This window comes from Cnephaeus nilssonii (assembly GCF_951640355.1).
Source record: "Cnephaeus nilssonii genome assembly, chromosome: 5".
In the NCBI taxonomy this organism is placed as follows: domain Eukaryota; kingdom Metazoa; phylum Chordata; class Mammalia; order Chiroptera; family Vespertilionidae; genus Cnephaeus; species Cnephaeus nilssonii.
The window spans coordinates 25503370-25567907 of NC_137076.1; the positions used below are offsets into that span (position 1 = coordinate 25503370).

At 50.6% G+C, this 64538-nt stretch overlaps 2 protein-coding genes across 7 annotated transcripts in view; one reads left to right on the top strand and one right to left on the bottom strand.

Moving 5' to 3' along the window:
• The window catches only part of KEAP1 (kelch like ECH associated protein 1), an 8862-nt gene extending 8056 nt beyond the window's left edge, over nt 1-806 (top strand). Inside the window, exon 6 of one of the 2 annotated variants that reach the window (XM_079771915.1) lies at nt 1-805. This exon is cut by the window's left edge and continues 189 nt beyond it. The gene's annotated coding sequence lies outside the window, so the exon portion shown is untranslated. The other variant, XM_079771916.1, reaches the window with a different exon arrangement.
• Nucleotides 807-13487: 12681 nt separating this feature from the next.
• On the bottom strand, nt 13488-57386 carry PDE4A (phosphodiesterase 4A). Of its 5 annotated transcripts, XM_079771545.1 has the most exons (16): nt 56823-57386; nt 48870-48923; nt 28981-29172; nt 28162-28198; nt 27992-28062; nt 27150-27199; nt 26850-26962; nt 23344-23437; nt 21218-21435; nt 19456-19554; nt 19184-19348; nt 18869-18968; nt 18548-18702; nt 18208-18330; nt 17510-17692; nt 13488-16071 (listed from the first exon to the last, which is right to left on the bottom strand). In XM_079771545.1, exons 1-16 carry the CDS (start codon nt 57134-57136, stop codon nt 15388-15390), a joined length of 2652 nt encoding a protein of 883 aa, XP_079627671.1. In that variant the 5' UTR covers nt 57137-57386; the 3' UTR covers nt 13488-15387. The 5 variants fall into 5 exon arrangements, with proteins under 5 accessions (XP_079627671.1, XP_079627668.1, XP_079627670.1 ...); XM_079771542.1 differs by lacking the exon at nt 48870-48923; XM_079771544.1 differs by lacking the exon at nt 56823-57386 and having other exon boundaries at nt 48870-49751.
• Nucleotides 57387-64538: the final 7152 nt, after the last annotated feature.

Below are 64538 nucleotides of genomic sequence, written 5' to 3' on the forward strand. Positions count from 1 at the left end.
AAAAATGGTCCCATCAAGAATATTGTCATTTTTGTACAAAAACAGGAACAAAAGAAAAGCGACAGAGCAAATGCTTGTCTACCAGGATGCGAGGCTGAAATGCCCTAGTGTGAGAATGACTACTTGAAAGGAAAAAGACCAGAGTGGGAACCCGTGAGCCTGTCAGAATAGTCCCAGGAATGTCCAAGAGAGTGCCTGGGGCAGGTGGGGAGGGGGGTCCAGAAGGGTGGGTTCCTGGGAAAGAAAACCTCCCATCCACTATCCCGAGACGAGCCCTGGGTCCCACACCAGCAGACGCCACCTCCCTTTGGGGTGAAAGCAAGTCCTGAGGTCAGACTGGGTTTTGTCCCCTGTGTCTCTGTGATTGGTTCCTAGAGGACTGGGAAGGAGCCAACTGAGGCCTTGGGGTGAGGCCCTTCAGGAGGTGGGGACCCCAGGATGCGCCTGTACATAGAAACCACTGGATATTTTTGTCCTGGACAGTCATTTTGTTGATAAGTAATCCTGTAACTTTCCAATGAAAATAAAGAACAAACTAACTAGTGTCTTCTACCTGGACTCTCAGCTCAAGATCTTGAACCTGAGGACAGAAAAGACTCTTCTCCTGAAATGCACTCGAGTCTTTGATTTGAAACCAGTTTGTTATCTCTGCCCATTGCCTCTTGATATGTAGGACATCTTTCTCCTGTAGGCAAGACACACAGGGCTCACTTTATCTATCACTTTGGGCCGCTTTGAAGACGACCTAATTCCTGACACATCTCCCAGGGCCCTCCGAGGTTAATTTCATATGTGCACACAGTTTCTGTTTTAAGGCAAACCATCCCCAACATGCTTTCCAAATTTGGTGAAAATCTATCTGGTCATTTTAGTGCACTTAAGTAACACAGACTGAACGTTTTATTGAAGTGCCTGTAATAAAAAAGACGGGTTTTGGGGAATTTTCTTAGACAAAGGGCTCAATAGCCTGGTCTCTTGAACAATATGTGTGAAACAGTATGTGTTCTGGATCTTCTGCCAATCAACTCTATTCATTCTGTGGGGGTGGAGAAAATAAAGTGAAGTAAGGTCTCCACTATAGGCATGCCTGAGATATCGTGGCTTTGGTTCCAGACCACCACATAAAGGGAGTCACTGCTGTTTTGCTGGTGGAGCATCTTGCCTTCAATTTGTAAAAAAAAAATGCAATGCCAGGTAAGCACACTGAAGGAAGCACAGTAAAACAAGGTCTGCCTATATTGGGGAATACACAGGTTCTTCCAAGTAGCTTAGAGAGGAAATATTGATTCCTTCCCTTCCAAGGAAAACCTCATACCTCCCATCTGTGGCTTCACTCACTCAATTCACCTGAAGGCTACCTTAGTTGTGCTCAATTCTCTAGTCCTGGTCCAAGGTTTTTATGGAACAAGGAAATACATCTATGTTGGCTGCATTGAATGAATAGGGGAGGACTAGGAATTGTAAAATTAATACCTGGATAGCCTTTTAGTATTTATAAAGTGTTTTGACTCATTTGTCAAATAGTGCTTTAAGCCCTAACTGGTTTGGCTCAGTGGATAGAGCGTTGGCCTGTGGATTGAAGGGTCCCAGGTTTGATTCCGGTCAAGGGCATGTACCTTGGTTGCGGGCACATCCCCAGTGGGGGGGGGTGTGGTGGTGCAGGAGGCAGCTGATGGATGTTTCTAACTGTCTATCCCTCTCCTTCTCTGTAAAAAAAAAAAAAAAAAAAAAAAAAATATATATATATATATATATATATATATATATATATATATATATATATAGAGAGAGAGAGAGAGAGAGAGAGAGAGAGAGAGAGAGAGAATCAGGCCTTAAAAAAATAGTGCTTTGAACTAGGAAGCATAAGCCTGTATACTTTACAGATGAGAAACAGATTCAGAGAAGTGATATGCCCAAGGTCACATGACCACTAAGTGGTAGAGTTCAGATTCAACCTGTGGGTACACCAAAGCAGCCACTCTCAGCCACAATGCACCCTACCACTGTGCTTGTGAGAATAGATACTCCTGTGGGGTCAATGTGCATAGCAGTGAAAGTTCCAAAAACAGTAATCTAATCTAGAGATTTACGTGCAATGCAGTTGCTAGAAGCCATGCCACTTACCCCAGAGTTGAGTTTCCTTTCAGAGAAATTAGATCCCGGGTCTTGAGGTCAGGTTTAGCTGATTTCGTAAAGCAGTTTAGGTATCAGCAGTTAGGTGAAGTTTCTTATCTGCAAAAAATGGTACTTTGACACCTACTGTGTACTAATCTATGAGAACAACTGGACCAACAAAGGTATTTACATTCACTTCCCAAATCCACAAAACAACTTTAAAATAAAAATCCTTACTCTCCTAGACAGTGAACAAGCCCCAAATGATCCCTGCCCTCATGGTAGTACCAGCTTAGCAGGGGAGTAGGGTAACCAATTCATCTCCGCTTGCCTGGATTTTCCCAGTTTGGACACTGAAAGTCTGGCATCCTAGAGATCTCTCTGTCTCAGGTAAACTGGGATCATTGGTCACTCTCAAGGAAAGCCAGATGCTGAAGCAATATTACAAACATGCTGAATGACAGACAGATGAGGGTCACAGTTACATTCACATTTTAAAAGTTGATGGCTCTGGGAGCTAGGTGGAAAGGTTTGGCTGGGGATGAGAGTGGATGGGGGGCACTCGGCAAATGGCTGTGGGCGTGGAGAGAAGTAGAACCTACAGGTGAAGAGACTGGATCTGAAAGGTGAAGAATCGGGAATCATCCTGGATGGTTGCAAGCTTAAACAGCTAGGAGTAGGGAACCTGGGAGGAGGCTACAGTTGTAGAAGGGAGTGACAATGGCTTGGGGTGTGTGAAGTTTGAGGTCTCATGATGCAATTGTTTTAGGAAAGTGCACAGATTTCTCTAGCCCTCAGTCTTTAATGCTCCCAACAAAAAGTTCTTGAATGGCTGTTCTGTGCCAGACATGAAGTGGGGTGTTCAGATACAATGGGGAGCAAGCAGAACATTGTTTCTCATAGAGCTGGAGTTAGTAACATAATCACATAGTTTACATAATCATGTTCGAAGGTAGCTCTCCAAAGGACAGGAGCATGACCCCTAAGTCAGAGGTCCCAAGAAAACATTCTTTTAAAAAATAAAATATTTTTATTGATTTTTAGATAGAGTTGAAGGGAGGGGGAGAGAAACATCCATCGGCTGCCTCCTGCATGCCCCCTACTGGGGCTGTGTCTTGACCAGGAATCGACCTGGCAACCTTTTGGTACCCAGGACGATGCCCAGCCAATTGAGCCACATCAACAGGGCCCAAGAAAACATTCTTGAGGAAGTGGTTTTCTCACTGAAATCCAAAGGATTGATGAGTGTAAACTAGATCAGAGAAAGGGGCAAAATGCTGGACTGAGAAAGCATCAAGTGCAATGGTCTTGTGGCATTGAGAATCAAATCTAGATAAAACTCTGAGAAGAGGAACATGGTGCCAGAAGAGGCTAAACAAAGGTTGTCAGGGGGGCAGACCATACAAGCCCTGTGTCCACTCTCATTTCTCTTTAATTGTCAAATACCTAATGTCTTTTTTAAAAAAAATTAGAACATTACAGACATAGCTGAAATCTTACTATTTATCCATTTCAGCCTCCTCTAAATCTTAAAAAAATTTTTTTTGCTGTAACATTCTGTTTCCTCCCATAAATAGCATAATGCTGCTTGTATTATTCTGCATCTTGCTTCCCTCCCTCCCCCCTCAGTAGGACTTCTCAGTCTATCTATAATGTCATATTCCTTTTATCAGCTACCTGATATTTTGTTTTTCTCTCTTCCATGATTGACAGACTTTTAGGTTGTTCCAGTTTCTCAGAATTACAGAAAAGACTGCAATGCCCACTCTTAATCACGTCTCCTTGGGCACAAGTGTGTATATTTCTCCAAGTGGATACTAAGAGGTGGAACTTACTAGATCATAAGGTAGGCACAAAGACTAGATGCTGCTAGATTGCCCTCCAAAGTGGCTGTAACAAATCATATTCCTGATGCATTCTAGAAGTTCCTTACACATTTATACACAAATTTATGACTTTTCTTTGATAGGTCTTCCATCTTAAGAAAGACTTGTGGTTCTTGACATTTCCATTTATTAAGTTACTGTCTCCTGCCCATAAATTAATTGTTCTGCCTAACTTAATCAGGATTGGTTTTTATTGGTTCTGTTAGAATCAAGAATCCTGACTAATAGAGACATCAGGAAAATTTTTAAAATATTTTTTTCTTCAAATATGTTTGTTTTGTTTTTGCATTATTTAAAACCCCATCTGGAATTTATTGATATGTATGATAAGAAGTAGGAAGATAGCCTGGCTGGCGTGGCTCAGTGGTTGAGTGGCAACCTATGAGTCAGGAGGTCACTGTTTGATTCCTGGTCAAGGCACATGCCCGGGTTGTGGGCTCCATCCCCAGTGTGGGGCATGGAGGAGGCAGCCAATCAATGATTCTCTCTCATCATTGATGTTTCTATCTCTCCATCCTTCCCCCTTCTTCTCTGAAATCAATTAAAAATATATATATTTTAAAATATATTTTATTGATTTTTTACAGAGAGGAAGGGAGAGGGATAGAGAGCTAGAAACATCGATGAGAGAGAAACATCGACCAGCCGCCTCCTGCACACCCCCTACTGGGGATGTGCCCGCAACCAATGTACATGCCCCTGACCGGAATTGAACCTGGGACCCTTCAGTATGCAGACCGAGGCTCTATCCGCTGAGCCAAACCGGTTTCAGCTCAATAAAAATATATTTAAAAAAGAAGTAGGGATATAATTTTATAAGGATAGCTGATTGCTGCCAAACCATATATTTTCAAACCCTTTCTTGACTAATTCATTTTCTACCTATAGTTTTCAGATGTTATTCCTTTTTTATACTAAATTCCCATATATGCATGGGACTCTTTATTCTGTTTCTTTAACTTTTTATTCTGTTTTGTTGACCTAAATACCCATTTTAACACCAATTTAATTGTTTTCATTATTAGTTTTATAACCTGTCTTAATATCAGATAGAACAAGTATCCCCCTTCCATTTTTCTTTCTTAAAAAAAAAAAATAACAGTGTGGGCTATTATTGCACATTTATTCCTCTCTATGAAGTATGAAGTTCCATGGAAAATTAAAGTTTGTATTGGATTGCATTAAAGTGATTGAGTTAGGAAGAAAGAATATTTTTAGAATATTAGATCTCTTCATTCATGAATTGAGTATACTTGTCTGTTTAGTGAAGTCTTCTCTGCTCTTCTCAGGAAACTTTTATAAGATCTCCACAAAGAGCTTGCAATGTGTTTGCTCATGGAAATTTTATAAAGTTTTGCTGCTATTATCAATGGGCTCTTTATTCCTGGATCCTAAAATTGGTATTTCTCATATATATGAAAGTTATTGATATAGGTATGTTGCTCTTCTACAGACCTCTTTGCTGAATTCCCTTATTAATTCTAGTTTGGATTATTTTCAGTAGATAATAAAATCACAAGCAAATAATGATAGTGTAATGTTATTTTCCAATAGTTACCCACTTATTGCTTTTTCTTGTCTTACTAGTAGCTAAAACCCACTATAATGTTGATTAATGGTGGAAATAGTGGGTGTAGTTGTCTTATTTCTTTTAAAAATATTTTTATTGATTTTAGAGAGGAAAGGAGAGGGAGAGAGGGATAGAAACATCAATGATGAGAGAGAATCATTGATCGGCTGCCTCCTGCATGCACCCTACTGGGGATCGAGCTGGCAACACTGACCAGAAATTGAACTGTGACCTCCTGATTCATAGGTCAACACTCAACCACGGAGCCATACCAGCCAGGCTATAGTTGTTTTATTCCTAACTATAAGGCAACTGATTCTAATGTCCCAACATTAAAACTGATGTTTGCCAAAAGATTTTCTGTAATCTATGCCTTAAGTTTTGCTGAAAACTTTGTCAAGTTCAGGAAGCTCCTAATTTTAAAAAATCTTAAATGGGTGTTGAATTTTTCAGAGGTCTATTATTCAGTAGGTGAGTGCCAAAGAACTGAATTTCTAACAAGTTTCCAGTTGATGCTGATGCCACTTGTTCAGGGAACACACTTCGAGACATATGAGTGTAGAACAAGAACAATAGGTTAAAGGGAAATTCTGAGAAACATTTAAGGAGTAGATGGGAGTAAGAAAAACCCTAATAGAAACATAACAGCAGCAGAAAATTATGAGGAGAACTAGAAAAAAGTAGTGTCACAGAAGCCTAGTAGAGAAAATGTTGAGCACAAAATGTTTTAAGGAACAACATCATTAAGTGAAAAAAGGTTCAGAAAAATAGACATCTTCAAATGCCCAGTGGATTTGGTGATTGGGAAGTAACCTTACTGAGAATCATTTTGGAAAAATAGTGAAGGTAAAGCAATAGATTCCTTCGATAAATATTTATTGAGTGCCTCCTTAAAAAAAGGCAGTGTTGCCACGGAGACAACACTGAGTCAGTGAAAGAAGCCGAGGAAGGGAACATGTCATTTGAGACATTTGTGTGAGGCAGAGAAAGATCAGATGATAGCTGGAGAGGAACAAAGGGGTCATGGGGGGTTTGGAGTTCTGCTGTTAAGATTCAGAAGACACCATATTTATAAGCTGAAGGGAAGTTCCAGTACACAAAGAGATAAGAAAGGTGAAGATGAAAGACAGGATGGACTCATGGTGACACTGGTCAAGTAACTCCCCACACTCAATTAACTGGATGTTGTCTAAGGTAACTTTCAACTCTGTGAAAGGCACTGTAGTTCTGGATGTACAGTCTCTTGCATATATGATACATTGTACCTTTGCATCAGTGAATATCTTCTCCCTTTAGAGTGTATGCTGGTTTTAAATTATAAATGTTAGTGGGCATATATATTACAGAAGATAGAATTTAAGAAAATAAAAAATAATAATCCAGTAGAGTCTACCAACTAGGGTTGAGATCCATATCTAGCACTTAGTGCAAATCTCTGTGCCTCACTTTCCTCATCTGTAAAACGGTGATAATAGTACCTAGTATCTGGCAAATACAGTAAAAACACAATAAATGTAGTGTTATTGACTAGGAATGAGGTAAGTACTGAGAACATGAGATTAATCTGATTTATCAAGATTGTTAAAGTGAGAATGATAAATGATAACATTTAATGTCCTCAGAGTCCTTTACTTGGGTTACTTTAGATTACTCATTGACTGTCATCACCGGTGTGAAATCAGCACTTTCTGTCTTATTTTAATGATGGTTTTGTAGCTCCCTGTGGCCTTTGGGCTGATACAAGAAGGTAGGTCTAAAAGGAGTGTAGCACCCTCTTGTGGGCCTCTGTATGAAAAGAGGAACTATTTCCAGAGAAGTTAGAAAAGGAACAAGATTGAATGGGTCCCCAGGGTGTAGAATGCCCTTGACCTTGACTTGTTATTTTTTTAAATTATCATTCTTCAAAACTTCTGGGAAAACTATATTTTTTATAAATCAAATACAACTACTGCAAATGCATCCCAGAAGCTCCCCATTTAAAGGACTTCTTCCTCCTGAGAGAGCTTCAGCCCCACATCCACACCTCAGCGTTGTAACTTTGATTTTATTGTGCTACAGTTTAAGCATGGCATCCAGGAATACTTCTCAGACTACATATCCCAGAACCCTCTGGGATTTAATCAGCTGATCTAAACAACTTTGGTGATAAATTGGAAACACAGCAGCCTGATGTTGACTTAGGCTGCCTCTTTGCCTTCACTTGCTTTCAGCTTCAGGGTCAAGAAAGATTAAATGAATTAGCCAAGGAGTTGGTAAATCAATTGTGAGTCTCAGTTCTTGCACGTGGGGTCCCTGTCAACTCTGAGCTGTGCTTTCCTCTTACTTATCATATTTCACCCTCCCTGGCCATGTCCCAGCTCCTCTAGGGATTCACCTAGTGAAGTGTTAGGGCGGGAACAACAGATACTTCAGTGCCTACCGTGTTCCAGGCTCAGTGTAGACAATTGGGAGCGAAGACATGGCTTCTGCCCTCCTGCAGCCTACAGCCAATGAGGGAGAGAGACAGATATTTGCTTGATTGTTCATTAACATACAACCAGAAAGCTCTAGAAAAATGTAGCTTGCAGAAGTCATGATGCATTTGTCCGCTTTGTATTCATCGTTACCCTTTTGTTTTTCGGCCTTGTTCACCACTTTATTTACGGGCACACGATAAGAGCTTCACATGTATTTGAATGTTAATGAAAAGAGGAACTATTTCCAGGTGAATTCTTGGTCACAATGGATTTACAAGAAACACTTTCGTGACTGAATGGAATTGGCCACATCTTCTAGATGTTTCTCCGAGGGTGTGGATTTCCCCAGTTCTGTGCAGGAGTAAGACACTCAGCCATTTGGATTTCAGTTCAACACTAGAAAGCCCTTTTGACCTCCTTCTAACAGTTAGAATCTAACTGTTACCATCTCTTGAAACCATGAAACAAAGTAATCCCTGTTCCAGGTGACAGTTCCGCACATTTTCAGTCGTTGAATAAGTACCTGATGTCAAAAACGGTGAGAAGTACTTGATAAATAGTTTAGGGCAGCTTTAGATCCTTCCTGCAGCTTCCATTTTTAGGAGAAACAGCCCCAGTTCCTTAAATGATTTCTCCTGTGACATAGTGAGTTCCTTTATTAGCTGGTTTCACTCCCCGCCCCAGGCCCCAGCCGGCCAGAGGGTGGTCTGAGTCTTGCCTTCCCTTCTCCCCAACTGGGGAAGGGGAGCGCAGGAGGGGGCTTCTCATATGTGTGGGGACCACTGGAGCCTTTTTGCACGGGGGCACCTCAAATTGGAAGGGAGGAAGGGGACACCTCAGAGCAAAGGGGGATAACGGTCCGTTCAGGGAGTGAGGATGGCAATGACAGGAAGCCATCAGGAAAGGGGGAGGGGGACAGAGTCCAGCCACTTTCCAGGAAGCAGGAACCATACTGGGGACCTTTGAGGAAGCGGGAGTGACCTGGGGTCCCCGTAGGAAGAGAGACAGTCACGGGAGGGGACCCCTCAGGAAGAGGGCGTGACGCCAGTCTCCCTCAGGAAGGATTCTGGGGCCCCATCAGGAAGGGGACTGAGACCAGGGTCCTGTCCGCACCGAAGGAAGCGGGGACGACTCTGACGTCACTCTCAGGAGGAAGAACCGATGTTAGGGTTCACCCCAGGAGGGAGAGAGGACGCCGGGGTCCTTCCTGGGAAAGGTGGGCGTCTCAGGGATCACTCTCAGGAGAAAGGGGCGGCGTCCGGTGTTACCCTCAAGGTGTGTGTGTGTGGGGGGATGACGCCAGGGTACTCTCAGGACAGGGGGGTGACGCGGGGGTTCCTCTAAGAAAGTGGAACCGACGTTGTGGTCCCTCTCCGGAAGGGAGTGACACCTGACAGCAGGTCCCCTCGCCCGCCTCAGGGGTGCGTCTCACCTGCTCCAGTCCGCGTCCCTCCGCTCGCCGAGCCCTCGGGCTCTGAAGGCGAAACGGCCCGCCCCTCGCGGGCCAGCCAATCGTGTCGCGGGAAAATCTCCCGCCTGCCCTCGCCACGCCTCCTTCCCGGTCTGCGCGTGCGCGACTTTCTGCCCGGCTGTAGTTCCTTAGCGCTATTCTAGGGGCGCTCGGGGACTCGAGCTCCCACAGATTGGGTGCCCTATGACGCATTTTATAACAATATTATCTACTTTATAGGCTCTTGTGAGAATTAAGTGCAATGCGTAAAACAAACAGTGCCCGGCACATAGTAATCGCCTAGAAAACCTGGGCTGTTATTATTTGCATTTTACAAGGAGGGAAACTGAGGTACAGAGCCGGTAAGTCACCTGCTCAGACTAACCCAATCATTAACTGGCAGAGTCGGAACTAGAACCCCAGCAAGCTGAATCCAGAGCCTGCGTGCTTATCTACCATGCCTTTGTGGTTCCCAGATAACAGCTACCAGCTTTTATTTCTTCTGATTATGGAATAACTTTCCCCTTGATTATAAAAGTACTTAAAACATGCTCACTGCTAAGATTACAGAACAGAAAACACAGATCTCTTTTAATCCTCCCATTGGCGAACTGTTAATATTTTGATGGACAAACTGCACATATTTAGTAGGATCATATATAATGCAGAATGTTTTGAAACCTGCCCTTCTCACGTTAAACATCTTGTCATTTCAATGTGGACTCACCTTATTGTTTAATCCTCACCTGAGGCTGTTTTTCCATTGCTTTTTAGAGGGAGTGGAAAGAAGGGAGGGAAGGGGAGAGAAAGAGAGAGATAGATAGAGAGAGAGAGAGAGAGAGAGAGAGAGAGGAAACATTGATGTGAGAGACATATCAATTGGTTGCCTTCTGCACAAGCTCTGACTGGGGATCGAACCTGCAACCCAGGTATGTGCCCTTGACTGAGAATCTAACCCTGACCCTTCCGGGACAGGCTGACGACACGCTAACTACTGAGAAACACAGGCCAGCACTCACCTTATTGTTCTTAATGGCTGCATATTATTCCATTGTGCCAGCAAAGCATAATTTAATGACTCCCTAGATTGGACATCTGGGTCTTTAATAATTCTTTAATATTCTGACCAACACCAGTGTGGGCCTTTTGTACCTGCATCTTATGGTTTTCATCCAACTGTTTCTTTAGGATAAGTACTTTTAAAACTGCAATGGCTGGGTCAAAATGCACGCACAGTTGTTATGTTTTTGATAAATATTGACAGATCACTCCTGGGAAGTTCTGTGTGTCGACTTTCGTGAGCACTAACGAGCTATAAAAGTGCTTTGCCCACCCCAGAATGGTTTATATATTCATTATTTGCCAATAGATAAAAAAGGAAAACAGTGCTTTTCATTTGTACTTCCCTGTAGTTTTATACTGTGAAAGAGGGAAAAATATTACCCACATCTCAAGATTTTGTGTGTGTGAAATAAAATAACGGTAATAATATAAAAGTATCAGGCAGCTATCATTGTGGAACAGGCACCAGGTAAAGTGAGATCCTGGCCTTATTTCCCGGAATTTCCCCAACATTGTGAAATCCTTTCTTGGCCTCAGTTTCCTCTCCTGCAAAACAGAGCCTATGATAGTACATACCTCGAGGATCGCTGGAGAGTGAATAAAATAATCCTCCTAATGAGACCAGAGCCCTGGAAAGGCTGGGAGAGGCGGAGCTGTTTGCTTAAGACTCTGTAGCCTGCAAGGGGCTGATGTCAACTTCAGAGAATAAACTGACTCCACCCCTTCTCCAGTTTACCCAGCCCTATTCAGATTACAAGGCCTCCCTGCCCTTGGTCATCTTCGCCTGAGGAAAGCTGAACTCCCCATCAGGAGGATTTTAAAGAGCCAGTGATGGTCACATGCCACCTCTGCCCTTTGGCCAACATTCTCAGCCTGTCAACTTTGTCCCAACACCGAAGACATTTGGGACATCACGCCTGCCCTTTTACACTGGGGGAAACTGAGGCCTGGAGTAAAAAGGCTAACCCGGGCCCACCTGACCATCCCCTGCAATCTGGGGTGAGTATTGTTGCCTCCTGACCCCCATCCTGATACCCTTTCCCCGACTCTGCCTCCCTTTGAAACACCCTTGGGGAAAGAGCTGGTTCTCTTCTCTGCTTCTTGCACAAAGTTCAGATTCTCTGGAAACTTCTAGCTAGTTTTCCAGCATTGCTTCTCCTCTCTGGGCCCAGGCTGCCTCCACTCCTCTTGACCAGGATATCTACTGTGAATCTTTAAACCACAGTCAAGCATACACAAACCTAGATGCACTAAATCCTCTCCATCCCTCTCAGACTTAAGTCCCAGAACTGTGCAGTCTGATACAGTAGCCATCGGCTACGTGTGGCTACTTAATGTAAAGGAAAATTAAAACTCCAGTTTCTCAGTAGCACTAGCGATATTTCAAGTGCTTAATAGCCACATGGGGCTAGTGGCTACTATGTTGATAGCACAGACATAGGACATTCCCATCATAGAAAGTTTCAACTGGACAGCGCTGCTCAAGACTGACTCTATAAGTCTGAGATTTTTATCCCGTTTTACAGATGAGACAACTGAGGTCAGAGAGATCACACCCTAGGGCACATAGCTAGAGCTGGGATCCAAACTGGTCTCTGGTGCTAGTGATGGATGGCAGAGTAGGTGTGTCAACTTTTCCTTAGATTCAAGGAAGCTCTCTTCATTTTGTTTCAAAACACACAAGCTGTAATATATACATCTACTGATCCCACGGTGCTTAACCACTCAAGTACTGTGTGCGTGCGTGCGTGTGTGTGTGCGCGCGCGCACGTGTGTGTATGTGTGTGCGTGTGTGTGTATGTGTATGTGTGTGTGTGTATTTGCTTATTACATCCCAGAGGCAGCCAGTATTCTAGTCCAAAAGCCCACATCACAAACACTTCCCCTATCCATCTCTATCTACCTGGGGAGTTTTGCTCGTTAGCATAATGAATGTCAGCACCGTTTGTGTTTTTGTTGTTTAAGGTTTTTTAGAGAGAGAGGAAGGGAGAGGGAGAGAAAGAGAAATATGGATGTGAGAGTGAAACATCAATCAACCTGGGCATATACCCCGACTGGGAATTGAACCAGCAACCTTTAGGTACATGAGAAAATGCCCAACCAACTGAGCCACACTGGCCAGGGCAGCACTGTTGAATAGGTGAAATTGGGGGCTCATTAATTAGCCTGGTAAAGGTTGGAAAAGGGGGCTCCCACGGGTGGAATTAATAGTATTAAAATATGTGGATTGGTTAAAATATGAGACTCACTCACTCCCTAACCTTGTATGAACCAATTAAGAAAACAGTTTATAACCCAAGCCTGTTCTTTGTCCAGTCATTATTAATTTGGAGGGTTCAGCTTGCCTGATACCCATAAGACTACCAGGCCCGAAGCAACACAGAATCCTGCCTTTAAATTATTCAGGTTTGTGCCTTGGTTTTGTTTTCATGCAACATGAAGGTTGCAACGCCAACATGGACAGAATGCTGGGAATTCATGGGATTTACAGGTGTAGATTCTCTTGTGCCTGGTAATCAAGTTTAACATCTACACGGCAGAATTTGCCCAAAACATTTTGTCATGACCTGGCAGCCAGAAGTGTCAATCATGGTGAAGGTGTCAACAGGCCTCCTGGAGGTTTCCCGGGGTGATTTTGAGATTCCAGAAGAACCCGAGTTGTGTCAGATATGTTCTGTGTGGCAGAAGCCAGGTTACCTGGGTCTGCTGGCCTCCACAGACTGCATGGTCTCAACCTCCGTTTTACAACCTGGAGTTCCATGTGCCAGGACCTAGCCCACGCCTGGAAGCTGCTTTCCGCCAAGCTCCCTGCAACCCCCTCAAGTTCCCTGTACTTGGGGAGGGATAGGGTCAGAACCCCTTCCCTCACCTCCCGCCCCAGGCAGACCGTTCTGGAGAGGCGCACCTCAAGCACCAGGTGGGAAAGAAAGCCACGTTAGCCAGGAAGATCAGTGAAAGCCTCGGTTTAATTGGAGACAAGATCGAAAGATTATCGATCAATGGACTGATTGATTGACCCTCAAAGTGGATAAACTGGAGTACCTCCCGGGGGTCTTGTGCACCCCCCATGGAGAGAGGAGCCCTGATTGGGGGTGGGATGGTCCATCTCAACTGTTGCCAGTTGAACCCAGCCCTGGGCAGGGGGAGGGACAGGCTCTGCCCAGCCCTCACCCCCTGGATGAACCGACTCCCCATCAAACAGCGCCGAGCCCACCCTTTTGGGGTCTATGGTACAGTTGGTATAATACAACTGGAATAGGGATTCTCCCTCTTGGGAGATCCCCACCCTTCCTTCCCTGACTGGGTCAGCCGGGGAAGGGCAAATTTATTTTCCCTTTTTGCCTCTGTAGAATAAATTTACAAACCAACCTTACAGTATGTACAAACAAAAAGAAAGAGGAAAACAAGAAAACAAACAAAAAAGGCCCACTCCGGTTGCCGGCTAGGACAGAAACTACTTGCGCTACAAAGATGAACCCTGTACAGTATCATGAGGGTGGGAGAGGGTGGTACTCCCCAGTGGGATAGACAGACAGATGGAAGGCTGCAGGGAGGGGGAGGCTACAGTACCGTGTGCTCAGAATCGAAGGGGTGGGGGCAATGAGAGAGGCCCTGCCCCACCCAACTGCAGAACCAGGCCACGGGGAATAGGGGAGAGGGAGGAGGGGGGCCTTCCTTCCAAACAGTCCCCCATGGCTTGGAGAGAAATGGCCTTGCATCTGTCTGTCATATTGCTTGGGGAATAGTTAGGGGAGGCTTGGCAAGGTGGAACAAAGGAGAAATGACTTTGGTGCCAGGGTAGGGAGGCCCAGAAAGGGAATGTGGGTGTACACCATTATTGCTTCCTCCTAGGGCAAAGGGTCAGGGAGGGGGGGCAGGAGGATGCTGGGGGGATGCCTAGGATGGGGCTCTGGGTCTGGCCCCGCCCCACCCAAGGTGCAGGTGGGAGCCACTGCAACCCTCTCCTATGGCCATGAGAATCATTAAGGCAGAAACAAGAGGAGAAGCAGCTGGAAGCAGGGGGTGCAGCTTGGAGCCGTCCCCCCAAATGGAGAAAAGTCAAACGGAACCCAAAGTGGAAGGGGTAGGGGGTGGCAAGTGGAGGGAGGATCAGGCCCTCCTCAGAGCTCAGACCCCAGGCTGGTGGTGCAAACGTCCCCCTCACACCTTCCCCTCCCAGCATCCTAAGTTGTACAGCATCCCCACGCCTGTCCCCGAGTCAATATTGCCAGGTTTGTGCAAAATGAGGTGGAAGACTTGGCGGGGAGGCAGTGAGCCTGAGAGGGGCTGGAGCTGGGGCCTCTCACAGTGACCCGCCCCACTGGGCCCCTGCCCAGAATGGCTATTCCCTGGCTGGATTCTAGAAACCCTTCAAAGTTAGGAAGAGCCTGGAAGGAGACCTTACGCCTGCTTGGGCTCAGGTGGAGAGCCCACAGAGGCTGGAAGACTGGGCCTGGGGCCTGGGGCCTGGGAGGGGGGAGGGGTCGGAGATGGACCAGGGGAGCCGGGAACAGGAGCATCTACAGTTGCTGTGTTTCATCCTGTTTTTTTTTTTTCCCTGTTTTTTTTTCTTTTTTTCTAAAAATGTAACAATGAAAATTCCAAAAATAAAACCCCTTCCAGAACCTCAGCCCCTCCTTCCCCAGGCCCCACCTCCAAAATGTGGCCCCGTGGGTTGGGTTGGGGGTGGGGGGGAAAGGGGAAAAAAAGAAAAGAGAAAAAAACCCCACTTTTCTGTTTTCTTTTTTCTCAGGAGGCCGAAGAGTCTTTGAGGCAGTGCAGGAGGCAGTCGGGGGACGATGGTGGTGAAAGGAGGCGGGACGGGTAAAAGGGTGTAGAGGCTGAGGCTCAGGTAGGGCCTCCAGCAGACCCCCACCCACCAGGGGCTGGGAGTGTGTGTGGGTCCTCGCCCAGTGTCCCTGTGCAGGCACAGCACGCCCTCTTGGCAGCCTGATGATGCTCTTTCTGGGCCCCCACCTCGGCTGCCTTGGAGGGGAGGCCCCGGAGGCCCGGGGCAGCCTCTGGAGTGGGTGGGGTCCTCAAGGCAGGCAGAGCGGGGCTCTCTGGAGACAGGGCGTGGGAGCTGCTACAGCCCATGGCATCCACCGGTGCATCTGGGGATGTGGACTCATCCTGGCCCACAGCCACACTGTCTGCTTGCTGCGTCAAGGACATTTCCTCTACCCCCACCTCCGTGGATGCATCTTGGCCATCGACATCCAACAGTTCCTCCGCTGGGGATGCATCCTGAGCCATGAATAATTCCTGCACCTCAACTGCACCCAGGGCAGAGGACGCCGCCTCCTCCTCCTCTTCATCCAGCGTCAGCTCAAACTGGAACTTATCAGGTGGGGTTGGGTGGTCTGGCCCCTCCGGCTCCTCCTCAGGCGGTGGCGACGGGCTCTGCCGAATGGCGCTGTAGTACCAGTCCCGGTTATCTTCCAATGTGTCCAGGATCTCCTGGGCATCTGGGTGGACCAAGTCAGCCCATGTCTCCCACAGTGGGTGCACAATATAGTCAATGAAACCCACCTGGGGAAGGGAGAAGAAGGATAATGAACCTGTGGCCGCCGTGGTAAAGATGGCACCGCCATGCTGAGGGATCTAATAAAATTTAAAAGGGAGACTGGGAAATGTAGTTTTCAGCTGGCCTGTGGGATCAGGATGAAACCAGCTCTCCGACATCCCCCGAAGGGTCCCAGATTGTGAGAGGGCACAGGCCAGGCCGAGGGACCCCACCAGTGCACGAATCTGTGCACTGGGTCTCTAGTGACTATATAATAAAACTATGAAACTGGCTTTCATCAAGGGTGGGGATGATCTGCAGGCCCAGGAGACATTTGAAAATGTCTGGAGACATTTTTGATTGTTATGCCCAGAAAGGGGAGGGTGTTCCTGGCATCTAGTGGGTGAAGGCCAAGGATGCCGCTCCACACCGTAAGATGCACAGGACGGCCCCACCACAGAGAAGGATCTGGCCCCAACTGCCAACCCAGCCAAGGCTGGGTAATCCCGGTCTAGAAGGGCATACACACCAGACTGGAAAAGGTGGGTCTCACTGGGAGGAGACTAGGAGTGGGGAGGGTCAGAAACTCTTACATTCACACTTAGGTGCTGAGTTTTTTATGAGAGGGCATTCTTGTCCCTCTTGTTAAATTAATCAGCACATATACTAGTAGACAAGTCAATGCATCTCATTTCAAAATCCTCTAAAAATCAGGGACCGATTCATTGGCCAAGTTAGGATACCAGAAACAGGCTGAATCAGCATAAGGCCTGTAACTAAGGGCCAGCTAAGCATTAGTGATACTATGGCAGTTGCTGCAAATGAGTTAGAACTGTCTGAAGATGTGTGTGCCAGAGGCTCAGTTTGGTTGTTCTGTGGAGGAGAAAATGCTGCGTATTTCCTATCAAGGTAGAAAAGAATGCCCTCGCCCTAAGAGGTTTGGCTCAGTGGATAGAGCGTCGGCCTGCGGACTGAAGGGTCCCGAGTTCGATTCCGGTCAAGGGCATGTACCTTGGTTGCCGGCACATCCCCAGTAGGGAGTGTGCAGGAGGCAGCTGATTGATGTTTCTAACTCTCTATCCCTCTCCCTTCCTCTCTGTAAAAAATCAATAAAATATATTATAAAAGAAAAGAAAAGAATGCCCTGCCAGCATGGCTCCGTGGTTGAGCGTTGACCTATGAATCAGGAGGTCATGGTTCAATTCCCAGGTCAGGGCACATGCTCGGGTTGCTGGCTGGATCCCTAGTGTGGGGTTTCCAGGAGGCAGTCGATCAGTGATTCTCTCTCATCATCGATGTTTCTATCTCTCTCTCTCCCTCTCTGAAATCAGTACAAATATATATTAAAAAAATACAAACAAATATCGAAAGAAAAAACAAACTAAGACTTGAAGCAGGTCAGGACCTTCTGGGCTTGAAGCTCCAGGCGCGGATGGGGTGGGAGGCTGGTGCCCTGCGCTGTACCTGAGACTTCTCCACCGAGGCCGTGTGCTTATCGCACATGGGGCTGATCTCCATGCCACGCTCCCGTTCGCGGTCGCCCTGCTGGAAGAACTCGGCCATGATGCGGTCTGTCCACTGGCGGTACAGGTCCAGCGGCTTGGTGGGGTTGCTGAGGTCCGCACAGTGCACCATGTTCCTCAGGACCTGCACAGGGCACAGGACCTTCAGAGGCCATGCTCCCCCGTCCCAGTCTGAGGCTTCAGGCTTCCTTACCTTCCCCCCTTGTGGGGAGAGTGGGTAAGGGGAAGATGAAGAGAGACAGAGGAATAAAGGGGGAGATGAGTGGGGGAGAGGAGGGAGATAAGAAGGGGTTAATGGAGGAAAGGGCAGAGGGAAGGAGGAAAACGGAGGGAGGGAGGTGTGGGGAGATGGAGGGAGGTAGGGGAAGTGGGGGAGAGAAGATGGTGGGGAAGAGGGGAAGGGAGGGGCAGGGAGGGGTTGATGAAGGGAAGAAAGAATTGGGGGAGATGGTAGGAAGTGGGGGGAGATGGGAAGGCAGGTGGGGATTGGAAGGGGAAGATGGGAGGGGAGAGAGAAAAACAGACAGGAAGATGGGCAAGAAGAGAGCTGGAGGCTCGGAGAGTGGCAGCAACCCAGGTCTGCAGGGTGGAGGAGCGGGGGAGGGGCCAGTCTTCTTATAGGATGTGTGAAGGGGGCACCTGGATGCGGTCGGAGTAGTTGTCCAGCAGGAGGACCCCTGAGCTGGTCACTTTCTTGGTTTCTACCATGGTCTTCAGGTCAGCTAGGAGCGTCATATGCTTGGACATGTCGGTGGCCAGCACCTGTGGACAGGAGGGCTGTCACAGGGGCCATGGACTCTCCCCGCCAGACCTCCGGCGGGCCGGAGCTTCTCCAGTGTTCACTGGGTACAACCTGTCCCTACAGGTCTCCCCAAAAGACTCTTCCCCCCCCCAGGGGCCTTTCGGTCTCAAACTCAGACCTTCCCAAGGTGCCACCCCTCAGAGCAGACCTTTCCCGTTCTGCCCCCGCCCCGCCCACCATGTCGATGACCATCTTGCGCAGGCTCTGCCGCTGGCGTTTGCTGAGGTTCTGGAAGATGTCACAGTTGTCCTGCTGCAGCAGCTTGAAGCCCACGGCCAGGTGGTGGTTCTCCAGCACCGACTCGTCATTGTACATGAGCGCCAGCTCCGAATCTACCCAGGCGCGGCGGGAGGTCAGGGGGAGAGAGCGCCCACAGGTGGGCCCCGCCCCCTCCACCCCAACAGGCCCCGCCCCTCCAGCCAACAGGCCCCGCCCCTCCAGCCAACAGGCCCCGCCCCTCCAGCCCAACAGGCCCCGCCCCCGCGGAGGGCCACTCACTGGTGTTGATGAGGAACTGGTTGGAGACCCCAGGGTGGTCCACGTCGTGGATGGCAGCCGCGAAGAGGGCGGCGAGGATCTCCAGGTCCGTGAATACAGCCTGGAGGCAGAGAGAGGGAGGCAGAGAGACACGGGGTTAGAAAGATGGGGGATCAGAGGGAAAAAGAGAAGGATCAGAGAGAGGAACGGGGTCAGAGAGAGAAGGAGGTCAGAGGCCCAGAGTCAGAGGATAAACAGACCAGAGATGGGCAGTCAGAGAGGGGCAAAGCCGGGGGGGGAGGGGGGGTTAGGGGGACGGGGTGAGGCGGTGCTCACGTCCAGCGCAGGTGTGGCCAGCAGCACGTGGGTGGACTGCAGCACATCGGCGGCGTGCAGGCTGTTGTGGTAGGCCACGTCCTGGTGGTAGTGGTCCTCCAGAGTCAGCATATATGTCACCATCGTGTCCACCGGGATGTGGAACTTCTTCAGGAGGTCCCGTTCCTGAGGACAGGTATGGAGGGGCGGTGACCCCCACTAGCCCTTAGCTCCCCGCCCTGGCCCCCTCCCTCACACTGCCCCTCACCCAGCCCCACTCAGCGCCCCCCTACCTGGAATATGGTGTACATGACGCAGCTGAGGGAACGGCCCCGGGCATAATCTGACACGTGGAAGATGTTCAGGCCCCACTTGTTCAGGTCCTCCAGTTCCTGGAGGAGATGGAGGCCAGACATCAGGAGCCTGTGAGGGCTTAGGTCTGAAGGCAGCGCCATTATTGCTGACCCGGAGGGTGGCATGCTCAGTAGTATAGAATTTACAGCCCAGGTCCTACTGGGCTGAGAAATAGCAAAGCAACCACAGCGACTGTTTATGGAGTGCTTATTATCTGCCAGGCACTGCACTAAGCACTTGGTCTCATTTGACAAGGGCAGAGAAGGGATGCGACTTACCCAAGACTCTGGAACCTCGAGCTAAACTGCTCATGGGTGCCAGGAGGAAAGAAACATGGGCTAATTTTCCATGTCTCCCCAGGATCCAGAACAGAGCCAGCTAAACACTGGGGGACCCCAGGCAGCACTGGCCAGGGTCAGCTCACAGAGGGCTACAATAAATGGCAGCTGAGTGAGCCACTGAGAGAGCAGCACGTCTATTGTACAAATCAACGTGAGGGCCCCTTGGCTCCGGGTCTCTCGGAAGGGTCAGACGCCAAACCCAGGTCTGGCCTGCGGTGCACACTGTTGGGGTTCTGCCCAAATCCCCTTCACTGACCACTGGCCCACCTCCTAGCTGCTGAGACTGTTGCTTCTAAGGCTCACAGCTGCCCCATTCTCCAGAAAACTGCTTTTGTCCCCACAGGAGCTGCATGGAGGGGTTGATGCCATCCACCCTGGGGCAGCCAGTGATGACACAGGGCTACAGAGGCCAGCGCTCTCCCCTCAAGGTGGGATCCTCTCTGCGGTGCTGTTCACAGCTCCCGTGAGATCCAGCTGAGGCCAGGCTCCAAGGGAGACCACCTCCTTGCTTAGCTCCTTTCGCTCCTGCTCCCAAGAGTCTCAGGAAGTTCATGTTATGCCCCTCACTTTTTTTTTTTTAATATATCTTATTGATTTTAGAGAGGAAGGGAGAGGGAGAGAGAGAGAAACATCAATGTGGAGAATCATTGATTGGCTGCCTCCTGCATGCCCCCTACTGGGGATCGAGCCCGAAACCCCGGCATGTGCCCTTGGCTGGAATCGAACCCGGGACCCCTCAGTCTGCAGGCTGACGCTGTATCCATTGAGCTAAACCAGCTAGGGCGCCCCTCGCTTTTATGACAGACCTACATTAGTACCTTTAGTTTCTGCTAACTGAAGGAAATCCAAAGAGGATTTTTGCCTTTACAAAAAAAGGTGAAAAGCCACAACAGAAAACGGCGTTTAGCGTTTGTTTTGCAGCAGCGGTTACACAGGCGGCAGCACGCTGAGCAGCGAGAGCGGCCCTGCCAAACTCCTTCCCAGGGACCGCACCGGGCTCCTGGGCATCCAGGCACCAGAGCCGTGAACGGTGTCTGTGAGCACCTGTGCTTTATCTCAGTTTATTTTGTGCAAACGTTAGCGAGATGTGGCCTAAGTATCAGAAAAGCCTAGGAGAGCTTGTAAGGGTGTTACACTTCATGTAAAACTGGATGTAATTGTTTTGATCATAAACCAAATAAAGACACGTCAATTAACGGCAACGGCTTCATTTTACACCGCGTGGGTTTACGAAAGGTTTCGTAGGAATGCTCTAGGGATTGGTCCACCCCAATCCTCATCTCAGGCTAACCCAGCACCCAGTCCTTCCCCAGGAACCCCTGCCCCTCTCCAGCCCAGCCCCTGCTGGGCCCCCACCCACTTGGGCCAGGAGCTCCTCTTGGTCTGTCTTCACCCCAAAGCGGGGTATGCTGGCATCCGTCAGGCTGCTGCTATGCATCATCTTCTTCACCCCCGTGATGTGAGACATCGGCTGGAACTGTGGCTCCGGGGGTGGGGGCTGGTGGGAGGGTCTCGGCCGAGGTGCCCTTTCTCCATCCCTCATTGTGGGTGATGGGATCTCCACGTCATTCTGCTTGTCTGTAGAAGATGGAGGAGAGTAAGCATGGGTCCCCCTCAGAGATGCCCTCATCTGGCCCTCAGCCCCCATCCCATTAGCTTTGGGAAGTTTTGCCCAGGACAGAAGACTCCTTCTGGGTGTCCTGCTGTTGGTTACCCATAGCTAGAAACCAGAGGGGAGGTAGGAAGTTTTCTGGGAAGTTGGTGGGCTGGAGTGGGGACTTTGGGGCCTGCCAGGAGCTGGGAAGTGGCCCCAGTCCCATGGCAAGGTTTGGCAGGGGGGTGGCATGGGAAGTCAGGAAGTGGGGTGGGGATGTTAGAGAGAGAAGCTGCCTGCCCTGATTGGAGGTGGCTGGGAAGACACCTCCATGGTGACAGAGAGTACTGTTGTGGGTGGCCAGTGCTGGGAGGAGGGAGGGAAGGGTGGTCTCTGGCTCCGTGGACCCCCACCCCTACTGGGTAACACCAGTCTGCCTGGCAAGTAGGCCCTGGAGCCTTTTTTCTGCTTTCAAGGGCCTCCAGAACCCAGTCAGGGCCACCCATTGTGACCTGGGCCTCCCCAGTCAATGACAGGGCCCTACTGGGTCATTTGCCTGCCATGCTCCCATTGGCTGGATCTCAGAACTTGGCACGGCCACATCCCCACTGGTGGGAGCATTTGAAAATCAGAACCTTCTCTTAAACTTGGGGTGGGGTATACATCCCCTGACTTTGGGAGTCTTTGGTGATGAATTGTGAGGGTGAAATCCTGAGTTTGTGAGGAATATTCTCAGCTTGGGCTCTTGAGTTCAGAGGGTAGGGTAAGCTTGAGGGTTCCAATAAATGAGGGGTATTCTGCCGAAACCGGTTTGGCTCAGTGGATAGAGCGTCGGCCTGCGGACTGAGGGGTCCCAGGTTCGATTCCGGTCAAGGGCATGTACCTTGGTTGCGGGCACATCCCCAGTGGGGGGTGTGCAGGAGGCAGCTGGTCGATGTTTCTCTCTCATCAATGTTTCTAGCTCTCTATCCCTCTCCCTTCCTCTCTGTGAAAAATCAATAAAATATATTAAAAAAGAAAAGAGGGGTATTCTGTATTAGGGTGCCACTGAGAGGAAATGCTCCTCAGTTTGGGGAATCTCTTCCAGGTTCTTAAGCTTTGGAAGTCTGTTGAGTTTGGATATCTAACGTTTGGGGATACTATTGAATTTGGGAGACTTTTCAGCTTGAAGGTTTTTTATTTAAAGTTTGCAGGTCTTTTATGGATTCTTCAGGGCAGAAGTTTCCTTACGTTTGAGAACCCTCCTGCGTTTAGACATCTCTCTTGAATTTGGGGGGGGGCTCTTCTTAATTTGGGGGACTCCAAGTTTGCAGATTCTATTGACTTTTGTGGGGCTTTTCAGCCTGGAGGCATTTTCTTTCCTTTTTCTTTTTTTAAGTATTGGTTTAAGAGAGAGAGAGAGGAAGACAGAGAGAGAGAGAGAGAGCGAGAGGAACATAGACTTGCCAAGCCCCCCATTCAAGCGTTCATTAGTTGGCTCCAGCAGGCGCCCAAGGAGGGATCCAGCCCACAACCCGGGGGGCGCATCAGGACAACACTGCAACCAACTGAGCCATGCGGCCAGGGCTCAGTCTGGAGGCATTATCAAGTTTAGGAATTCTACTTGAGTTTGGGGGTTTCTTGGGGTCATGAGTTTCAGAGTTCCATTGGGGTTCCACTGAGTTTGGGAGAGCTTTTCAGTTGGGAGGGATGTTTAAATGTGGTGTTGTACAGAAGTTAGGGTCCCACTGGATTTGGGGGCATCATGAGTATGGGAACTCTTGAACATGGTGACTTTGATCTTTGGAGAGGTGAGTCAGAGTCCCTTGGGCAAAGGTGGGCAATAGGACCCAAGGTCTGGGGGGCCCCTCCAGCCCAGGTGTGTACCCCTGTGCGGGCTGCCCTTCACTCACCCAGGAATGTGGTGGAGATGTATTCAGAGACCTGGTTTCCTGACCTGCTCATCTCTGACAGGTGTGTGAGTTCCCGGTTTAGCATCCTCTTGAACTAAGGTGAAGGAGGCAAGAAGGAAGGAATGATGGAGTCGAGGAAAAGGGGGGAAGTCGGCCTCGCCCAAGAAACTTCTGAAGACTCCATGAGTCCCTCCTATTTCTCTGTTCAGCCAACAGAGCCCCCAGCAAGCTGCCAGAGGGAGGGGTCAGCCCTTCCGCTCCTCCAGCTCCGATGGGAGTCCCCAGGCTTTGGGAGTCAGGACTGGGCATATCTCTCCTTGCCTGAGGAAGTGGGGCTCCCCTGCCCATACTCTCTCCCCCTCCCCCCAAGGAGGAGCCAGAGGGGCACCTGTGGAAAGGAGGGGCTCCTAACAGGAAGCCAATGAGGTATCAGGAGAATCCCATTGCCATGGAGATGGGAGTCTCCTTAGCAACTCCCCTTCCAACCAGCTTCTGAGCTTGGGGGAAAGGCGGGGTAGGCTGCAGGCCCTTTAACCCTTGCCTTCCCAGAGCTACTCCTGGCCCCTGGGTCCCCAGACATGGACCCCACTCCCTGGGATTCCTGGCCTCCAGAACTCAGCCCAGTTGGGAAGGAGGGAACACAGTTCCCAAGTTCTGGGCGAAGAAAAGGTTTGTCTGGACCAGGGGAGAATAGTGAGCTTAGGAAGCCCTAGTTTGGTCACCCGGCAGAGGGGTTTCCCCAGCATCGCCCCCTCTCCCCTAGCCTCAGGAGGCGGACAGATGCACACATGAATGTAATATAGCCGGCACTGGGCTTGGGGGCCTCTCCTGGTGCCCCCATGCTACTTCACACAGCATCTGCTGTGACATTGTGCAAGGAGGAGAAAGGGCATCAGCTCCCCGCCCCCAAGCCGCCAAAGCACCCCAAAAGCAGAAGCCGACACTGTCCAGAGATGCAAGAGGGACACTGGGCAGGAAGGGTAAGCCTGAGTGCCCACACTGGACGGGCACTTACTCCACCCAGTGCTGCCCAGAGACCCCGGGCACACGTAAAGACACACACACACACACACGCACACACACACACACGCACACGCACACGCACACGCGCAAGCAAGATGGACCCACAAAGTCACAAACCGCACACAGATTTCTGTGTTACACAGTTCACACAGCCTCAGACACATAAATGAAGGGGCATGTACGATAAGGTGGTCACCAACACTCGAGGTCACACGCCCCAGAAAAATCATGTAGTTCTGGACTCACAAACATGTCCAACACACAATACAATCGGAGCCATATGATCTCAGACAGGGCTACCCCATGACCCAGGCAAACAAGCATATAGTTAGGTGGCCCCATACCACTGCAGACACACATGTGTGTACTGACAGTCACACCTAGAGAGATCCACACCCCAGCCACCCACCTCTACACCCAGCCCTGGGCCACACACAGAGACATAGTCATAAGCATTCATTTCCAGGCCACACATGTGCACAACTGAACACACAAGTTCAGACCAGAGGTTGAAGGGTCAGAGGTCAGAGGGTCTCCTGCCCATCCACCACCCAGAGGTCCCCTACCTGGTCCCACCAGCCCACCAGCCATGGCTTGGAGCAGGTCTCGCAGAAGAAATCCACCAAGGGCATCTTGGAGTCTAGCCCTGCTCAGGGCTGCCGCACACAGAGGCAGAGCTTGGGGAGTCCTGGGGTTAACGACCACAGTCTGGGGTGGGGGTGGGGGTGGGATGCTGGGCAGGTGGGCAGTGGAAGGGGGAGCCGCGGAGGGGCCTGGGCCGGCCCAGCAGGGCTGGGGGCTCCCTTCCCCTCCGCGCTCCCGGTGGCAGCCCTGGTTACATGGTCTGCCAGCCCCTGGCCTCTTCGGGCCCCCCCACAGCAGTGGTCGGAGGTGGCCAGGGACCTCTACCCATGGAGGGGCAGGGCGAGGGTCCCAGGAGGCGGCTTCAGAGGCTCTGGGCTCCGTTTGTGCGCCTGTGTGTGCGTGCTCACTGCAGCACTGGCAGCCTGCATGTGATGTCAGCTGGTGCCGGGGGTGGGGGGGCGTTAAAGGGGCATCAGAGCCCACAGACCTCGGCCAGGCCCAAGTGGGGCTGCCGGGATAGGAGGGCAGTACACACCCCCTCGAGGACATGCCTCCTCCATGGACACACCCAGAGACAAAGACACACACCCAGATGCTCCCCACACTCACAGACATACGCACACTCTGAGACACACCTTCCACACGAACACAGCCAGACACTTGACACACTGAACACACACAGATATCCAGATGCCTTTAGTACTACACTGACCACATGCACACACACACACACACACACACACAGTCACAACTCTGATGGGTAACAGCTTTGTAGGTATATAGCTGAGTACATGGAGATACAAATGCCTCCAGACACGCCCCTTCCAAGAACACAGACCCACACCCAGACATGGAGACACACGCCGAGGGACACACACTCAGATACGGGACACACTTATAAACACATACTCGACACACTCACAGACACTGTCAAACAAACACAAATACCCATGTGCCCTGAGACACAAACATACCCTGACAGATCCATAAGGGAGTACACACACAGACACACACACACACACACACACTCGCAGATTCACATTCAGAGATGCAGTCACATGCTCAGATACTCAACACACCCTCAGGGACACAATTACCCTCAGACTTATGTGTTCCCAGACAAATCTCCACCCACAGGCATATGCCCTGCCCCAACACAGACACCCCCACCTGTAACTCATTTCCCGAGATGCTTCCTCCCACAGGGGCTGCCACTACGCCGCACAACTCCAGGGAGCAGCGTGCACTCTGCCTACTTTCTGAATGGGGATCCTAGGGCTGTGCAGTCTGCACAGCTGTCCATGGAGGCCCTGCACCCGCCCCTGCAGCCCTGCAAGCACACGCGTACATGTGCAAGCACACACAGAGAGTCACAAACACATGGAGAGACACACCACAAATGTGGACCAACTCACACCTGTAGACACACAACCCTGCATAATCGCCTGTGCACACCCACACACCATCCACAGGTACACATGTGTACTCCACTCCTGACAGTCTCTTGGAACACACCCCCACCCCACACTGCAAATGTGCAGCCAACAAATGGACAGCCACACAGACTCATAGCCACAGGTACATACCTGTAGACCATACAAGCACACGCCCCTGCCCCAAGAAACATGATTGTCTATGGACAGATGTACACACACACACACACACACACACACACACACACACACACACAACCAGGCTTCCTAGGTCCTGGGAGAAGTAAAAATCTATAGAAGCTGTGCCCCCACCCTATAGTCCTTTCCAGATTGGCCCTGCCCACTGGGACCGCCCTGTTGCTAGCCCCGCCCCAGGCCCCACCCCACAGGCTCTGCCTAGGAACAGCCCCACCCCACAGCCCCACCCAGGCACTGGGCCCTCCCTGCCGGCGGAGGTCCACACACCTTGTGGGACGCCATCTCGCTGACTGAGCGGTAGGTCTGCATGGTCTCTAGCTGCTCCAGACACCAATCCAGCTCCTCCAACGTCTCCCGGGCCAACTGCTGACATGTCTCCTCTGGAGAAGGGGCAGCAGGGGTGATGACTGACAGGATCCACAGGCAGGCCCTCAGAGGCCCCAGCCCGAGGCCATGGGGTCTGCCAGGTGAGTGGGGTACTGGGAAAGGGGATGAAACAACTACCCTGGGTGAGGGACCCCCACTGGGGCAGTAAGAGGGGCCCTTTTCCACTGCCCCTGGGCTTACCTGACAGTGTGGCCTTGCAGACTGGGGTTGGGCCACTCAGGGGGGATCGCCTGCAAAGAAATGGGGCTCCAGTGCCAGCCTGGGCCCCTCCAGATCCCGGCTACCCCTCTCCATGAGTGGTGCCCATATTCCTTTTGCTGAGCGCTCAGTGTGTCCCAGGCACGCTGCCATGTACTCTGCAGCCTCTCACAGAACCCACAAGAACCCATTTTACAGACAGGGAAACTGAGGTTCAAGGAGGTGAACCAGCTTCCTGGAGACTACATGGCTGATCAGCAGTAGGGTCAGGTCTTGTGACTCCAAAGTTCCTGCTTCCTTCCATCCCCCCTCTCGCCCCGCGCCCTCTTTCCCCCCCCACCCCCCCACTCCCAGAGGGACCAGCAGCTCTCAGCCATACCCCTGACCCAAATAAGAAGTACTCCTATTTAGTGAGCACTTACTATGTGCTGGGCAATGTTTTAGCACTTTCCATATATCATCTTCTGGACTCCTCACAGCAGCCATCTAATGGAGGAGCTATTACATTCTTATTTTATGAAGGGGAACAGATACACCACAGGATCCTATCTGTCCAGCAAGTTAGCATAAGGGCGCAAGTGGCCCGAGGCTGGGGTGGCTGGCTGCCTATGGTCTCACCAGCCTGTATCTGGAACCCTCGGTCTTTATTTATAAAAGTTTCTGTGTCTCAGGCATTTGAATGGCAAGAGGTTACTGGCTCAGAGGGAGCTGTTACCTGAACAGAAAGATCAAGGGCCTGCCTGAGGTCACAAGGCAGAACCCAGAGTGGAACCCAGGTGTGCTTAGCCTCACGATCATGGCTGTGGGGGCCCAGCTCAACTTACTTGTTGCTGGGAATGGGCACATTGGTCAGGAGTGAGAAGTTGCTGCGAACACTCCGGAGACTGGCCAGCACCTGGGATCAGGGACGGCAGTAAGGAGAGGGTACTGGGCCCCTGTCCCCAAGTGTGGGGGAGGTTTGGAGTCCTTTCCCTCCTTAGGGGCGAGGTCTCACCTGGGCAAATGGCGTCACGATGAGGTCCTCAGCATACCTATAATCAAGGACATGGGTAGGTCAGGGGTCCGCACAGTGGGGTGCCAGAGAAGCAACTCTCCTGGGTGGACACTCTGTGGGGGCCGGGCCCAGGGAGGCTGGTGGGCAGGGAGGGGGCTCTTTAGGGTGGGGGGAGAGGCACTTACACCTCACAAGAGTGAACATGCTGCAGGGGCCAGCCTGAAGGAAATGGTGGTCAGGGAGAAGGGCTCAGGTGGGTGGGGGTAGGTGAGAGCAGTGGGTGGGAGGGGAGTAGGGCAGAAAGGGGCCTGAGGGGGTGTGTGAGATGGGTACCTTGATGGGTAGGGCAGGGCGGGAGGATCCAATGAGAGGGGAGGGGGCCGAGCAGGTCTGGGGGGTGCTCACACCTCTGTAGGTGGCAATGATGAGGGAATTGGCTTAGGAAAGGCTGGCGGAGGGGAGGAGAGGATGCTCAGAAGTGGACACTGGGAGGAAGCAGTGGCAGGGAGGGGCTCAACTAGGGGGGGGTCTCAGGCTGAGGTGGGGCCTGGCCCCAGGAGCCAATGGGTGAGTTGGGTAGGTGGGGTCTATATGAACAAGGGTCGGGGCTTGAACTGAGGGAGGGTCTAGGTGTGGCTGGGTGGGGGGCAGAGACAGGGTGGGCACTCACTGGATGGACATGCTAGAAAGGGACTGAGCTCCTGATTTGGGAGGGGGCTGTTTACCCTCCTCTGGGGGGGCTTGGGCAGTGCTGGGAAGGGCAGCCTGTGAAAGGGCCCGGCCTGGCATAGCTGGCAGGTGGGATTAGGGAGTGCTCACGCCTCGCTGGTGACTGACGAGTTCCGGGACATGGTCTTGGGCGACATGTCATAGTCGCTGTCGGAGCGGTAGAGGAAAGATTCGCGGCGCTGGCTGGTGGCCGCCCCGGCGTGCAGCACGAGGCCCGGGCTCGCCTGCGAGTCCAGGGGGCTGCGGCCGGGTGACGGGGTAGGCCCATTCTCTGCCTCGAAGCTGCAGGGGCGGGCAGGAACCGGGTCAGGGGGGCTGAGATGGCATTGGGGAGGTTAAGAGGAACGGGGGGGCCAAGGGAATTCCTGGCAGAAATGAGGGACAGAGAGAGGACACTGAAGAGAAAGACGCCCCAAAAGAGATGGTTGACAAAGAACTGCAGGGATCAACAGTACTGAGAGCCTCTGTGAGCCAGGCTCTGTTGTGCTAGTAGGTGCTGGGGACACATTAGTGACCAAGACAGACAATGACCTGTGGGAGGGCTGGACTCTCAGTAGGTTAGCCTAGTAACGACGCACACGCCAAGTTGTGGGGTTCTCATTGACTCTGCTTTTCCCACTGTACCTCAAATCAGCCTCACTGCTCAGATCTATTCAGAATTGGCCCACTTCTGCCCTAACCGGTTTGGCTCAGTGGATAGAGCGTCGGCCTGCGGACTCAAGGGTCCCAGGTTCGATTCCGGTCAAGGGCATGTACCTTGGTTGCGGGCACATCCCCAGTTGGGGGTGTGTAGGAGGCACCTGATGGATGTTTCTCTCTCATTGATGTTTCAAACTCTCTATCCCTCACCCTCTCTGTAAAAAAAATTAATAAGATATATATTTTTAAAAATTGGCCCACTTCTCAGCCCGTCTTTGGCCAGCCCCCTCTCATCACTTGCCTGGACCAGTGCATTCACCTCTGCCCTGGTCCCCGGCTCCTGTCTTTGCCCCTCGGTCTGTTTCCCCCTCAGCAGCCAGAGGGAGCCTAGAGTCAGGCCATACCCCTCCTCTGCTCAGAACCTTCTATGGCCCCCAACTCACTCAGAGGAAAAGCCGAGTCCTCACTGCAGCCCACAAGGCCCTGCCCTGTGACCTCCCACTCCACCCTTCACTCACTGTGCTCCAGCCTCAGTGGCCTCCTCGCTGTTCCCTCAACATTCCATACACATTCCCGCCTCAGGGCCTTTGCACCGCTGTTCACCCTGCCCAGATTCCCAGGGGCTCCCCTTTCACCTCCTTCAGGCCTCAGCTCACAAGTCGACTCCTCAGGAAGGCCTCCCCTCACCAACCGCTGTCATACTATTTCATATTTCCCTTTCTGAAAAGCATACTACTGCCCGGCTGGCATGGCTCAGTGGTTGAGCGTCAACCTGTGAACCAAGAGGTCAACAGTCCATTTCCGGGTCAGGGTACATGCCCAGGTTGCGGGCTCAATCCCCAGTGTGGGGCGTGCGGGAGGCAGCCAAAGCCGATCAATGATTCTCTCTCATCACTGATGTTTCTCTCTCTCTCTCTCTCTCTCTCTCTCTCTCTCTCTCTCTCTCTCTCCCTCTTCCTCTCTGAAATCAACAAAAATATAATTTAAAAAATATTACTTATTGGACATAATCTATATTTTGCTTCTTTTTAAAAATTTCTTTATTGATTAAAGTATCACATATTTGTCCTCATCCCCCCATTCCCATCCCACACCCCTCCCCACACATGCCCCCACCCCCCTGTTGTCCTTAACCGCTGGTTAGGCTCATATGCATGCACACAAGTCCTTTGGTTGATCTCTCCCCTTTACCCTCACCCTCCCCTCCCCTCCCTCTGAGGCCCGACAGTCTGATCCATGCCTCCTGGTTTCTGGGTCTGTTCTTGTTCATCAGTCTATGTTGTTCATTATTTCCCCTAGATGAGTGAGATCATGTGCTATTAGAAATACACTTATAAGAACCGAAAATGAGACAAGCAATAATGGTTATGGTGACAGGCAAATGAATCAGTCTGTAGTGAGTTTCTTTCTGGGCCAACAGTTCTTTTGAGACCCAATTTCAATGTCCAACAGTTCCTTATGTGTACATGTCAGCACTGACATTACAGTTCTGGATGGTGGACAAATGGTGGTAATGCAGGTCCGACTCCCTCTGGTTTGGTCCTGGGCAACCTGCAGTGATGCACAGCTGCTAACTGCTAGTATGGGATATATTTTGCTTCTTTACTGTTTGCTTTGTCTTCTAGAAGTAAGTACTGCAGATCAGGGATTTTTGTCTGCTTTGTTTACTGCTGTACCCCTTGGGCCAAGAACATGGCCTGGCACATAATGGACGCCCAGTAAATGTTGACTAAATGGATAATAAAATGTATAAATTAATGAATGAATACGTGAATACATGGACTGGATGGAGGCCTACAGAGAATTAACACTAGGTGGATGACTGCAAGTTACTGGAGGGCTGATTTTAGCTGTTGTGGTTGGAGCAGGCCAGTCTGACGAGGTGACATCTGAGCTGGGCCAGAAAGACAAGAAGGAAGGAAGAAAGCACTCCAGGGTGAGGGAACAGCAAGTGCAAAGACCTGGGGCAGGATTCAGTTTTTGTTTGAAGGCCAGCGAGGAAGCTGGTGTGGCTGGAATGGAGATGCAGACCAGGACAGAGACACGGCTACCGGGAAGGCAGACAAGGGGACCCCAGCCTGGGGGCACTGGCAAGCGTGAGACCCTCAGGATGAGGCAGCGAGAAGCTGGCCATGCCACTCCCCAGCTGTATGACTTGAAGAAAATGACTGAATTTCAGTTGCCTTGTCCACACAAGGAACACAACCACCACGCCCCTCGGGTCATCCAGGTGCCCAGCATTAACACAGGTAAAATGCTCAGAACCATGCCTGGCACAGAGTTAAAAAAAAAAAACAAAAACAGCCGAAACCGGTTTGGCTCAGTGGATAGAGCGTCGGCCTGCGGACTGAAGGGTCCCAGGTTCGATTCCGGTCAAGGGCATGTACCTTGGTTGCGGGCACATCCCCAGTAGGGGGTGTGCAAGAGGCAGCTGATCGATGTTTCTCATCGATGTTTCTAACTCTCTATCCCTCTCTCTTCCTCCCTGTAAAAAATCAATAAAATATATTTTTTAAAAAACCAAAAAAAACATTGGCAGTTCCAAGTCTATCAGCCCCACATTGCCACTTGGGGAGTGGCGTCAGCGAGGCAGGCGATATGGAGAACTGAGTATGAGAATGGGAGCTGTGTGCCTGCAACACGCGCTGTGGCTTTGGGAAGGCCACTGACCTCCGTCACTTACTCCGTTGTTCAAGTGAGGGGCTTTGGCTAGGGGGCAGATTTCATGCTCGGCTCGGGGGGCTCAAAGGAGTAGGGGGAGGCAATGGGGCCCTCCATTTTCTGGTCCTACCTATTGCAAGCCAGCGTAAGATTATTATTTGCATAGTCCCTCTGCTAAGAAACAAGTCTGAAAGCTCTTAGAACAGGACAACAGCATCCGTAGAGTGAGCCATTTTTCTAGGCTACTTCTGCCGTGCGGGGGGTGGTGAGGGAATTCACCGATTCCCTCTTACAGATGAAAAACCAGGTTCAGAGAGGAGAATGATTAGCTCTGAGTCACGCAGCAAGACCATGATGGGGTCAGAATTCGAAACCAGAAGTCTTGTGACTCCTTAGATCAAAATGTTAGCTGCTGTCCTCTGCCTCCCTGACCCCATCAGAGCATATTATTCTCATTAAGTAAGATGTTCAGCCCTAGCTGGTTTGGCTCAGTGGACAGAGTGTCGGCCTGTGGACTGAAGGGTCCCTGGTTTGATTCTGGTCAAGGGCACATGCCCGGGTTGCAGACTCGATCCCCAGTAGGGGGCGTGCAGGAGGTAGCCGATCAATGATTCTCTCTCATCACTGATGTTTCTATCTCTCTCTCCCTCTCCTTTCCTCTCTGAAAACAATAAAAAATATATTTTAAAATAAAAATAATAAATAGCCGAAACCGGTTTGGCTCAGTGGATAGAGCATCAGCCTTCGGACTCAAGGGTCCCAGGTTCGATTCCGGTCAAGGGCATGTACCTTGGTTGCGGGCACATCCCCAGTAGGGGGTGTGCAAGAGGCAGCTGATCGATGTTTCTCTCTCATCGATGTTTCTAACTCTCTATCCCTCTCTCTTCCTCTCTGTAAAAAATCAATAAAATATATTTAAAAAAAATAATAATAATAAATAAAATGTTCAAAAGGGCCAGACAGTCAACATAAGAAGCAGAGTGGGGCTGGAGCTCTGAGTAATCAGATATTCCAATTTTAGTAAAGAAACCTGAAATATTAAAGTACAAAATTCAAACTTTTAAAAAAAACACACTTCAGCACATCACCCGAGCCACTTTCAAGGGCTGTTTTTCCAGGCAGCCAGCTTTGGCCTGTGCTACAGACTTCCCTAAAAACCCAAAAGTCCAGAGGCTCAGGCAGGTGGCCGCTGCCCTCAGCTTGCCCCGTGCCTCCTGCTGAGCACCCGGGCCGGCACTGGTGGTAGCTGGCATCAGTTTGGAGCGTGACCCCTCCCAAGCACCTCCCAGACCAACATAGGCAGCTACCAACCTCGGATATCTTTGTAGCTCCTACCGGGTGGCCCGGGGCCAGGCATGGGCAGCAGCTGACCTGGGGTTGCACTGGAGGCCCCAGAACCAACACACTCAGTGGCTGCCTTCAGACCACAACAGAGCACCACTTGATTATCGCCACAAAAGGCACACCCAAAGGGTAGTCTCAGCAAGCACCAGAGCCCTTTTGGGGTGAATCCTGCTCTGTGGTCGTTGCCAGTCAGCCTGAGGGTCAACCCTACTCAAACAACCCTACTCAGACATGCCTACTCAACTCTAACAGGAGGGGGCACACTCACCCCACACAAGGGACACTCCTAGAGTACCCAGCTCAGGTGACCAGGGAGACTGCTCCACTGGGCCCTACGGGACACCTATTACATAAGGCCACCTGGCCAGGACTGGGAGACATAGAAAATCTACCTAATACATAGAAACAAGCACAGCCAAAATGAGGAGACAAAGAAACATGCCTCAAAGGAAAGAACAGAAGAAAATTCCAGAAAAAGAACTAAATGAAATGGAGGCCACCAAGCTACCAGATGCAGAGTTCAAAACACTGGTTATAAGGATGCTCAATGAACTTAGAGGAAGAATAGATGGACTAAGTGAGAACTTCAACAAAGAGATAGTATAAATAGCATAAATAAGGTCATAGACACCATAAAAAAGAACCAGTCAAAAATGAAAAGTACACTAGAAGGAATCAAATAGCAGATGACATGAAGAAGAGGATCGAATCAGCAATTTGGAAGACAAAGTAGAGAAAAACACCCAATTGAAACAGAAAAAAAAAATTTAAAATGAGGACAGTTTAAGAGACCTCTGGGACAACATCAACCATTTCAACATTCACACCACAGGGGTAGCAGAAGGAGAAAAGAGAGAGCAAGGAATTGAAAATCTGTTTGAAGAAATAATAGCTTAAAACTTCCCTAACCTGATGAAGGAAATGGACATACAAGTCTAGGAAGCTCAGAGAGTCTCAAACAAGATAAACCCAAAGAGGCCCACAACAAGATACATAACGATTAAAGTGCCAAAGGTTAAAGACAAAGAGAGAATCTTAAAAGCAGCAAGAGAAAGACAGTTAGTTACCTACAGGGGAGCTCTCATAAGACTGTCAGCTGAGCCCTGGCTGGGTAGCTCAGTTGGTTAGAGCATTCTCCCAATACGCCAATGTTGCAGGTTCAATCCTTGGTCAGGGGACATATAAGAATCAACAAATGAATGTATAAATAAGTGGAACAATGAATCGCTGTTTCTTTGCCTCTCTCTCACTAAAATAAATAAATTTTTAAAGTAAAAAAAGAAAAGACTGTCAGCTGATTTCTCAACAGAAACATTGCAGGCAAGAAGGGATTACCACACAATATTCAAAGTGATGAAAAGCAAGGACTTACAACCAAGACTACTCTATCCATAAAGGCTATACTTTAGAATTGAAGTAGGAGATAAAGAGCTTCCCATACAAGAAAAAGGTAAAGGAGTTATCACTACCAAATCAGTATTACAAGAAATGTTAAAGGTACTTCTTTAAGAAGAAAAAGGGGGAAAAGAGTCCTAACAGGTTTGGCTCAGTGGATAGAGCGTTGGCCTGAGGACTCAAGGGTCCCAGGTTCAATTCCGGTCAAGGGCATGTACCTTGGTTGTGGGCACATCCTCAGGAGGAGGTGCACAGGAGGCAGCTGATTGATGTTTCTCTCTCATCAATGTTTCTAACTCTCTCTCCCTCTCCCTTCCTCTCTGTAAAGCAATCAATAAAATATATTTTTTTAAAAAGGGGGGAAAGAATATAACTATGATTAATAAAATAGCAATAACCACATACCTATCAATAATCACTTAAATGTAAATGGATTAAATGCTTCAGTCTAAAGACATAGAGTAGCTGAATGGATAAGAAAACAAGACCCAAACAACACCCACTGTCTACAAGAGACCCACTTTAGATCAAAAGACACACACAGACTGAAAGAAAGTAAAGGGATGGAAAAAGATACTAAATGAAAATGGAAACAAAAAAGATGCTGGGGTAGCAATATGTATACCAGACAAAATAGACTTTAAAACAAAGGCTAGCCCTGACTGGTTCGGCTCAGTGGATAGAGCGTCAGCCTGCGGACTGAAGGGTCCCAGGTTCAATTCTGGTCAAGGGCATGTACCTTGGTTGCGGGCATATCCCCAGTAGGGGGTGTGCAGGAGGCAGCTGATCGATGTTTCTAACTCTCTATCCCTCTCCCTTACTCTCTGTAAAAAATCAATAAAATATATGAAGAAAAAAAAAAGGCTATAACAAGAGATGAAGAAGGACATTTCTTTTTTTTAATATATATATATTTTAAATTTTACATATTTTTATTGATTTCAGAGAGGAAGGGAGAGGGAGAGAGAGATAGAAACATCAATGATGAGAATCACTGACAGGCTGCCTCCTGCATGCCCTCCAAAGGAGATCAAGCCCACAACCCAGGCATGTGCCCTGACCAGGAATCGAACTGTAACCTCCTGGTTCATAGGTCAGCGTTCAACCACTGAGTCATGCTAGCCTGGCAAAGAAGGACATTTCATAATGATAAAGGGATCAATCCAACAATAGGATGTAACCCTTGTAAACATTTACACACCAAATGTAGAAGCACCTAAATAGTATATAAAGTAAATATTGATGAATACAAAAGGAGAGATCGAATACAGTAATTGTAGGAGACTTTAACACCCCATTGACATCAATGGATAGATCATCCAGACAGAAAATCAACAAGGAAACTGTGTCCTTAAATGACCCTTTAGACCAGATGGGTTTAATTGCTATTTCTACAACATTTTATGACAAAGCAGCACAATATACATTCTTTTCAAGCATACATGGAACATTTTCCAGGACAGACCACATGTTAGGTCACAGTCTCAATAAATTTAGGAAGATTGAAATCATATCAAGCATCTTCTCTGACCACAATGTATGAAACTAGAAATCAGTTGCAAGAAAAACACACACACAAAAAACACACACAAGCACATGGAGGCTAAATAATGTGCTATAAAACAATGAAGGGGTTAACAATGAAATCAAGGAAGAAATCAAAGAAACCTTGAGACAAATGAAAATAAAAACAATGGCCCAATGGCCTGGTTGGTGAGGCTCAGGGCACTTATCCCTGTTGCAGGCTTGATCCCTGGGTGGGTGGGGGTGGATTTGCAGGAGGCAGCCAATCAGTAATTCTCTCTCATCATTGATGTTTCTCTCTCTCCCTCTCCCTTCCTCTCTGAGATCAATGAAAATATACACTGAGTGGCCAGATTATTATGATCTCTGAACGCATAATAATCTGGCCACTCATTGTGTGTGTGTGTGTGTGTGTGTGTGTGTGTGTGTGTGTGTGTATTAGAGGCCCGGTGCATGAATTCGTGCATGGGTGGGGTCCAGCCAGCCTGGCCAGGGGGAGGGGACATGGGCAGTTGGCCGGCCTCCCTGCTGGTCGAACTCCTGGTCGAGGGGACAATTTGCATATTAGCCTTTTATTATATAGAATATACACTGAGTGGCCAGATTATTATGCGTTCAGAGATCATAATAATCTGCCCACTCAGTGTATATATTTAAAAACACACACAATGGTCCAAAAATCTATGGGATACAGTGACTAAGATTATTACAGGTCTACTTCAAGAAACAAGAAAAATCTCAAATAAACAATCTAACCTTTCAACAAAAAGGAACTCGAAAATGAAGGACAAAGTCCAAAGTGAGTAGAAAGAAGGAAATAATAAAGATCAGAGTGGAACTAAACAAAATAAAGTGTAAAAAAAAAAACCTACAAAAGATCAATCAAACCAACAGCTGGTCCTTTGAAAAGATAAACAAAATGATAAACCTTTAACCAGACTCATCAAGAAAAAAAGAGAGAGGACCCAAATAAATAAAATCAGAAATGAAAGAGGAGAAATGACCATTGATGCTACAGAAATACAAAGGTTTACAAGAAGGAATTACTATGAATAATTATATACCAACAAATTGGACAATCTGGAAGAAATGGATAAATGTTTAGAAACATATAATCTGCCTGGCATGTGTGGATCAATGGTTGAGCATCAACCTATGAACCAGGAGGTTACTGGCAGGGTTCCTGGTCGGGGCACATGCCCAGTTTGTGGGCTTGGTGCCCACAGGGGGGCATGCAGCAGGCAGCTGATCAATATTCTCTCTCATCATTGGTGTTTCTATCTCTCTCTCCCTCTAAAATCAATAAAAAATATATATTTTTAAAAGAAACTTACAATCTTCTAAGACTAAGTCAAGAGAAAACAAAAAATCTGAACAGACTGATAACTACTAACAAAATCAGATCAGCAATAAAAAAATCACAACAAATAAAAGTCCTAAGAGTAATGGCTTCATAGGTAAATTTTACCCAACATTCAAATATCCTTCTCAAACTATTCCAAAAAATTCAAGAGGAGGGAAGGCTCCTAAGCTCATTATACTAGTACAAGGTCAGCATTACCTGGATTCCAAAATGAGGAATTACAAAAAAGAAAAAGTATAGGCCAATATCCCTGATGAACATAGATGCAAATAGTCTCAACAAAATATTTGCAAACCAAATTCAGCAATAGATTAACAAAATCATACACCATGATTAAGTGGGATTTATTCTTCGATGCAAGGATAGTTCAATATATGCAAATTAACATGATACAACCACATAAATAAAATTAAGGATAAAAAATCATATGATCATTTCAATAGATGCAGAAAAAGCATTTTATAAAATCCAGCATCCATTTATGATAAAAACTCTCAGCAAAGTGGGAATAGAAGAACATACCTCAACATAATAAAGACCATACATGACAAACTCACAGCTAACATCATACTCAATGGGAAAAGCTAAAAATGTTTTCCTTAAGATCAAGAACAAGACATGGATGTCCATTATCACCACTTTTATTCAACATAATGTTGGAAGTCCTAGTCACAGCAATCAGACAAGAAAAAGAAATAAAAGGAAATTGGAAAGGAAGAAGTATATCTGTCATTATTTGCAAATGACATGATACTGGATAGAGAGAACCCTAAAGATTACACTGAAAAAACTATTAGAGCTAACAAATGAATTCAGTAAAGTAGCAGGTTACAAAAATTAATATTCAAAATCAGTTGCATTTTTGTGCATCAATAACAAACTATCAGAAAGATATACTAAGGAAAAAATCCTATTTTCAATTACATAAAAAACACCTAGGAATAGATTAAACCAAGGAGGTAAAAGACCTGTACTCAGAAAACTATAAGACATTGAAGAAAAAAAATTGAAGAAGATACAAATAAATGGAAGCATACACTGTACTCTAGGAGATGAAGAATTAACATCATTAAAATGTCCATACTACCCAAGGCAATCTATAGATTCAAAGCAATTTCTATCAAAAATACCAATAACATTTTTCACAGGACTAGAACAAATAATCTTAAAATTTATATAGAAATACAAAAGACCCTAATAGCCATAGTAATCTTAATAAAGAAGAACCAAGTTGGAGGTATCATTCTACCTAATATCAAACTATACTACAAGGCTATAGTAATTAAAACAGCATGGTACTGGCATAAAAACAGACACACAGATCAATGGAACAGAACAGATAGCCAAGAAATAAACTGCCTATATGGTGAGTTAATCTGTGACAAAGGAGGCAAGAATATACAATGGGGTAAATACAGTCTCTTCAATAAATGATGTTGGAAAAACTGTACAGATACATACAAAAAATAAAAGAAGCTAGACTACTTTCTTGCACCATATATAAGAATAAACTCAAAATGGATGAAAGACTTAATTGTAAGACTCAAAACCATAAAACTCCTAGAAGAAAACATAGGCAGCACACTCTTTGACATTGCTCTTAGTAATTTTTAAAATTTATCTCCTTGGTCAAGAGAAACAAAATAAAAAGTAAACAAATGGAACTAATCAAACTGAAAAGTTTTTGCACAGCAAAGGAAACCATCAACACAACGAAAACACAACCTACCAGGTCTGAGAAAATATTCACCAATGATACACCTGATAAGGGGTTAATATCCAAAATCTATAGAGAACTTAAACAACTTAACACCAAAAGTCCCCCCAAACAATCCTAATTAAAAATGCGCAGAGGGCCGAAACCGGTTTGGCTCAGTGGGTAGAGCGTCGGCCTGCGGACTGAAAGGACCCGGGTTCGATTCCGGTCAAGGGCATGTACCTTGGTTGCGGGCACATCCCCGGTAAGGGGTGTGCAGGAGGCGGCTGATCGATGTTTCTCTCCCATCGATGTTTCTAACTCTCTATCCCTCTCCCTTCCTCTCTGTAAAAAATCAATAAAATATATTTTTTTAAAAAAATGGGCAGAGGACCTGAATAAACACTCCACCAAAGAGGACGTACAGATGGCCAGGAGACCTATGAAAAGATGCTCAACGTCAATCATCACGTAAATGCAAATTAAAACCACAATGAGATATCACTGCACACCTATCAGGATGTCTATCATAAATCAAACAACTGCTGATGAAGGGGTGGAGAAAATGGAACCCTTGGAATCTCAGCAGTGAAACATGCGTTTTTTGTAAGCTAATGAGATGACTGCCTGCTGAGGACTCCCAGATGGCCTCAGGGTGGGAGGTTGCTTGCTAGGAGAGACAACCTTGTGAGTAGAGGGTTGTCACTTTCAGGCCCACTCCAGGAGCCCCACGGAAGGGAGAGAGGTTGAGTTAATCATCAATGGATTGGCTGATGACTTAATTGGTCACGACTATACAATGAAACCGGCATCAAAATCCCTAAATGACAGGGTTTGGAGAGCTTGTGGATTGGTGAACACTTCGAGGTAATGGGAGGGTGACACACCTGGAGAGAGCATGGAAGCTCCATGTTCCTCTACCCATACCTTTCCCTGTCCGGCTCCTCTCTCTGGCTGTTCCTGAGTTGTATTGTTTATAATAAACCAGTAACCTGCCCGGTTGGTGTAGCTCAATGGTTGAGTGTCAACCCATGAACTAAGAGGTCACCGTTCAATTCCCAGTCAGGGCACAGGACGAAGCTTTAAGCTTGATTCCCAGCAGGGGGTGTGCAGGAGGCAGCCAGTCATGTCTCTCCCTCTTCGTCTCTCTCTAAAAATCAATAAAAGCATTTTTTAAAAACCCAGTGACCTGGTAAGTAAGCTGTTTTCCTGAGTTCTATGAGCCATACTAGCACATTTTCTAACCTGAGGAAGAGGTCGTGGAAACCTGTGATTCATAGCCAGTCAGTCAGAAACTCGGGTGACAATCTGGACTGGAGACTGATGTCTGCAGTGGGGGCATTCTTGTGGGACGGAGCCCTTCTTCTGTGGGACCTGCACTAACTCCAGGCAGTTAAGTGTCAGAACTGAACTAAACTGTAGTTCGCCCAGTTGGTGTCTGCAGAGAACTGGAGAATATTGGTTGGTGTGTGTGGGGGTGGGGGTGGTGGTGATGGTGGGGGAACCTACACACATGTGGTGTCAAAAGTGTTCTGTGAGAGTGACAAAGAAACAGCAGTGTCCGCATTAAGTTCTGACACCCCAAATAACTTGGATGAGTTCCAAATAAATTTTGCTAAAAGAAAGAAGCCAGTGGTGGGATTACATGTGCCAAAACTCATGGAACTAATTAAATAATTTAGCAAAGTTGCAGGATACAAAATCAACATACAAAAATCAGTTGCTTTTCTTCCCTGGCCAGTGTAGCTTAGTTGTTTGAGCATTATCCCGTGCACTGAAAGGTCGCCAGTTTGATTCCCGGTTAGGGTATATGCCCAGGTTTTGGGTTTGATCCCTGGTCAGGGTGGGTGTGGAAGGTAACTGATGCATGTTTCTCTCTCATATCGATTTTTTTTTTCTCTCTCTGCCCTTTCCCTTCCTCTCTCTCTCTCTAAAAATTAATAAAAACATATGTTTTAAAAAATCAATTGCTGCCGAAACCGGTTTGGCTCAATGGATAGAGCGTTGGCCTGCGGACTGAAAGGTCCCAGGTTCGATTCCGGTCAAGGGCATGTACATTGGTTGCGGGCACATCCCCGGTAGGGGGTGTGCAGGAGGCAGCTGGTCGATGTTTCTCTCTCATCGATGTTTCTAGCTCTCTATCCCTCTCCCTTCCTCTCTGTAAAAAATCAATAAAATATATATATAAAAAAAATCAATTGCTTTTCTATACACTAACAATGAACAACCCAAAAAGGATATTGAAAAAGCAATTCCATTTACAGCAGTATCAAAATGAGTTAAGATACTTAGGAATAAACTTAACAAAGGAGACAAAAGCCTTCTACACTGAAAAGCAGAAAATGTTGCTGAAAGAAATTAAATAAGATAAAAATAAATGGAAAGACATCCCATATTCATGGATTGGAATACTTAAGGTTAAGATGTCAATATTACGCAAAGTGATCTATAGATTCAATGGAATCCCTATCAAAATTCCCACAACATTCTTTGCAGAAATAAAAAAGTCCTTCTAGAATTCTTATGGATTCTCAAGGGACCCTGAATAACCAAAACAAAAGAATGCAGTTGGATCCTTACCTCATACCATATACAAAAATTAACTCGAAATGTATCAAAGGCCTAAACATAAGATCTAAAATTATAAAACTCTTAGAAGCTTCATGACATTGGATTTGGCAGTGATTTCTTGGATATGACACCAAAAGCAAAGGCAACAAAATAAAAATAAACTGAACTTTATCAAAATTAAAAACTTTTGTGCCTCAAAGAACACTATTCAGAGAGTGAAAAGGCAATCCACAGAATGGGAGAAAATTTTTACAAATCACATATCTAATCAGAGGTTAATACCTAGAATATAAAAGAACTAAAACTCAACAACAACAAAAAACAAGCCATTAAAAAGTGGATAAAGGACTTAACTAAACAATTCTCCAAAGAAAATATACAGTTGGACAAATAAACACATGAAAAGACACTTAACACCATTAGTCATTAGGGAAATGCAAATCAACCACAGTGAGATACAACTGCACACCCATTAGGATGGCTATTATTAAGAAAAGGAAAATAGTAAGTGTTGGTGATGACATGGAGAGATTGGAGTCCTTGTGCATTGCTGCTGGGAATGTAAAATGGTACAGCCACTGTGGAAAATGGTTTGGCAGCTCCTCAAAAATGTAAGTATAGCCGAAAGTGGTTTGGCTCAGTGGATAGAGCGTCGGTCTGCGGACTGAAAGGTCCCAGGTTCAATTCCGGTCAAGGGCATGTACATTGGTTGCGGGCACATCCCCGGTGGGGGGGGGGGGGGGTGCAGGAGGCAGTTGGTCGATGTTCCTCTCTCATCGATGTTTCTAGCTCTCTATCCCTCCCCCTTCCTCTCTGTAAAAAATCAATAAAATATATATATTTTAAAAATGTAAGTATAGAATTACCATGTAATCCAGCAATTCTACTTCTAAGTATGTACACCCCAAAGAATTGAAAGCAAAGACTCAAACAGTTTATTGTATAACAATGTTCATAGCAGCATTGTTCACAATAGCTAAAAAAATGGAAACAACTCATGTACGTCAATGGGTGAATGGATAAAGTGATATACACACACACACACACATACAGACACACACACACATACATATATGTATGTTGGATGAACCTTGAAAAAATTATGCTAAATGAAATAAGCGAAATACAAAAAGACAAATAGACCAACAGACTTGCTTAGAGAGCCCAGAACTAAAACCTCACATATATGGTCAAATGATTTTTGACAAGTGTGCCAAGACAAGTCAACAAATGATGCAATTTGTTGTGTAATTGTGCAATTCTACTCATATGAGGTCCCTGAAGGAGTCAGATTTATAGAGACAGCAATTAGAATAGTGAGTGCTAGGGCCTGGAGGAGGGAAAAGGGGAGTTAGCGTTTAATGGGGACAGAGTTTCAGTTTGGGATGAAAAGGTTCTGGGGATGGATGGTGGTGATGGTTGCATAACAATGTGAGTGAACTTAATGATACTGAATTGTACACTCAAAAATTGTTAAAATGGGCCCAGACGGGTGGCTCAGTGGTTGAGCACTGACCCAGGAACCAAAGTCACTGGATCAATCTCCCACCTGGATTGTGGGCCCAATCCCCAGTAGGGGTTGTGCAGGCGGTAGCTGATCGATGATGTTCCTCTCTCATCAATGTTTTGATCTCTCTATCGCTCTCCCTTCCTCTCTCTAAAAATCAATAAAAACATATATTTTTAAATGGTTAAAATGTGAAATTTTGTTATTTATATTTTACCACAATTAAAAAATTTTCAATCCCAAAACACCAATCTGAAAGAATATATGCACCCCTCTGTTTATAGCAGCATTATTTACAATAGCCAAGACCTGGAGACAGCCCAGATGCCCATCAGCTGATGAGTGGATACAAAAGCTGTGGAACATTTACACAATGGAATACTATGCGGCTGTCAAAAAGAAGGATCTCGCCCTACCCGGTTTGGCTCAGTGGATAGAGCGTCGACCTGTGGACTGAAGGGTCCCAGGTTTGATTCTGGTCAAGGGCATGTACCTTGGTTGCGGACATATCCCCAGTAGGGGGTGTGCAGGAGGCAGCTGATCGATGTTTCTCTCTCATTGATGTTTCTAACTAGAGTGTTTTTTTAAAAAATGAACATATATTAAATTAACCCTTCCTTCCTCTCTGTAAAAAAATCAATAAAATATATTTTTTTAAAAAAGAAGGATCTCTTACCCTTTGTGACAGCATGGATGAGCCTGAAGAGTATTTTGCTAAGCAAATAAACCAGTCAGAGAAAGACAAATACCATATGATCTCACTAATATGTGGAATCTAATGAACAAAAATAACTGACAAACAAAATGGAACCAGAAGCATGGATACATGGAACAGACTGGCTGGTGCCCGAGGGAAGGAGTGTGGGGTGACTGGATAAAGAAGGTGAAGGGATTAGCTAAAGAACGTATATACATATCCCATGGACATGGACAATAGTTTGTTGAAGGCTAAGGAGGGGGGGTGGAGGTGGGCAAAGAGGAAAGAAAGGGGGATACCTGCGATAATGGCAACATTAAAAAATTTTAATATAAATCTAATATATAAAAGCCTAAGCAACTGTTACCACCAAACAACCTGAACAACTGGTTGACCAGTGCTATGATGCTCACTGACCAACAGGGGGCAGACACTCAATGTAGGAGTTGCCCCCTGGTGGTCAGTGTGTTCCCACAGCCAACCTCCCACAGTCTCTTCCCCCCTGCCCCCCTGCTTGCCAGCCCCTCCCCCCATAGGCCAAGCCGAGGGACACCACCTGTGCACGAATTCGTGCACCGGGCCTCTAGTAAATAAATAAAAAACAATTTGCAAAACAATGTCATGCAGATGTATATAAAAAGGGTTAATTTAATATATGTTCATTTTTTTAAAAAACACACATTCTTAGGATGGAATTACCTAATCATGAGCTTGAGCCTCTGATGATAATCCCCACTTATTGAGTACCTGCTGTGTACTGGGTCCCAGGTTAAATCCTTTTAGGTGTATAGTAAAAATAACAAGACACTGAGTACTCGCTGTGGCATCGAGTGCTTTATAGACATGAACCCAGTATGTCTCCTACCAACTCTGTGATTTGGATTCTGTTTACATCCTGGTTCAATGAAGAAGAAAGACAGGCACAGAGGGGTGGCGAGGGATTGGTAGCCTCATTACCTGAGAATCATGTCCCGTCTCCCAAGGCCCAGCCTGGATTTTCTGACTCTGCTGAGTGCCACTGTGAAAGGGGGCGGAGCATATCTATGTAGAGAGGACCCCTCCGCTGCCCCAGGAACTGAAGTGCTGTTTAGGGAAGGTGAGACCCAAGCCCCAGAGGGCAACCAACTAGCATCTCCGGTAGATACTGCGGCCCCAGGGGACTCAACTCACTGCAAGCAGGAGCCCAGAGGCAGGATGGGAAGATGCTCCCTGGGGCCCCACTGTTTGTGCTTCCAGGAGCGATGTCCCCGAGGCTGCAGAAGGGCATATGGGAGAACATTAGGCCTGTTGAATTGCAGCCTGAGAATGAGGGGGTCTCAGCTACGCCCCAGCATTGGACCCCCCCAGGCTGTGGGGAGTCACCCCTCCCTGGCCTGATCAGGGTGACCCAAAAATCAGGCTAGAGGCTGCACTAGAGATGTCCCAATGGGACCCAAAGCCACACTCTAGTGTCAAGGACAGCCAACAGGCCCTGACATTACAGCCGCAGGCCCAGACGCTCCATCAGAAGGGAAATGAGCTGCCCAAGACTCCCCCTGGGATAGGCTGACCGCTTGGTGGCATTCTCAGGTGAAGTTGCTACCTGCTTCCACCCCTCTGGGGCCTCTAGTCCTGTCCCCCTGGGCTTTTGAACATCAAATTGGGCCTCTGGAGGACTGTGCAGTCCAGGGGCAGATCCAAGCTTCAGAAAGTTCTGCTGCAGGAGCCACTGGGAAACAAACAAGCTGGGGTGAGGGGAGGGATGTGGCAATGAGAGGGGACATATCCCAGTTGGTGAAAATCATAACAACAATGAAAGTAGCCAGCTGCTCTGGCATGCCATATGCTCCAGCACTGTGCTTTGCCCGGAAACGTACTCATCCCCACTTTCTGGAGAGAGAGAGAGAAACTGAGACACAGAGAGGGATGAATACCGTGGCTAGTGATAGAGCAAGGATGCGAACCCGGGGAGCCAGGCTCAAAGCTACAAAGCACGCTAAATCACTGGGTGTCTGTCTCCCCCCGGGCAGCCTGGCAGCTCCCCAGGCTCTGCCCCACTCCAACTGACTCCGTCGTAGGAGGTGCCAGGCAGCCTTTATGGAAAGGCCTAGCATTTGCTTTGTGAAGGTCACCTGGAGGTTAAGGGCGGGTGCTGGTGTGTATCTGCCAGGCAGGCGCGTGGTGCTAGTGACACAGTTGTCAGTGGGGTTAAGTGTAGGAGGAGGGTCTGTGCATGTGTGAGTCAGAGGGGGTGTTCAGGGGCACCCGTGTGCATGTAGGTTGTCCGTGTGGATTTACACATCTGTGTGTGTGAGTGGGGTCTGGGTGTTCACAGCGCGTGTGTGGGTCTGTGTGTCTCTGAGTCCTGGGGGTTTGGGAGGGTGTACCTGAGTGCGGTCCTGAGGGGTATGTGGTGTGCTCCTGTGTGTGGCCATGGGCAGGTGGGAATCAGGCCCGGATACGTGTTGCAGTGGGAGTGTGTTCCTGCACGCAGTGTGGTCTATACAAGGCTTAAAAGGCCAGGGTTCCCGTGGTCTGCGTGTCACCGTGGCCATGGGTCAGCCCCCACTGCCCTGTGTGTGGGCGTGCTGTTTATGTCACGTATGGCTGTGTATGTGGAGTGTATGTGTCTTTGTTGGGGAGCATGAGTGTGTCCAGGTATCTGAAGAGGTAGCTGGAGGGGAGCAAGTACCCCAAGAATTCTGAGACTTTAAAAGCTGCTCCTCTGCCCCTGTCCAGTAGCTTCTCACTACCCTCCAGGAGTTCCAGCAGGAAGCTCCTCCCACCCCCACCCCAGCCTGGCTCTCAGCCTGGCAGCCCCAGCAAGGAGGGAGGAAGGGTAAGGCCCGAGGGACCTGGCTGGAGGCCCGTGGCCTGGGAGTGGAGCCCAGGTGACGCTGGGCACTCAGACTTGCTGCCAGGGTGAGTGCCAAAAGTCCAGGTTTAGGGGCACAAAGAGGGTGAAGGGATCCCATCTTGAGTGGGCAGAAAGGGGGCAGGACCCAGTACCTGTTTTCAGAGCCACCACCTGCAGGAAGCCCTCGGAAGCACCCAGACGTTTAGAAACGGGGGAAGGGGTGGGAGCTCCAGGCAGACGCTGAAAACCACTTTGGAGACTCCCCAAGGCAGGCTGGGCACCCCCACCAACGCCTCCAGAGCCCTCTGGTGGGAAAGGAGGGGACTGGCCTCGGGCCACCCACCTGAGGGATCTGCCTGGAGAGCGCCAACAGGTGTCCTCGTCACTGAAGGAGAAGTGGCCCAGGGATCCAGGGCTCACCAAGGGCAGCGCCAGGGCAGGGCGCCGGGGCCGGCCCGGCGGCGGGCTGCTCTGGAGCGCAGGGGAGCCTAGCGCCCTCCGGGCGCGCATGGGGACGGCGGCGCGCACCGTGGGGTACCGTATGCTGCTCTCCAGGCCCGAGGTGTCCGGGGCCGCCCGCGGCGGCGCTGGCACCGCCTTCACGCCCGCCCTCCGGGTGACTTCCCCGGCCATGGGCGTTCGGGTGTCCTCAAGTCCGCAGCGCCCGGGGTAGGGCTCGGGCCTGCCTCCTCCGGTGAGCCCGGCACAACTCTGCGCACGCTTCCCGCCTGCCTCCTTCCCCCGGGCCTGGGCGGGAGGGGGGCGGGGTGCCCCGAGCTCTGGTTTACCAGGCTCCGGGCCCACCGCCCCCCACCCCGCCCCTGCCTCTGGCCCCGCCTTCACCCCCTCCCCATCCTGACGTCGAGCTGTGCCCTCTGGAAGTCTCAGAGCGCCCAGCGCTCCTGGAGGGACAAGACGCCCTCCCGCGCCGGCGGAGTGCGGGGTCTGGTGACAAAAGCCAGGGGGAGGGACGACGGATGCCGGGGGAGGTGGAGCTGGGGGGTCAGAACAGAGACAGGGGAGACAGAGACACTGAGAGAAACCAGAGAGAGGAACTGATTCCCTGCCCCGACTCCCTCCCCGGCCCCACAAGGGGCTCCCAAAGGCCCCGGCCCTCCTCCTCTTCTCTCCCTGCCCCCATCTCTTCCGCTGGGTCCACGTCTGTCCCCGCAATGCCCTCTCCCAGTCTGTGTCTCCGGACTCTGGTTCTAAACAAGCGCCTAAGGCGAGTAAGGATAAAGGAGAAACCCCAGCTCCAGCCGGTGCCCACCTTCGGGCTGCCAGGATGAAGGGACACTGGGAAGCCAGATGGGATGTGGCCGCCCGTTTGCCAGCCCCTACAGCCCCCCCGGGTATAGCCTGGGAGGGAACTTCAGTTTGCCCTCCGCGCCAGGTGCACGCATTGACCAGCGAGCCTGATGGCAAAGCCACCGCGAGTGCATCGCTGGCCCATTTCACAGGCCCGTAGACTGAGGCAACCGGACGGAAGGAGCGTCCTCACCCTGGGTGGCAGGTTGGTTCCCCAAAGCCTGACCGCAGACCCAGGTCTGCACAGGAAGTGGGAAGGACGTAGCGTTTATTGAGCGCCTACTGCATGCCCTATCAGAGGTCTCCACGGCAGCCCTGGCGGGCAGGGGTGATTTTTATCGCTGCCTGGTGACGGAAGAGGAGAAATGAGGCTGGGCAGAGGCAGCGACGAACTCCAGACGCCGACGCGGAGACTCGAACCCACCTGGGCGCACTTACCCAGCCCACGCCTGGCGGCCGAAATCCTGGCAGCTTCGAAGAAGCCGAAGGCGCCTGCGGAAAGTCGGGGACGGGCTGGCGAAGAAGACGGGCGAGGAGGGCGGCGAACGTGGCCGGCGGGGCGCGCGCCGGGCCAGGGACTCCGGCAGGAACGCCTCGTCCTCGGCCGCCGCCGCCGCCGCCGGGAAGGCTGCCAGCGGCAGCTCCGGGATGCAGCCCAGGCGGCGCGGCCGGGCCATGGCCGCAGGGGACGCGGGGCGGCCCGGCCTCGGTGGGCGCTGGGGAGCAGCGCCGCCCGCCCCGCCCCGCCCCGGTGGCCCAAGCAGGCCGGCCGCCCAGCCCTGGGGCCCACCCCGCTGGGCCGCCTTGGCCCTTCCGGCTTCAGGCTGGGGCCGCCCCTGGGGCGGGGCGGGACTGGGACGCCCGCAGGGCTGCAGCGGGGACACCCCACAGACCTCAGGGCCCCCGCCCCCGCAGTCTCTCAGTTGTCCTCACAATCTCCCAAGCATCTCTACAGGCACCTGGCACGCTCCCCAAATCTCTGGGGTGCTCTCACAACCTCCTGTGGCACTGAGAGACCCCACAGACTTCAGGGGCGTCCCCAACGTTCCTCAGCCACCTCCACAATTCCAGGGAGTGCCCCCAATATCCCTGAGATGCCTCACACAACCCAAGGACACCTCCAAATCAGACCCCAGAGGACACTTCCAAAGCTACCCACATGTCCCCTAGTAGTGTCCTCATTGTTAATGAGACATCCGCACAAACCTCAGGGGCACCCCAAGAATCCCAGGATGCACCTACAAATGACAGTGGTGCTTTGAGAACCCCTGAGGAACCCCTTCACCTAGATCCCAGGACCACTGCTGCAGTTCCTGGGATCTAAACACTCCCACCCCCTAAACACTCCCACCATCTTTGAATCATGCAGAGACCCCCAGAGTACCACGGAGTCCCCGAGTCACTAGCCATCCCCACAGACATGGGTATGAGGGCCTTGGAGGCCCAGGGTCCCTCCAGACCCCAGGAACGCTTCCACAGTCCCTCAGAGGGCCCCCAACCCCGGAGTGGCTCCACAGCATCCCTGAGATGCTCCTACCAATGCAGAGACCACCCCCATAATCTCAGGAGTGCCTTTAGACTCAGGGGGTGCTCCTATAACATGGAGAAGCCACAAAAATCCTGGGGTGCCCCCAAAAAGACACACCAGGGGTACAACTAGATTCCTCCACAACTCCTAAGACAGTTCTACAACCCTAGGCTACTCCCGGAATCAAGCTGCACCATAGCCCTTGGTAACCCAGCAGAATACCTCCCCTTAATTTATGACATCCCTAGGAGATCTGAGTGTGCTCACAGCCCCAAGACACTCCTTAGAATTTCTGAGGCACCCCTTCCAATTGGGGCCCCCACAGCTCATTAGGTGGCCCCCCAAGAACCCAGCCTCCCCTCAGTGCTGACTCCCGCGCAGGCGCAGTAGTACACAGGCATAGGGACTTTCTACCACCACCACCCCAGGTGGCTCTGCATGCCCAACCACTCGACTCTGGGAGGCTCATTACCCCCTTACACAGATGAGGAAACTGAGAGTCAGAGAGGTGAACACCCTTGAACAGTCAGGGAACTGGTTATAATTCTGGCGCTTACTCCAACGTGTTTGTGGCTTTTAGGGGTTGGGAAAGCTTGTTTTAAATAAGAAAAGTGGGCAAATCTCTATCGTAGGCTACCACCTCTGCAAATACCTTTCTACCTGTTGACTCCACTGTCCTGGGGCCTAGAGTTGGATGGCCCAGGCTTAAGTCTGGCCTCTGGCACTTAGTCATTTGACCTTGGGACAGTCACTTCATTTCACTAAGCCTCAGTTTTCCCATATGTAAAATGGGTATAATACTACACATCTCGTGGATGGACAAGTAAAAGGTTCTAGACGTTGTAAGCACTCACTAAATGTTAATTACAATTATTATTATTTGACAAAACATTTATGGTCCTAGCTGGTTTGGCTCAGTGGATAGAGCGTCGGCCTGCGGACCGAAGGGTCCCAGGTTCCATTCCAGTCAAGGGCATGCACCTTGGTTGCGGGCACATCCCCAGTAGGGGTGTGTGCAGGAGGCAGCTGATCCATGTTTCTCTCTCATCGATGTTTCTAACGCTCTATCCCTCTCCCTTCCTCTCTGTAAAAATCAATAAAATATATTTTTAAAAAAAAACCTTTATGAAGAGCTTATAATGTGCCAGCCACTGTACTAGCCAGTGATGACGATAATGATGCCGATCACAGCAATAAACCTTCAGAATGCTTCCTGAGGTTCAGTGCCTCTAGCCATGATCTCATTTAATCCTCACAAAACACCTGCAAAGTGACACCAGTGCTGTCCCTATTTTACAGAGGGAAAACTGAATCTTGGGGAGACACAACCTGCTCAAAGTCACACAGTCAGTGAGCGGCTGATCCAGGCTCTAGACAAGTGTTTGTCACCCTGTATTTTATTATTGCCTCCCTAAGGAGTAGCCTTTTTAGATACCCCCCCCATCACCTCCTCCATGAAATGTTAATATCACAGATATACTGTATATTGGTTTACGTTACTGTGTGAATATGGGGGCTTTGCACATATATATATTTTTTAAGAGTGGAAAGGGGGGAGGGGAAGAGAGAGAAGAGAAAGAGAGAGAGGAACATCAATGTGAGAGAGACACATTGATTGGTTGTCTCTCACACATGCCCAACTGGAGGTCGGGGATGGAACCTCCAACCCAGGTACTGCCCTTGACCAGGAATCGAACCCTCCAGTGTGCAGGCCGACACTCTAACTACTGAGCCACGTTGGCCAGAGCTGTATATAATTTTGTTTTTTACATATCCACCCCAAGAACCAAATTTTACACCCATGCAGGTGATATCATCTCATTGGGGATGCACGGTTTCCCAACCTGGGCACTATTGACATGGGAACAGATTGCTTCTAGCTGAGAACTCCTGCTCAAAACCCATGAAGACCCATCACTGGCCACCGGTACCTCTTGGTCCAAGTACAAACAAAACTAGGAAACACATTCACGTTTACCTGCCCTTAGACTTCCCTGAATTGTTTTGCTGATCCCGCACATCAGACTTTGGGAAGAGATTCCTTACAGGCCCATTTTAGAGAAGGGAAAACCAAGGCCCAGAGAGGGGAAGTGATTTGGCCAGGGTCACCCAGCTCGGAAGGAACAGACCTGGGTTATAAATTCAGTTGTCTGGCTCTAAGAACTGGAATTTTAGCCACTAGGTTCTTCACAGTTCAGTTCCCTTCCAGCCCAGTGAACTTTGTCCCTTCCTAGGAAGTCAGATGTAAACTGAGGCCTGAAGCCGACCTTGACCGGGCTTACAAGGCCCTGACACACGCCGCCCCATCACCTTTCTGCCTCATTTCCCTTCACTCACCCCTTGCTCACTCTGCCCTGGCCTCACTTGCCTATTTTTCTCCCAACATATCAGACACATTCCTACCTCAGGAACTTTGTACTGGCTGTTCCCTCTGCTTATCACCCTCATCCTTCAGACACCCACATACCACCCCCCTCTCACTTCATTTAGGTCTCTGCTCAAATGTCATCTTCTCAGAAAGGCCTTCCCTGTCCCCAGGGCCCCTCTTTTCTTCATGTCCCAAGTGTCACCATCTGGAATGATCATTATCCCTTTATTTGCTGTGTCTTCCTCGCCCACTAGTCTGCGAACTGGAGCCACAGACCGCACCTATCTCTTACATCTTATGTCACAGCCTGAAGACCCTCAATCAATAGCCCTGTTACAGACGAGGAAACTGAGGTTCCGATGGGTAAGTCCTTTCCCAAGGTCACACAACAAGTCAAGGGCAAAGTCTGGGTTTGAACGTTTACTCAAGAGTGAAAGCAGTGGGTCCAGATGCCCCCCAAACTCTGTCCTCACCCTGCCAGTCTGTGGCTCCTGCAGACCCAAAGCCCTGGTTTCTGCAACTCAGAGGGGCTTGCGGTCAACCTGTTACAGGGCCTGGGCTTGTGATGTGGAGGGCGCCCCCTTTCCCTTTGCTGAAGTCATTTTAAGGAAGTGCAGTTCCCAAAACACCAGCTCTTGATCGCCCAAAACAATGCAGCCATCTCAGCCTTAACACAGCAGATCTTATTCAGCCGGTTTGCTGATGAGAAAACGGAGGCCCAGAGAGGCCTGATCTCTGGCCCCAGGTCACACAGAGCAAAAGGGCAGGGGCACAATCTGGATCTCACCCACTGGTCTGGAGCCGAGGAGACCTGGTTTTTAACCCCAATCCCGCCCCTCCCGCCACTTCGTCTCTGTTCCCTCGGCAGGAATGGAAAGCCAAGGATGCTGGGAGTTAAAACCCAAGTTGGTGTTAGGAGGCCCTGACATGGATGTGGACAAGCCGGCGGAGGCCAGGCCGGAGCTCCGCGTTCTCAACTTTTCCGCCAAGTTCCTCTCTACCCGCCAGGCGGCGGTGTCCAACGTGCAGGGTAGAGGATGGGGATGGCGGCCTGGTCCCAACCCACCCGGGGAAGGAGCAGACCTCATGGGTTGCCTGCGGTCGGCCGGCTTGGCGCCCGCATTCCCAGGCGCTCAATAATCATGAAATAATAATACGGGGCGCCGCGGCAGTGGCGGCGGCGGCGACTTTGTTCCTTCAGGGACAAGTCCGAGAGGCAGGTCCGGACTCTGAGCGCACACTTAGCAATGCCTGTGCCTCTTCCGTCGTCCAGCAGGGGGCGCGCGGAGACATGTGCTCCCAGCACACATCCAGGGACCTGGGAGCGCCAGAAACAACAGGAGGCGAGGACCCAGATGGGCACTGAGACCACCGGCCAGAGAGAGACCCCGGTCGGGCTGCCTCCACCCCCTCCTGGGGTCAGGCAGCGACCCCCTCGGTGGGGAATGTTTGAGGTTCCAAAATGGGGCGGTCAATACGTTGGCTCCACTCTCAATTAAGGCGAGCTCCCTCGTCCCCCCCGCCCCCAACCACCAGAGTCCTTCTCTTCCTCCAGCTCCATCTGCCTCTTGACAGATCGTGGCGGTGCCATGACTCAGCCCCGCAGGGCGCCAGGAGCACAGTCTCATACATCCCCAGGTCCGGAGGGGGCTGTGGGGTGTGGATGCCATCTCGGATGGGGGCAGGGCCCTCTCTCTGGGGGTTCCTATGACTCAAGTCTGGAAGGCTCTTTGGACCTCCTTTTTGATGGCTGCATGAACTCCAACGTGGGAATGGTGGAACCCCGTGTGTGCACTGGTAAGACCCCCCCTGTCTGGAGAACTGGACTGGCAGAGGCCCTTTCTAAAAAAGCGAGGTTCCCATTGGAGGCCTCTCAGTTCCCCCTTCCTCCCTCTGCCTGGCACCAGTGCCCTCCCTCCTGCCACGGCCCCTGGAGGCTACACAGGCCACAGTGAAACAGAAACCTGAGTCTCTGAGGGATGTGGTTGAGGTTCCTGTTCTTTCTTCCCATCCTGAGGAGCAGGTTCTATGCAGGCCCCACCGCCGCTCCAGAATCCAGGTCCCTGAGTAACTAGCTACTGAGCACTCACCAGGTTAAGTCCTTTACACGCATCCCCCATCTCACAGCACTCTTAAAGCGACCCCCATAGGGCAGTGATGACAACAGTCCCACTTTACAAATGGGGAAATTGAGGCTCAGAGAGGGCAAGGCCTTGTGCCAGGACACACAGGCCATCAGACAGACCCTGTATTGGCATCTCAGCTTTACCATTTCCTGGTTGTGTGAGCTTGGGCAAAAAGCAGGGTCTTTGCCACTCTAAGCCTCAGTTTCCCCATCTGTCCAACAGGAATACCTCCAAAGGCACTGGGGATGAGGACTTGTGAAAAATTCCCTCACATGGAGCCCGCCCGAGAGCGAGCCATTAGGAGATAGATGCCACCAAGATGATGATTATTAGCACTTAGCCACGGTCCCCCGTGCCCCGAGAGTCAATACCCCAGTGACCAGGCTAGCGGGAGTCCTAGCGGGGGGCGGGGGGGCCTTAAAAGGGGTTAGGGTCCAGTTCCTCCTTCTGCACCCCACCCCCTCCCTGATCTCTCAGGACAGTGACCGCTGGCGTGCTGCCCTTGGTCTTGGCATTTCCTGTTGACTCCAGTTTTGTTTTCCTTCAGCTCCTCTCCAGTTCCCCTTGGGAAGCAGCAGGCTGTGTGTGAGGAGCCTCTGACGATCGCTTCCTGGGAAAAGGTTCTATGGCTGGATGTGTCCCAAACTGAGGTGCGTGGAGGAGGCCTTGGGGGCCACGGTGCCTGCTAGAGGTCCCCAGAGCTACCATAGTAGGGTAAGAGCCTAAAAGGACCTCCCTTGGGAATTCCTGGAGTGAGAGGCTAAAATGTCTCAGTGATGTTCCAAACAAAGGGGTATTCATGGGGGGGGGGGCAAGCAAACCACAGTCACAGCCGTCAGTCACACATGTCACCAGAGCACACACAGTCAAGCCTCAAGCACCATCAGAACAGCAGCTGGTTAGAGGACAGCACGTCAGGCATTCAGGAGCACACCCGGAAGGCAGGCACGGACTGACACAGGGCACACGGGCAGCAGAGAGCACGCCGCAACGTCTCCATCTCAGTTTCTCAGGGAGAACAGACAGTCCTGCTGACACAATCACATTGTCCTGGGAGTCACTGCCTCCCAGGAACACACGCGGCCACCGTCACTGTCCCAGCAGCACACATTCACTGTCATGGTCACTGCAATGGGCGCAGGCACACTCACAGCACCCCAACAACAGCCGGTAACACAATCACCACCACACCCTGGGAGCACATACAGCCACACAGTCACAGTATTCCAGTAGCACAATCACTGTCACAGTAGCACACAGTCACCAAGTCACTGTCCTGGGAGGACACACAGTCCCATGTTACAATCACAGGACCTCAGAAGCCCTACCTAGCCCAGGCAGCCACAGCTGGTCATACCCCAACAGCTGGAGCAATGTCAGGTCAGGGAGAGGATACAGTCAGAGACAGCCCAACACCCCCCTCACTAGCACTGTCACCAGGGGAGGCAAGGGTTCCTTCACCCTGTGCTGAGACTATGCACCCCCTAGGCACATCTCCCTCCTCTGCACAGCCACTGAACCTAACTCTCTCCTGCCCTGAGAAGGGGGCTCCATCTAGCACACAGCCCCCAACACAGTGCTCCCCAAAGAGGCCCTCTCTGGATTTCTTACTCCATCTGCTGCAGAGTGAGTCCACAAATACCCCCATTCCATAGAGTCCTCCACCCGCTAGAACAGTGATGGGCAACCTTTTGAGCTTGGTGTCAAACTTCGCCAAAAAACTGAGCATAACTCGGATAATGTGTCACTTTGAGGAAAAAACATTATTTTGCAAATGTTTCATCCTCAGGAGCAGCAAATGTTTCATCCTCGGCATGCAGCCGCCTCAACGGCCGCGTGTCATCAGAAATGGCTACGCGTGTCAGTGCTGACACGCGTGTCATAGGTTCGCCATCACTGCCCTAGAAGAACCCTGAGAGCCCCTCAGCCTGGAAGAAACATTGGTCCTAGCAGGTGCCCCCCTAAAGAGTGCCCTTAGGACATCCCCAAACACAGTTCATCTAGCTTTCAGTACAGTGCTTCCAGGAAAGTCCCTTGAAGTGGTGCCCAGCCTAGCCACGGTCCTGCACTGCCACCAGGTAGGGATACAGACCCCTAAAGCTGCAGCCCTCAACCCAGACCCTGCTATTACCACACGCAGCATGGCCCCCCTAAGTCAACCCGAGGAATGGCTTCAGTAATCCTCCAATATAGTGCACTACCAGGGGCCGGGTCCCAGCTACTCCCGCAGTAGAACTCTCCTATCCCTACCCCCGCCAGTCACACTGACCCCCCGGCCGCACCACAGCGCCCCCTGCGGCCAGCGGGGCGAGTTGCATCATTCCCGCGCGCCTATCCGCTCCGCGCGCGTCCATCGCCGGTCGTCTTACCGCCTGCAGCTGCCTCCGCCCGCGCCACTGCTGCCGGTGCCGTGGAAAGACGAGGGCCAGGACATGCGGGAGGTGCGCAAGCCGGGCCGGTCGCCGGTGTCCACGGCGTCGGCGCGCTCTATCGGCCGGTGCGGTGGCCGCTCCGGCTCTGCGCGCTCCGCGCTGTCCGAGTAGCCGCGTTGCTGGATACGGATAGGGGTCCGCGGCTGCCGCCACAGGTGCTGGGGAGGCGGCTTCAGGGTGGCCTGACCCTCCCGGGGCCCGGGCAGAGACAAAGACAGGCTCCTCTCCGAGGAGGCGGCCGGGGGCTCCATGTCGCCGGCCCCCCACCTGCACTCCAGGGGGCCCCGGCCTCTTCTCCACGCTGCACCCTACTCAGCTGCGTGAGAGCCGAAGCGCCCGGGGCCCCGAGGGTGCGCCCGGCCTCCGTGGGGCCATGGCGCCCCGGGGATAGACCCGGGGGCGCTAAGGGCCGATCGCCCCCGGGCCGGGCGCCAAAGCTTCCAGCCTGTGCTTGGCGCTCCGTTCCGTGCCCGGCAGCGCTCTCCGCGCTTGGCGCCCGGTTCGGCGCCAGCTCCGGTTCCCCGCCCCGTCCCGCCCCTCCCCGCTCCCCGCTCCCCGCTCCCCGCTCCCCGCTCCCCGCTCCCCGCTCCCCGCTCCCCGCCCGCCGTGGTTGTCAGCACCGCCCCCCTCCTCCTCGGTCCCGACCAGTGGGGGGCAGTCACCCGAGGAGGGGGGCCCTTCCCGCCCACGCAGAGCCCCGCTCCGGGCTGGGAGGGGGCGCGGGAGTGCGGTTCTCTCCGGAGTGCCCAGCCTCGCAGCGGCGCGCACCGGCAGGAAGGAGTTAAACGGTTAATCCGATCGAAAAGACGTCCGAGTGGTTGCGGGTGCGTCAGTCAGTCCGTCCATCTTGGCGGGGCGGAGCCCGGTGCTGGCGTGTCCTCGCCGCTACCCCTGGCCGGGGGCCCAAACGAGTGGGAAGTGGCTCCGGTGCCCCAGACGCGGCCCCTGCGGCGGGCAGCGGCGGTGTGCGGGGGGTCTCCTGCCGGTGGGTCGGAGGATGGTGATGGTGGGTGCCCGGAGCAGGGTGTGCAGGCAATGTGGCCCCTTCCGAGGGTTGTTTATGTTGTTGGTGTCTCGGAAGTGTGTGTGCGCACGTGGTTGGCTGCCGCGGTCTGCCTGTTTCTTCGGATTTCTCTGTGTGTGTGTCTGTGTGTCTGTGGGTGAAGGATGTGCGCACACATGTGCTGCCTGTTAGGAAAGTGTGCGTTCCTGTGGCCTGGGGTTCTGCATGTGTTCCCACGCCTCGGGTGTGTATTGTGCTTGCGGAGTTGTGCACGGGATTCAGCCTCCGTTGTTTGACTGTCGTGTCTGAGAGAGTCCGCGTGTGTGTGTGTGTGTGTGTGTGTGTGTGTGTGTGTGTGGTTGGCTTGGGGCCGCTTTGGGGTGTTTCTAATGTGTCTCTTTGGTTCCCGTGTGGCTCCAGGAGGACACCCTGTGGCCAATACCCCAGCTCCCCGCCCACCGCTCTATGGCTCTATGTTTCGCTGCCTTTTTTAAAGCGCATCTGCAGGAGGTAAACTGAGGCATATCTCCAGAAGCCGCGGGACGCACCCCCATGCTCTTTTCAGGCGAGTAAACACCCGAGCTCCTCCCTGCAGCCCCCCGCCGGCAGAGCCCCCCTTCCGGCACCTAAATCGGGAGTCTCCGTGACTCACGCTCCCGCCTCCCCCAGCGCCGCGCAGAGCGAGCAAGCTTGAGCAGAGAGCTAGCGGGATCCAAGCGTCCCCCCCTTACCCCGCCCTGGCAGGCCCTTGCTGAGCCCTGGTGGCAGCCCTGCAGGGGGGCCCCGCCCGCCTGGCGCCTGGCGGAGGCACTCACACGTTAACCGACTCAGGTGCGAGTCCGCGAAAGCAGACCCTTGCCCCGGTGATCCCCCCTCACGGGCTCCTCCATGCTGGCTGTGCCGCACCGCCCCCACCCCCGCACTGTTCTTATATTTAAAAAAAAAAAGAAAGAAAAAAGCCCGTCTCCAACCTCCACAGCCGTTTTTCTCCCCACCAGAGGGGGCTCCAGGCGTGGGCGAAGGTGGAGCAAGAACCGATTCCCCATCAGCAGCAGTGGGGTATCACAAAGGTCAGAAGTGTGTCTCCCACTTTCCTCAGGGACCCTCCCGCAAGTATACACTCAAACGGCCTCTAGGGGATTTGCAAGGGCTGCCGGTCCTTTCAGGATCAATTGAGGCTCCTGGGCTGGGCCGAAGTCTTGGGGAGTGGGGCCAGAGCTCTGGAGGCAATGTAGAATGGGGGGGGGGGGGGGAAAGAGTGGGAGACGCGTCAGGACACCGGGGGGTGCAGAAGGAGAGCACAAGCCCGGCGGCCAGGCTGTAGCTGGAGTTGTAGCCTGAGGCTGAGGTGGATCAGCCTCCTAAGGTGTAGAGGTGAGAGGGATTGGGGTGGGTGGGTGGGGGGCGGTACAATAGACCACCGGAGGTGGGAATGACAGTCACTTCTTCCTCCCACTTGTCAGTGAGCCGCTGTACCATTCTCCAAGCAGAGTCTCTAAAACCTCCCAATTGAGCAGATGAAAGGGGTGGGGGAGATCAAGGCTGCAGAACACTGTGGCCTGGGGAGGGCAGTGGGGGCAGGGGCCCGGACAGCAGCCAGGACCAGCTCAGCTGTCTGGCTTTTGAACTCATCCTTGAGCCAAAATGGGGGTTGGAGTGCCCTGGGAGGACCCCCGATGAGAAACAGCAAGAAAGTGCAATGTAAAGGTTCGAAGATAACCTCTCACATCTCCCCAAGGGAAAGAAAATTGCCAATCCAGACCTCCTCCAGGATCCCACCCTCCCCTTGACGTCCTGGAAGAAACAGAATCTTCCTAGAAGGGTAAATAAAGGTGCACAGCAGACTGCTCAGAGGCTTGCTCCGTGGCCCGGCCCAGCTCTCTGAATGTGGGGGCACCCTTGGGAACTGCGGGGCTGAAAGCCCTTTTCGAAACCCTTGCTGACTCAGGCAGCTGCAAAATGGAAGAAGGGTTTTCTGCAGGCTATAATGAGGCACCCTGGGGGAGGGGTGTCACAGCCTGACCCACCAGACTCCAGGAGACGGTTCAGCTGGTTTTGCAAAAGGCAGGGAGCCTGGAGCACAGAAAGGGCTGGTGGCTGGACCTAGCCCAGCTCGCCCTGTTCCTCCACCCTGCCTTCCAGCCTGCTCCCCCTCCTGCCTACCTGTCGGCTCTGGTGATGGAAATCCGCGGAGGGATCAGAAGTGGCAGCGTGGTGGGCCGTGGGAGCACAGGGACCCCAGGGTCCCAGAGCTCAGGGTCCGCCCAGCCCAGGCCAGGACCAGTGGAGAGGCGACGGCGAGGGCGTCGTAGGAGGTCGGCCCCCAGCATGTTCCTATGGCTGGGTTCAGGGGTCTCCCCCGGCCTCTAAGAAGGGACAAAAGGGGGATGGGTGCATAGCCTGACCAGGCAGCTAGCTGTGAGCCCCTCCCCAAAATATTGCCCCTCCCCCAGCCATATGGGAGAGCTTCATGGGAGTATAGGCTCCTTGTGTCCTCCACTCAGTCGGAGCCACTTGCTGAGCCCTCCCACAGAAGATGCTTTCCCACTCCTTACTTCTGAGGGGTTCCCCTTCTCAGTCACAATTTTTGTGGAGGTCCCTCTTAATGTTTCAGCTCTGTGGCTCTGGGCCCTCATGGCTATACACTGTCCCTCACATGAGCTCCCTCGAACACATCACCTTTTTGGGATCTCTTCCCACCCTCTACGTCTAAGCAGCCCCCTCTTGGTTTTAATGTTTGTGGCCCTTCTCACATCTGAGACCCACAAGACCTCACCCACAACTCCACCCACAATCCTTTCCCGACTTGATTTCCTAAGCCCCTTGGAAGTCCCTGCCTTCTGCCCTTGGGCAGAGGGACTCAATCCTGGCGGGAGGAGAATAATGGAATCAAGGGAGAAACTGAGGCACGAGGAGTCTCCACTAAGTCTCCTCGCGACCACTTAGTGAACAGCTGTGGTCACTAGAGGGCGCCCGTCCCCCCCCCACTTGTGCGGGCTAAACCCCGCCCCCAGCCTGGCCCCGCCCCTCACACCTCGTCCACGGATAGGACACTGCGACTCCTCTTCATCCCGCCAACCTAGTGCTCCATATGGGCTGCGGGGACCATGTCGGCCCTAGCCAGCGCCTCCTGCAGGACCAAGACAAAGGCATCCACCATTAGCAACCTGGGGCTCCCCCTGTCGGCCGGGCCGGGAATCCGCCCCGCCCTACGTCAATTGCCTCTCTGGGGCGTGACGTCAGGAGGCTGCTGACGCACTGCCCAGTCTGTGACGTTCTGCCCGTTGCCAGAGCGACAGCTGACGCACTTGTAGGTTCCCGACTGCGTCAATGCGGGTGTCGCCTAAGCACACACACCCCGCCCCCTTCCTCCCACGGGGTCTAACCCGGGCCAGGGGATCGATTTATGAATCCCGCTGCGAAGACCCGGAGTTCCCAGAGTCGGCCGCCTGTAGCTCGTGATCTGAGCAGGGGGGCCGGGGCGGGGAGAGGGGAGTGCGGGGGGGGGGGGAGGGGGGGAGGAAGGCAGGCGGAAGCGTCTCTTCCGAGCTGTTGGGCCTTTAAGCCTAAACCCGAAATAGCTCCGATGTGCGGGGGCCGGGCGCAGAGAGACGCCGGCTTGGGCACAGATGGGGGACGCGCGGGCAGAGGCGCACGGAGACAGACAGGGACGCGTGGAAATAGAAACAGACAGGGACACAGACGCAGCTCCGGATGCTGAGTGAGCTCTGCTTGCAAGCGATCCTTGTCTAAAAGCTTGGGGGAGGGAAAGGCTGGCTCCCTTCACCTTCTTAACCGAAGGCTGCAAATTGCTGCTGGGTGTGTGGCCGTGCTCAGTGACTTCAACACTCGGAGCCTCACTTTCTCTGTGAAGTGGAATGATCACTTCTACGGGGTCCATGTGAGAATGAAATGAGATCAGGCCGTATTGAATTCTCAGAAAACAGTGTCTGCACCCAGTAAGTGCTTAATAAATGCTGGTAACATCTGAACTTGTGGGAGCATGTTAGAACCCAAATCAGATCATGTCCCTCTGCTCAGAGCTCCCCAGGGCTTTCACCTCACTTAGGGGAAAAAGTCAAAGTCCTCACTCAATAGGAGGCCCACGCAGTCCTGTAGGATGTGCCCAGTCACCTTCCTGCCCTCACATTCCCCCCACTCTCCCTCTGGCTCACTCATCCGTCCACACTGGCCTCTTGGCTATTTCTGGGCCCTCATGGCTATACACTGTCCCTCACATGAGCTCCCTGACACTATCCAGCCTCAGGGCCTTTGCACTTGCTGTTTCCTCTGCCTGAACTCTCTACCTTTGAATAATCACAGGCCCCTCACATCCTTCAGGTCTTTGTTCATATCTCACCTTTCAAGCGTTTCTCTACTGCACCTCTGTTTAAAGTTGCTATGCCCTCAAGATTCCTAACCGCTTATCTTGCTCTATTTTTCCACAGCACCTTCACCTCACAACATACTATGTAATTTATTTATTACATCTATTGTCTGTCTCTTCCCAAAATAGGATATCAGCTGCAACAGGGCAAGAATATTTTCTTTTGTCTGGCTGGTGGGGCTCAGTGGTTAGGCGTTGACCTGTGAACCAGGAGGTCGTGATTGGTCCCAGGTCAGGGCACATGCCTGGGTTACAGGCTCCATTCCCAGTGTGGGGGTGTGCAGGAGGCAGCCAACCAATGATTCTCTCTCATCATTGATGTTTCTATCTCTCTCTCCCTCTCCCTTCCTCTCTGAAATCAATAAAGATATGTTTTTTAAAACAATATTTTATTTTATTCATTACTGTATCCCCAGTGCCTAGAATTGAATCTGGAACATGGTAGCCTCTTAGTAAGTATTTGTTCAATGTCTGGTTGTTATTTGAGATCTCAGTAGCATAATTATAAAGTTCCTAGTAGACTATCAGGACTAGCTACTTACCCCCTATTTTGGCTCTCATTTCTTTTTTCTTACTTTATTGCATTAGCTAGCATTTCAGTTCAATGTCAACTAGTAGAGGTGAATGTAAACATCATCTCACCGGCCCAATATTTAGCACGAGGCAAGCCTGCAACAGACAGTTGTTGAACAAATAAACGAATGTATACAGATAACTTAACGGTCACCCCCACTTTTCAGCCAGACTGAATCAGTCCACATTCTGGGTTCCCATTACTGCCTATTCTGCCCCTAATAAAGCACTCATCATTTTGGGGTCATTATCTATATTCCCTCTTAAAACTTTGTGAGAGCAAGAAATGATCGTCGGCCTGCAGACTCAAGGGTCCCAGGTTCGATTCCGGTCAGGGGCATGTACCTTGGTTGCGGGCACATCCCCAAGTAGGGGGTGTGCAGGAGGCAGCTGATCGATGTTTCTCTCTCATCGATGTTTCTAACTCTCTATCCCTCTCTCTTCCTCTCTGTAAAAAATCAATAAAATATATATATTTTTAAAAAGAAATGCTACCCATTTCATCATCCAGGTCCCCACACATAGTCTCAATGAAAGCTGAATGAATGAGAGACACAGGCAGAGATAGGGCACCCTCTCTGTGTGCAGACAGACAGATGTGCAGAGGCAGGCAGAGAAAGGGCTATGCAGCAAGGGCTATGCTCAGGTTCCAGAATCACACTGACAGACCTGCATTCAAATTCCAGCACTGCTACTTATTGGATGTACACCCTTGGGCAAGTTGCCCCACCTGAGTCTCACTTACCTACTTGAGGGGGTTGAAGTGAAGCAATGCATATGAAGCTCTGAACACAGTGCCTGGTAAACAGTAGGTTCTCACAAAACAGTAGCCACTGTGTCATATAGTAACAATGACAACTAGCACTGTGGTTGAATCCCATGAAGCTATAGACAGACGTGGGAGACAGTAACACATTCACAGAGACCTCACTTCCTCCCCTCCTCCCCTCCCCACACCAGTCTCCTTGCTGTTTCTTGAACCCTCCAAGCATATTCAGACTTGAGGGCTGTTGCGCTTGCTGTTGCCTCCATCCAGAAAACCAGCCTCAGATATCCTGTGCTCCTCCCACCCCCTTGGTCTCCCTGACTTTTGTTTTAAATATGTATTTTGGTTCCAGAGAGAAAAGGAGAGAGAAAAACAAACACCCATCAATGATGAGAAGCATTGATTGGCTGCCTCTGGCACGCCCTCTACTGGGCGGATTGAGCTCACAACCCAAGCATGTGCCCTGACCTCCTGGTTCATAGGTCGATGCTCAACCACTGAGCCACACCGACTGGGCTTATTTTGCTCGTTTTAGACTTATAACATTCTAACAAGACATAGAATTTACCTCCTATGTATTTTTTAATTTACCTTCTATTTTTATTAGCTTTTGCCTGTCCTTTGATTAGCACATGAGGTCAGATGTTGGTCAGATGCTGCTAGGACAATACTAGCATAGAGTAGGTACTCAACAAATAGCTCTTGAGCCCTAGATGGTGTTTCTAAGTGCTTAGAGCATAGTCCCACACACCGAAGCATCACAGGTTCCATACCCTGTCAAGGGCAAGTACCTCCCTTGCAGGTTTGCTCCCCGGCCACAGCCAGGGTACATGCAGGAGACAACCAATCAATGTCTCTCTCCGACAGACATTGATATTTTTTTTCTCTCTCTCTCCCTCCTTCCTCCCTCCCACGCTCTCTAAA

Coding starts and splice junctions, on each gene's coding strand:
- PDE4A (XM_079771545.1), bottom strand. CDS start 57,136: ATGGAGCCCCCGGCCGCCTCCTCGGAGAGGAGCCTGTCTTTGTCTCTG. Junction 29,173..48,869: donor GGCCGCCAGGCGTGGGCTGG/GTAAGTGCGCCC, acceptor CCGCCCCTGCAG/CTTCGAGGCAGAGAATGGGC. Junction 28,199..28,980: donor TCGTCAGTCACCAGCGAGGC/GTGAGCACTCCC, acceptor CCTTGATTATAG/GTATGCTGAGGACCTCATCG.